We start from the raw sequence: 72,089 nt of genomic DNA on the forward strand, positions 1-72,089 counted from the left end.
CCAAAATGGCTGAATCATGTTCCTTTGTGTGTGCTTAGTTTAGGTTCTTTTGAAGTATAATCAGGGCAGGGCAGGGGTCTTCCCTAGCCGTCCTGTCAGGAAGACCAATTCCCTTTAATTTCAGACCCTTTTGTTAACTGTCTGGCCCCAAAACACATTTTCCAGTGAGAGAGCCATCACAAGACCAGGCACTTGGCCACTTACAGAAAGGATCCAGAAACTTTAGGTAGGGAAATGCCAGCTTTCTAAAAGAGTGCGGGTTGCCAATTGACTGCGATTTAAATTACCTTTCTGCCCCACCGGCACCCAGCACCCAAAGAACTTCGTTGAAAACGAATAAATGAAAGGGACTATTTAGAACGACGCTTTAAGGAAGTCAATTCAAACCTATGATACATTTGCATTAGCGGACAACATAAGAAATTCTTGTTTCATCATATTTAAATACATGTAAATAGGACTTGCACATATTTGTCAAAACATGTATTGGTTTGTTTTTTAATGTTTTATATCACTCAGTTGCGTTTAGGATATTTCTTCTATTTCCATACTTGCATTGAACGGAAGAACACGTGGTTTAAATGGGTGTGGTGTTCACCGTATTAAACACTGCTGACGATACTGGTTGTTTAAATAAGGAGAGTTTATTAAGCAACTGCTCTATACGATCAGTTAAAGAGTCGAAGGTGGTCAACACTGTAAGTAGCATTTTTTAGGTTTTTTTGAATTGTTTTTGAGACTTTATCTGAGTCACGGTTTGAATTCACTGCTATTGCTATTGGTTATTTATTAATGTATTGTATTTACTTTCATCACGGAGGGGACATTACTAATTTATTAACAGATGTGATTGGTTCTCACTCGAGTTCTGGTATGACATTATAATGACTGTGTTTTCTGTGATTAAATATCTTGCGTTGCCATAGGTTCAGAAGCTATCCAAACACGTATTGTACCTGTTTTTTCATTCTTCACAGTTACCCCTGAAGAAGGGCGACAAGCCCGAAATGCATTGGGTCGAAGAAACTTTATGATTGTTTGTCGTATTGGCATTTTCGACATGCTGGAATTAAGGCCTGTGAGCATAATACATGCATTTGAATATTGAAATTACCAGTTCGACACATTGAAATGAAAAACGTGGATTAAGTTTAATAAAAAGAACGTTTAAAATCAACAAATTATGGTTAAAGGATGGTTTTTTCATCTAATATGACGGTGTCGCATCCTGGGACTGGTACAAAGCTATGCACCAGCATCATGTATATTCTTTGGTGCTACGGGACAGAGCACATACCAGGATTGCACCCTATAAAAGACTAATTAATGGATGAACTTTGAGCACATGGAAGTGCGGGTTGCCAATTGACTGCGATTTAAACTTTCTAAAAGTGGCATTTCTAAAATATTAATTTAAAATCCTACCTTACCATTAGAGAGGTTTTTAAATTGAGTGGAAGAATTATATCTCTAGTGGCTATCAATCCAAATTTACCATTTGATAATTGTAACAATGTAGCCCAATGATTCTCTATGGCAGCAGCCAACTTTGCTACAGTGAAAAATATTTTTGGGGATATTTCACTGTAAGGACAAACTCAACATTAATTGCTACAGGTTTTATTTTTAAATATCTGCACCCTGTCCTTATGGGTAATAGAGCCTATGTATGTGTGACTTATTAATATTTAAAAGGAAAGTTTAGGCCTGTCAAAGGGAGTTACTTTGACAGGTCACCTTTGCAGTTTAAAAACTTCTACACACACGTTGCCTGCGTGCAGCTACCACTCTGTGCACAAGTATAGTCTCTCATGGGCAACCCGCACACCTGCACACAAGTGTGTGCACGTCTTGATGTATAACCAGCTCAGTGCTCGCTACCCTAGCTGGATTGCAGTGGTCTTATCCTAAAAGGTGGACACTGGTATTAAACATGCACAGTGCAATTACCACGCAATAACCCGTAAGTGAGACTCAGGTAGTAAGACGCACCAACAGGAAAGGTACGAAAAAGGTCCAAAAAACAGGTGAGCAGAATCCATTTGCAATGATGTGGTTCAATTTACTTAACTAAAACGTGTTGTTGTTTTTTGAGTGACTTGGTATTAAGCTCTATATGACTGATTTGTATGTCCTAATATCAACAGCTTAGTTATGAGACTTAACAAGTTGTGACTAAAAGTGTGCAGCTTGACTTGAAAATTAGTTTGGATATTCAAAAATACATGGGCTAATTTGGTTATGTCATTGTATGCCTCATAAAACCATTACCTTTACACTTTTTGATTTTCTTGAGGGATGAAAACCAAGAATGGGTTTTAATCTAGAGAGGGCTATGGAACCATTGCAGTGATTTTGCTCCGGAATATGTGCAAGTAAGCAAAATTCAATCTATACAGTAAACAGAAAAAAGGCAGAAATATCAGCATGAAGATTCATGCTTCTGTTTTTTCTTGATATACATCAATTTTTAGTTGGTAAAAAACAAACTCTGTGAAGGAAGGGAAATCTAAGGGCCAAATGTACAAAGCATTTTTTGGTTGCAGTTGGCATGATTCACAGAATCTTCCTTTTTGGGATCACAATAAAGCATGTTCTTATGTACAAACCACAAATTGAGATTCAGCAACAAGTTAATGAATCTCAATTGGGGTTACAGAATCACAATTTGGATTTGAGAGCCAGTACTGATTTGATATTTGAAAGGGGCATCTTTATGGCATCCCCATTTAGATAACAAATTTGATTGATAGGTATTAATGTTTTTGGGGACTGAATTGCAGTCACAAAACATCAGTCTTTTACCCTCTCCTTATAGAAGTGGTAAGCCATTAACAAATGGGAAGGGGTCCCAAATGGACCTCTTCCCCTATGTGAATGTTGATAAAAACATTGTCCAAGAGGGGGGAGTTAACTACTGCTGACTCCATAAAAATGAAACTTACACTTTTTATTTTTTTCCAAAATCTGTCCTTTAAGTAAAACGGGCTGCATATCAAAAAATTGCTTTATGTTAAAAGCAGTAATAAACATGGTGGTCAGCTGACTTAAGCAGGGCAGGCACCATCCCTGTGATGGCTGAGATTCCTAGTGGTTCACAATTTGTGACCATCCCCATTAATTTTAATGAGGTAGATAGGATTGCAAATCAGTAGAAATTGGTAATTAGTGAACCAACCTATTAGTATATAGGTTGTTTTTCAAATTACCACTCTGGTCGCAAAAACACTGATTGCAAATTGCAACCAGTATTTTGTGACCAGTTCTTAATATACCTGGTCCTAAGTTTCCAAAGGTTTTTTATGTGTTTCTCATGGGAAAACAAATTGTTAAACAATGGGATATGGTGGAATTTGTATAGGATTGTCAAGTACAAGGCAGTTTCTCAAGGAAAACACTCCAAATTGTAGTTCTTCCCTTGTGTCTGATTCCTATGGCGTTTTATCTGCTTCTACTTTATAAAAAAATGTGATCTGATTGTGGTGATGTGCCTAATGTAAACTCTTCGGATACTTTGCACAAAATATAGAGCCCAACTCCATTGGATCAATTTAAGAAGTCTCTTGTTGATCTAAGGAGAAAATAATTATTTTGTTTTAAATAATTCTCACCCACCTGGGTTTGGGGTACTCCTTGGTGGCATGCTTCATCTTAGAGTTCCTTTCTGTTCCGTTGTGGAATGGGGCGGACTACAACCTATGAGAGGCACTGTTAGAAATGGGGGTCTCTAGTTGGAAGTGGCTTGCATCCTGTCCAAGTAGGGACCCTTATTCTATTCAGGATAAGGGAGTTACACATCCAAGATAACCCCTGCTCAACCACTTGGTAGCTTGGCACAAGCAGTCAGGCTTATCTCAGAGGCAATGTTTAAAGCGTTTGTACATAAACACACAGTAACACAGTGAAAACACTACAAAATGACACCACACCAGTTCAAAAAAATAACAAATATGTATCTGAATAAACCAAGACAAACATGACAAAAATCCAACATACACAAGCAAAGTTGTCACTTTTAAAAGGCTCAAAAAAGTTCAGTCCATAGGAAACTATGGATGAGTCACTTTTACCGCAAAGTACTTGAAATGCATGAAAATCAAAGATAAAAACAGGCACACAGGAGATAAGGTGTCACAAAACAAAGTGATGCGTTGATACCTTACTCACAGTGAAGGTGATGCGTCGATTTCTTACTGCCAGAAAAGGTGATTCTCCCTTTCCCGGCCAATGTAATCGAGAAGGCCATCAAACCCCAACTTCAATCAAAGCACACCACAGCCGGCTTTCAAAGCAACCACAGCACCAAGATCACCCTACTATGTGCCACAGACAACATCCACACCCACCTTGACAGAGGCAAACGTTCAGCCTTCATCCTCCTGGACCTCTCGGCTGCCTTCGATACCATCTCTCACTACACCTTATGCACAAGACTCCATGACGCCAGAATCTGTGTCAAAGCCCTGGAATCGGTCAGCTCCTTCCTTACCGGCCAAACACACAGAGTCAAACTACCACCGTTCCACTCTGGACCCACAGAGATCAGCTGCGGAGTGCCTCAGGGCTCCTTCTTGATCCCCACTCTCTGCAACATCTACATGGCCCTGCTTGCAGACATCATCAGGAACCACGGACTCAACATCATTTCCTGCACAGACGACACCCAACTGATTCTCTCCTTCACCAACGAACCCACAGTCAACAAGAACAACTTCCACAACAGGATAAAGGCTGTCGCCACCTGGAAAAAGAGGAGCTTCCTCAAGCTCATCTCAGAGAAGACCAAAGTCCTCATCATGGGCTCAACCCCCTCCATCCTGGATGACCCCTGGAACCCCCCCACACCCACAGATCACACACAAAACATCTGCATCATCCTGGGCTCCTCACTCACTATGAGCCGCCAAATCAATGCCATCTCATCATCCTGTTTCTGTACGCTATGCCTGCTCCAAATGATCTGGAAGTGGATCCCCACAAGTCCAGAAAGATGGTCACCCACACTTTTATCAGCAGAAAAATCAACAATGGCAACACGCTCTACGTCCGCATCACCCAGAAACTCCTCAAGAAACCACAGAACATTCAGAATGCCTCCGCCAGACTTATCCTAACTGCCCCCCACCTCAGCTACATCCCCAGCTACCTGAGAGACCTCCACTAGCTCCCAGTTAATAAAATAATCACCTTCAAGCTCCTTCACACATGCCTACAAAGCCCTACATGGCATGGGAGCTGTGTACCTAAACCACTGCCTTGCATTCCATGTACCCACCAGAGACCTTCGCTATGCTCAACTGGCCCTGGTTACCGTCCCACATTTCCGCAAGACCACGGCCTTCTCCTAACTCTCAGTAAAGACCTGGAAGACCTGGAACACCCTCCCTCTTCACCTTAATCAACCAACGTCACTGCCTCAATTCAGGAACGACCTCAAGACCTGGCTCTTTGACTGAACCAAAATGCCTTTGATGTACCAGCTGTTCCCCCCACCCCCAGTGCCTTGAGACCCTTACAGGTGAGTAGTCACGCTTTACAAGCCACCTGATTGATTGACAGATTGATTGATTGATGCATTGATTCCTTGCTGCAATCCAGAGGAGGTAATGCGTCGATTCCTTACTGCCAGGGGACTAGATGCGTTGATTCCTTCCTATGAGGGGAGGTGATGCGTCATTTTCTGGACACACGGCCTCGGTTCATTACTGCTGGGCTATGTCGATGAATAACTTAATGCACAGGTGCAATGCGTTGAAAATCCAGATGTGCTGGGTCGATGCAGTGGTAGCAAAATAGGCGCTGCATTGATTTTCCAGCTGCGAAGCAGGTGATGTGTCGATTTCTTTAGCCGCACAGCAAGGCCTGCATCGGAGTTGGAGCAGGTGCCTCAGACAATGGAGACACGGTGCTCGGGCTGCGGTGATCTTTCAGCTGCACGGCAGACACTGCGTTGATTATTTGGCCACACTGCAGCAATGCAATTGGTTTTTCAACTGAACTGCATTGCTGCAGCAGAAAAAACAGGTGCTGAAGGTTATTGTTTGGATTTTCTTGAGTCCTTTGCAGAAAAAAACACCTCAAACGGGCCTAGAACTGGCATTGGCACCACTTGGCAGGTCAGAACTCTCAGCAGAGGAGTTCAGGGGCTGCAGGTGCAGTCTTTGATGGCCCTGAGACTTCTTAACAGGAGGCAAGCACACACAGGCCCTTGGATAACCTTGAAAAGCAGGATGAAGAAAGCAAAGTCCAGTCCTTTCACTGCCCACAGAAGCAGCAAGCAGCAGGAAAGCCCAACACAGCAGCAAGGAGAGTGTCAGTTCTCCTCCAACAGCTTCTCCAGCTCTTATTCTTGGCAGAATCTCCTTTTAGTCCAGAGACGTGTTCTGAAGTCATGGTGTCACAGCTTCAGTACTTATAGCAGTTTCTGCATTTGAAGTAGGCACATTTCAATGGAAAGTCTTTGTAGTGCACATGACCCTGCTTTTCCCTGGCTCCAGACACACTGCAGGACGGGGTGAAGACAGCTTTATGTGAATACAGGCACAGTCCTATTCAGGTGTCAGAGACAACTCCTCCCACCACTCTAACTGAGTATTAATCAATCAATCAATCAAATAATTTGTAAAGCGCACTACATACCCGCAAGGGTTTCAAGGCGCTGAGGGTGGGGAGAGGGAGGGGGTGCTGTTGCTACTGGTCGTACAGCCAGGTCTTGAGTTGTCTCCTGAAGGTTAGAAGGTCTTCGGTTTGTCGTAGGATGAGGGTTAGGGTGTTCCAGGTCTTGGCAGCGCGGTGGGAGAAGGATCTGCCTCCCGCTGTGGTTCTACGGATGCGTGGGACGGTAGCCAGGGAGAAGTCTGCGGAGCGGAGTTTCCTGTTGGGTACATAGAAGGAGAGTCGACTGTTGAGATAGGCTGGGCCGGTCTTGTGGAGTGCCTTGTGTGCGTGGTTCAGGAGCTTGAAGGAGATTCTTTTGTCGACAGGGAGCCAGTGCAGGTTCCTCAGGTGGGGGGTGATGTGGTCGCGGCGCGGGACGTCGAGGATCAGGCGTGCAGAGGCATTCTGGATTCTTTGCAATCTGTTGATGAGCTTGGTCGGGGCTCCGGCGTAGAGGGCGTTTCCGTAGTCGAGTCTGCTGCTGACTAGGGCCTGGTTGACTGTTTTCCTTGTGTCTGTCGGGATCCATCTGTAGATCTTGCGGAGCATACGGAGGGTGTTGAAGCAGGTGGAGGAGACAGCATTGACTTGTTTGGTCATGGTGAGTTTCGAGTCGAGGATGACTCCCAGGTTGCGTGCGTGGTTGGTGGGTGCGGAGCGTGTCCCCAGCGACACGGGCCACCAGGAGTCGTCCCATGCTGAGGGGTTGGGCCCGAGGATGAGGATCTCCGTCTAAAAAAAACAACTTCACTAAAAGATGTATTTTTAAATTGTAAGTTGAGTGACCACAAACTCCAAATTTCCATCTCTTCCCAATTGGAAGTTACACTTGTAACAGGTTACAAGGCTGCTCCAATGATAACCTACGGGAGAGATAGTCCTTGCAATAGAGAAAACGAAATTGGCAGTATTTCACCATCAGGACATGTAAATCACACCAGTATGTGTCCTAACTTTCACATGCATGCACCCTGCCCATGGGGCTACCTTGGGGGTTCTGTACATGTAGTATAATACACTGTGCTCTTTACTAGGGTCTAACCAGTAAATCAAATATGCCAATCTTGGATAATTAATCACAGTTTATACATGGAGAACTTGCCCTTTAGCCCTTATCAGCAGTGGTAAAAATGCCCAGAGTTATAAAACCAGCAAAAACGAAATGCAGCGCACAGTCAAAAACATCAATGCTCTAAAGTTTGTGTAAATTTCTGCATCAGAGGAGGGTTAGCCCATACCCTACAGCACCTCTTCACTTCCTGGGTGACCAGGGTGCTAAATCTTCTGAATCGGATATCTCATCAAATGGGAGTTCTATGAGGAAGACAAGAATGCCAAATAAATGTGATGATTTTGTCATAGAAAATGTTTTAATCTGTACTTAAGCCTCTCCTTCTTATTTCAATTCTCTTTGTAATTCTCTTGTTTTATATTTATTTGTGGTTTTGTGATTTGGTTTATTCTTTTTTGTTATGAGAATTGTTGTATCCGCTAACCTGTTCTTCGCTGCCTGTAACTTTAATACTTATCATGTCAGAATTCTCACTTCATTCCATTCCATTTCCATTGTACATTTCCTGCATTTTACATGCTTGTTTAAATTGTTTAATTGCTGGTTTTGCATTCCCAGACTGTTAGTTCATGGCTTCTGTAAATAAAGTTGATTTCTGTTCACATTTTTACATGCATCTTGGTTACTTCGCACCGACTGTGGCTGTCTTGCAATTAACAGACACCACTCTCATTGTGCCTGTCGCACAGACCTTAAAATGTGGCTTTGAATTGCAGAACCACTTGTGCCCCGCCCCATGTGGACTCACAACTGTGATAGCTGACCAATATCCTGTTGTCCACCTTTGTCATACAGCTGTTTGATCAGTTATCCAACCTGACAATATTAAGTGAGCTTAGTGTTCTCCCATTATTTTGACCAGAACTTGACCTGGCATGTTGTAAACTGCCCCTGAATGCAGCAGGCACGCTGTAGCCTTGTCCACGAACTGCACAACACAGATCCACGGTGGAAAGTATACACCGAGTGGAAGATGCGTCATGAAATGCAATCTTCACTGGTACTCTTTTGTACAACCACCTTCTAACCTGGTCAGCTATCCCAAGAATTGTCCACAGGTCAATCATTTGTGGCACTGTGGAATCTCAGATGACAGTTTCTAAAGTTTCAACTGCCTAGTTTTTAAGTGGTTTCCTCTTGGAGTGTTCTTGGAGCCACGGAGCTTCTTAAACATCTCCCTGAGGTCTCTCTGGATTATGTGGACAACAGATCTACGAATCTTGGTGATAGGTTATATTGGAAGCTACTAATATTGCTCATTGGGTTAATGCGCGTGTGTAGGAAGGTGGATATCTGACTATGGTTACCCCCAAATTTTTGCCTAGTGTCTAGCTGGTTTTTCGACTTAGTTGGCCTGAGATCCTGCCATTCAGGACCTCAGCCCATCTGCTCTCTCTTTAAAATGGACTCCATGTACCCTAGGTACATACCCAATTGGTTGGATCACCCTGTCAGCCCCTGTACCAGTGTACACTAGGTACCCAGGGCATTGGTGTACCCAAGGCCTGCCAGGGGCTGCAGCATGTATTATGCCACCCCAGGCTTGGCCTAACAATCTGACACAACTGGCTGATCACTCAGCTGGGGTAAGTTGGTGTAATCACCTCTTACTTAGGTGTAGTATACCTATACCTAACCTTAAATGGGACACCTGGTAACCTATAAGTCACTCCTATGGCAGGCCTTAACAATCCTGAAGGCAGAGTGCTTGGTTCCATGTGAGATGGTGCTCTGGCATGAGCTGAGCCTGTCTGCAGTGGTCGGAACAACTTCCTTCTACTGTTTCCAGATATCGTCATACCATATACTCTTAAGTGCATTATGAACCTCGCGGTTAAATGCTATCTTTGGTTTGGCTTTATCAAAACATGTCGAGTAAGGTGTCATACGAATTGGAATACTAACCCCTCGCCAATTCTGGCGACGGGGTTAGCATTCCACCCTTCTAGAGGGACACGACATGTACAGTACCTGAAACCCGGGTAAAATCAGACATAGCCTCAGCTCCACAAAATGGATGCTGCCACCACAGACACAAGTCTGCCCTCCTGCTGCTGGGAGTCCTTCCAGCTTGGGAGGTGTGGACAAAGGGTTTCCTGCCAGGGGAGGTGCATGCACCACCCCAGACAGGATTTTGTGTATTGGTCAGGTAGGGCTTGAAAGAAAACAGACATGCCTGTGGCTCACAAGGAGCCTCGGTGCATATGCCAGTTCAAACCGGTCCTGGGGCACACCAGTCCCGGGCCTGGGGCGAGCTGGACAAAGGATTGGGGGTGTAACCACCCCCCTTCCTGGTCCCACCCATAGGGAGGGACCTAGCAGGTAGTCCGGCCCCTAGAATCCGAATAAAGGTAGGAGCTGTGTCCTAAGACTTCAGACATCCTGGAATCAACTTGAAACTAAGAAGAAGACGGGAACTTCGACATTCTGCTGCACAGAAGACTGAAGAAAATCTCCCCTGTGGTCAGGGAGTGACCACCTTGCTAACGCAAGCACCATCCAGCGAATCACCGTCTGCTTTGCCGCCGCCTCCCGCCGGAGCCCGAGCCCAGAGACTGACAAGACCTGGACCTCCAGACCTCTCACCGCCCGATCCACAGTCCCTGCAAAGAGGAGACCCGTGGAGGCACCGAGACACGTGGAGCCAGCCATCTTGGAACGACTACGACAAGCTGACCAGTGCAACAACCGAGGCTCCCTCCAAGTTGTGCTTTGGGTCCTGAGAAGCCCAACCCTCGAGCAGCATCTGCACCAAAGGTGAGCCCTCCAGCATCTCCACGATCTGCGTGGGGCCCTTCTGCATTTTGCCACTCGACGCGCCTAACCGGTTGCTGGCCCGCTGGCTAGTGGCCATCTTGGCGACGAAATCTACGACAAACACCGCTGGTCTGGTTGCTCCAGACTGGCCCTTGCTCCCCTCCAAAGGAGCAATCCCTCTGACCTTGCTGGTCAGAACCAACAGCTGATTTCCGATTCCTCCTACAATTGCTTTTGCCAAGGCTTGTTTGCTTCGATCAAGTCGCCGACACCGCCGACAGCGAGAGCCTGCGTGGGACAGCTCGTGAGCCGACTCCTGGACGTCGTCGACCTTCAGGGACTACGTGGCTGCGGAGACAAGCTACCCCTCATCACCTGTTTGCACCCGACATCGCCTGGTACCCACCTGGTGCCACGCTGGTCACTGGCTAGTGACTGTGAACACTGTCCCCTCTGCTTACAGGTCTTCAACATCTCCGATCCACTCTTGGATCCACTGCATCTCTTCCCGACCGACCGCCTGCAGCATCTTTGTCCCAGGCTCAACGGAACAGATAGAAGAAACCCGACGCACTTTGAGGCCTATGCACCCGCTTCCTGTGGGTGAGGTAAAGCTGGTACTCCGGTGCCCATGTGTAGTAATACATCTCTAGTGCCTGTGTTCCAAATCTTAAGTTCCTAGGTCATCCGGAAGATTCCTTTTGCAGTAACTTTGTACTTTTTACGCACCCATTGAAACCTATGGGAGCACGCGTGTGACTATTTGCTCTGCACACGCCACCCGTGGACCTCCTGGTCACTAACTGACGTTAGCTCCTTGTAGGCCCAGCGATTCTAGAGGCCCTAGGCCTTTTCCCTTTTCTGTTCGTGGTACTTATACCACTATTTTAGTATATGGTTTGAGTGGCCACCAGGGCCTATCCATATAAAGTGCAACTTCTGTGTATTCTACTGTAATCTTGTTTGACGATTTGTGCTCCTGTGCTCATAAAGAGACTAGGGGTTACTTTGAGAAATAAATACATATATATTTTGAATATATATCTGTGTGGTGTCCTTTCATTGGTATAAAGGGGGGTTACTATTGGTAAAACAGCTTGCTTAACACGCATCACGAGTTTAGCCTCAAAGACTGCTTAGCCTACGCTACCACTAGGGCAGCTAGTCCAAAAAGGTTGACTTACAACCACACCATAAGGGTTGCTTGGCATGGTACAAGGTGGTCACTAGAACTAGTGAACAGCATATACCAGGCCAACTTCTCACATTGGTGAGCAGCGGTTGGATTTGAGCTTGCTGTGTTTTACCATTGTAATCTCTTGGTTACCAATTGAAAGATCACATAGGTACCTGTAGGTACATATAAAACAAGACTAGATATACTTAAGTTCTACTGAACTTAGTTGTTGTAGAGCAAAGGGAGTAGCACACCCTGACTACAACTACTAGATAGGTTTAGTAGGTAAACCCAAGTGTAGGTAGATTGCAACACATCCACCCACACTTAAGAGCAATGGCCGGGGCAGAGGGGTCCACTGTACCCATCTCTGTTGAGAGTGACCCCCAGAGGGCACCATCCAGCTTTGCTACCCTTAATCAGAATGAGCTCAGGCATTTGGCAACTCTTAGGGGCCTTAAACAGCCCAAGAACCCAAACTCTGCTGAGCTCAGAGAGCTCTTACAGAATGATGAGAATCAGAGAGCACTCAAGAAAGCTTCCCAGTTAGCCCCCTTAGGGACAGGAACAGGAGGCCCCCCTTCTAAAGATGCCACTGAAGTACCCCTTCCCAATAGTCACCCCTTAGATGGGATGCCTACCACAGAGGATGAGAGTGAAAAGGATACTGACAGTAGTGAGGATGAAGGGAGAACTAGCCCAGTGCCAAGTATTATACTTGGCCCAGCTAAACCAAGGCTATTGGGGACTGACAGTGGGTTCAACCCACTGGATCTCCCCAGTGGACTTAACACAGGGCTTGGAAGGCAAAGGAATCGCTCAGGTGACTCCAATGCTTCCCATGGCTCTAGAGGCTCTCAAGGTCACTCCAGAAGGAGACTGACCACCCCTCAGAGGAGGGAACATGAGGCCAGAATGCAGGAAGCCCAGCTGAGGATCAGGAAGCAGGAGCTAGAAGTAGCCCTGATGGAAGAAAAACTGAACAAGGCTAGGCAGCCTAGAGAGAGTGGGTCTATACCCACTGGTGGCAGCAATGTCCCTAGGGACAAAGATAGGGTCTTTGACAATAGGAACCTGTCCAAGATTGTGCCCCCCTACAAAAGTGGGGATGACATCCACAAATGGATGACTGCTCTTGAGAGAGCCTGCAAAGTGCAGCAGGTTCCTGAAGACCAGTGGGCAGCAATCTTATGGCTCTCCTTTGAGGGGAGAGGCAGAGATAGACTCCTCACTGTTAGAGAAGAGGATGTCAGAAATTACAGAGTCCTGAAGAGTGTCCTAGTTGATGGGTTAGGCTTAACCACTGAACAGTACAGGTTAATGTTCAGAGACACCCAGAAGACACAGACTCAGGACTGGTCTGAATATGTGGAATGTGCCACTAAGGCTTTGGAGGGTTGGTTGCTGGGAAGTAAGGTGTCTGATTATACAGGATTGTACAATTTGATGATGAGAGAGCAGATTTTAAGTAATTGTCAAAACCAGCTTCTCCATCAACACCTGGTAGACTCAGATTTGACCTCTCCCCAAGAATTGGGAAAGAGGGCAGATAAATGGGTCAGGACCAGGATCAGGCCTAAAAACCAGGGTGGTGACCAAAAGAAAGATACCACCAAGCCTCAAGAGAAGGGTGGGGATAAAGAAAAAGAGAAACCTTCCTCAGGGCCCCAAAACTCCACACAGGGTGGTGGGTCCCAAGCTCCCTCCTCTACCACAGCTAAAAAGCCCTACTGCCATGAGTGTAAAACTCCTGGGCATTGGAAAACTGACAGCGGTTGCCCAAGGGCTAAAAACAAAACTGTTCCTCCAATTACTCCTGTCACACCACCTATTACTGTCAGCAGTAATCCCCCAGGTGGTGGGAGTGCCCCCAGAAATCTGGGTGGGTTTACTTGGGGAACACAGGGGGACCCTGGCTTAGCCAATCCCCCTACAGCAACCACTCTTGTCTGTGATGGTGGCATGGGGTTTGCCAACTTCACTGCCTGTCCCAACACTTTGGGTAGGTACAGACAGGAGCCCTACATCAATGGTACAAAAGCTGAGGCCTACAGAGACACTGGGGCTAGCATCACAATGGTGGCCCATTGGCTAGTTCCCTCTGAGCAGCTTTTGCCCGGTTTCTCCTACCAGGTGACTAACATTGATGGCAAACAGAACAGTCATCCCATGGCAGAGGTATGTCTCAGCTGGGGAGGGGTCACTGGCCCTAAAAGGGTAGCAGTGTCCCCAACCTTGCCTGTAGACTGCTTACTGGGGAATGACTTAGAACTCTCAGCTTGGGCTGGAGTTGAACAAGACACCCATTCTAAAATGGTAGGCCTTTCACAAAAGGGTAGGGGGGTTGTGCCATTCACAACCCCTGTCCAAATAGATTTCCTCCCTGAAAAGGTTGGAAGGGCAGTGGTAGCCACAGCCCAGGCACAGACAGACTTCCCTGTAGGGACTGGCAGAGCTGTGACAGTCACAGCTCAAACACAAACTGAGTGCCCCCCTGAAAAGGTTGGCAAGGCTGTAATGGTCTCAGCCTATACTCAGACTGACATAGGTGTAGTGAAGCCTGAAACAATGGATCACTCCACACAAACTGAGAGTAGTGGGGAGGAAGAAAAGTCTCCCTCTCCCCAGACATTAGGAAAAGGTCAGCCTCCTCAGGGATCTGACCTCACCCCTTGTGAAGGAACTGCCCCAGAGGTAGCCAGGCCTGGCCTGGCAGAGCCTCTGATGTCAGTGGCCCCTTCCAAGGTGGGATCCAGTCTGGTGCAGGTAGCCTGCCTCTCTCTACCCTGCCTCAGTCAGCCCAGGGCTGCAGAGGTCAGGGAGGCCAGTGGACCCCCAGAGGGCCCCTGTCCACAAGAACCCCCCCATCAAAAGAATGAGGATTGCCTGGCTAGTAGCCCTAGTCAGGTGATGGGTAAAAACATTCCTGAGGGATCTCCTTTACAGGTAGTTAGGGACCTCCCCCAGGGGGATTCTGTTGGGCACAGGCAAACATGGGACCTTAGGGCCCCAAACCTGACCTGTCCCTCCAGTAAGCCCACAAAAGGGACCCAGCCTCCAGCTTTAGGTAGCCAGAGGCTGACCCTGAGAGCACAGTGCAACTCAGTTAAAGAAAGAAAGGCATCCATGGTGGAGGATGATTGGAGGAAGCTGAGGCCTCACTTTGAGGACACTCACTTCAGTACTCCATCTCAACACCAGCCTTTTACTTTGCCAAGACACACCACAGGTAGAGATTCCCTATGGTGGAGACCCTCTGATACCCTTAGGGTGAGGGATTGCTTAGTGGACCATGAGACAGGGGGTAACCATGCCAGTGCTGGTTCCTCCTTATATGGCCACTTGGGCAATATAGGCTTACCTGGTCAAGGTCAGCCTTATCTCCCTTCGTTTGGGGGGGGGTTGTGTAGGAAGGTGGATATCTGACTATGGTTACCCCCAAATTTTTGCCTAGTGTCTAGCTGGTTTTTCGACTTAGTTGGCCTGAGATCCTGCCATTCAGGACCTCAGCCCATCTGCTCTCTCTTTAAAATGGACTCCATGTACCCTAGGTACATACCCAATTGGTTGGATCACCCTGTCAGCCCCTGTACCAGTGTACACTAGGTACCCAGGGCATTGGTGTACCCAAGGCCTGCCAGGGGCTGCAGCATGTATTATGCCACCCCAGGCTTGGCCTAACAATCTGACACAACTGGCTGATCACTCAGCTGGGGTAAGTTGGTGTAATCACCTCTTACTTAGGTGTAGTATACCTATACCTAACCTTAAATGGGACACCTGGTAACCTATAAGTCACTCCTATGGCAGGCCTTAACAATCCTGAAGGCAGAGTGCTTGGTTCCATGTGAGATGGTGCTCTGGCATGAGCTGAGCCTGTCTGCAGTGGTCGGAACAACTTCCTTCTACTGTTTCCAGATATCGTCATACCATATACTCTTAAGTGCATTATGAACCTCGCGGTTAAATGCTATCTTTGGTTTGGCTTTATCAAAACATGTCGAGTAAGGTGTCATACGAATTGGAATACTAACCCCTCGCCAATTCTGGCGACGGGGTTAGCATTCCACCCTTCTAGAGGGACACGACATGTACAGTACCTGAAACCCGGGTAAAATCAGACATAGCCTCAGCTCCACAAAATGGATGCTGCCACCACAGACACAAGTCTGCCCTCCTGCTGCTGGGAGTCCTTCCAGCTTGGGAGGTGTGGACAAAGGGTTTCCTGCCAGGGGAGGTGCATGCACCACCCCAGACAGGATTTTGTGTATTGGTCAGGTAGGGCTTGAAAGAAAACAGACATGCCTGTGGCTCACAAGGAGCCTCGGTGCATATGCCAGTTCAAACCGGTCCTGGGGCACACCAGTCCCGGGCCTGGGGCGAGCTGGACAAAGGATTGGGGGTGTAACCACCCCCCTTCCTGGTCCCACCCATAGGGAGGGACCTAGCAGGTAGTCCGGCCCCTAGAATCCGAATAAAGGTAGGAGCTGTGTCCTAAGACTTCAGACATCCTGGAATCAACTTGAAACTAAGAAGAAGACGGGAACTTCGACATTCTGCTGCACAGAAGACTGAAGAAAATCTCCCCTGTGGTCAGGGAGTGACCACCTTGCTAACGCAAGCACCATCCAGCGAATCACCGTCTGCTTTGCCGCCGCCTCCCGCCGGAGCCCGAGCCCAGAGACTGACAAGACCTGGACCTCCAGACCTCTCACCGCCCGATCCACAGTCCCTGCAAAGAGGAGACCCGTGGAGGCACCGAGACACGTGGAGCCAGCCATCTTGGAACGACTACGACAAGCTGACCAGTGCAACAACCGAGGCTCCCTCCAAGTTGTGCTTTGGGTCCTGAGAAGCCCAACCCTCGAGCAGCATCTGCACCAAAGGTGAGCCCTCCAGCATCTCCACGATCTGCGTGGGGCCCTTCTGCATTTTGCCACTCGACGCGCCTAACCGGTTGCTGGCCCGCTGGCTAGTGGCCATCTTGGCGACGAAATCTACGACAAACACCGCTGGTCTGGTTGCTCCAGACTGGCCCTTGCTCCCCTCCAAAGGAGCAATCCCTCTGACCTTGCTGGTCAGAACCAACAGCTGATTTCCGATTCCTCCTACAATTGCTTTTGCCAAGGCTTGTTTGCTTCGATCAAGTCGCCGACACCGCCGACAGCGAGAGCCTGCGTGGGACAGCTCGTGAGCCGACTCCTGGACGTCGTCGACCTTCAGGGACTACGTGGCTGCGGAGACAAGCTACCCCTCATCACCTGTTTGCACCCGACATCGCCTGGTACCCACCTGGTGCCACGCTGGTCACTGGCTAGTGACTGTGAACACTGTCCCCTCTGCTTACAGGTCTTCAACATCTCCGATCCACTCTTGGATCCACTGCATCTCTTCCCGACCGACCGCCTGCAGCATCTTTGTCCCAGGCTCAACGGAACAGATAGAAGAAACCCGACGCACTTTGAGGCCTATGCACCCGCTTCCTGTGGGTGAGGTAAAGCTGGTACTCCGGTGCCCATGTGTAGTAATACATCTCTAGTGCCTGTGTTCCAAATCTTAAGTTCCTAGGTCATCCGGAAGATTCCTTTTGCAGTAACTTTGTACTTTTTACGCACCCATTGAAACCTATGGGAGCACGCGTGTGACTATTTGCTCTGCACACGCCACCCGTGGACCTCCTGGTCACTAACTGACGTTAGCTCCTTGTAGGCCCAGCGATTCTAGAGGCCCTAGGCCTTTTCCCTTTTCTGTTCGTGGTACTTATACCACTATTTTAGTATATGGTTTGAGTGGCCACCAGGGCCTATCCATATAAAGTGCAACTTCTGTGTATTCTACTGTAATCTTGTTTGACGATTTGTGCTCCTGTGCTCATAAAGAGACTAGGGGTTACTTTGAGAAATAAATACATATATATTTTGAATATATATCTGTGTGGTGTCCTTTCATTGGTATAAAGGGGGGTTACTATTGGTAAAACAGCTTGCTTAACACGCATCACGAGTTTAGCCTCAAAGACTGCTTAGCCTACGCTACCACTAGGGCAGCTAGTCCAAAAAGGTTGACTTACAACCACACCATAAGGGTTGCTTGGCATGGTACAAGGTGGTCACTAGAACTAGTGAACAGCATATACCAGGCCAACTTCTCACAGCGTGTCACGGAATAATATGTAAAATAGGCAATTTATGGTTTACTTTTTGGCTGTGTGGTCCTCAGGGCCGTCTTAACAGCATATAGGCCCCCAGACAAATCAGTGCACTTGGCCATGCCTAGACAACCATTCACAGGAATAAAAATGTTTAACAGAAAATGAGTGTTAATTTCTGGTCTGCATAGGGCCCCTGTGCTCGTTGGGTCCCCAGGCAGTGGCCAGCATGCCCATGCATTAAGGTGACACTAGTGGACCTTGCTATCAGTCATTTCAAGTGCTACATAATAAGAATTTTTGAGGTGGTTGCTGGGAATGGCTGTTATTACCATTGCTAATTGGTTATACTACTACTAAACAAAAAATACTTCTCTAGAACAAAAGGGGCAACCCAGTGACCCGGGCTAGACAGTAATTATGAAAAAGGTGGTCCCTTCAGGGGAAGTGTAGCCCTTGACTTCCACGGCAATAGAGTCAGAACCAAGATACAAAAACCCCCTCAAAGGAGGAGGTTCAAAATTCTGCGTTTAGTGCATTTATTTCCATATATCCTTGGTCATGAATATATACATTTATTCTTAGCAATTATTATGCATTACATATATCTTGAAAGAGGTATGGTGCTCCTTAACAGTGACGGCACAGTGAAAGTGATTAATAGTTAAAAAAGGGCATACATGCTATGTACAGAAATATACATGCGGCTGATTGGGAGAATTGAATATGTCAAGTCAATACTCAGCAAGAGAGTATTGATATCCACCATAAATTTTTAAAAAACACAGTCCATATATGTTGTTTCATCGACGGTTCGACCACGGGGCATACGTTTTTTAGAGCAGGGTCATCATCAGGATGTAAAATGCACAGGAAGCACCAAAAAACATGGCAGGAGCGGAGTCGTTGCTGCTCGAGGTAACAATGGATGCTGCCCATGAGAGCGTGATATAATTAGGAAAGAGCTTTTGGATGTTTCAGTCATCCTACATTGCACTTGTTTCGCATTTGGTGGTAGCTGTTTATCCAAGCGGGTTCCACTGATTATATAAAAGAAGGAGTTAATGTCTGGTTTTAGGCATCCAGCACTGCACCCGTTTTTGAAAATGTCTTTTTTTTTTTAAATAAAAACCCATCTTGAAGTTGTTTCACCAACCAGAATATGGATTTCCATTTATTTGTGCTATCCCCTGTCATGTTTTTGGGTGCTTCCTGTACATTTTACATCCTGATGATGACCCTGCTCTAAATTACTTATGCCCAGGGGTCGAAACATCAACAAAACAACATATGTGGACTGTGTTTTTATTTTTTATTTGATGGTGGATATCAATAGTCTCTTGCTGAGTACTGACTTCACATATTCTATTATCCTTATCAGCCACACGTACATATTTCTGTACAAACACGTATGCACTTTTTTCACTATTATTCACTTTTAATGTGCCGCAACTGTTCAGGAGAACCTTATCTCTTTCAAGATATATGTAATGCATAATAATTGCTAAGAATATATGTATATATTCATGACCGAGGATAAATGGAATTAAATGCATTAAGCGCATAACTATGAACCTACTCCTTTGAGGGTTTGTTTTATCTCAGTTCTGACTCTAATGCCGTGGAAGTCAAGGGCTACACTTCCCCATAGGGACCTCCTTTTACATAACTACTAAACCAAAGGTAGCATAAACATGCATTATCATAGTTATTAGTTTTTTCTTTGCTGTAAAGCAAATCACTGTAGATCACTGTCTTTCAATGCTTAATCAGTGCTTAATTTGAGCAGGTAGTTGCAGGTGGCGGACACCTGCAGTTATTTTCTGGGAGGGCTTTTATTTTCTGCATCAGACATTTCCCTAGAGTAAGAGGAAAAATCAAACAAAACGGAAAGATGGAGGAAGAAATAGACAGTTTAAGCTACATGCCTTAGTATTAGGTGTACCAACGTTTAACTGCACTGGTTGTGGGCTGCTGAGTAGAGCTTCAGGCATGGTACCCTTTTTTTCACAAATTAAGGCCTGGTTAATTTATGCTGGTGGTTGCGGGTGAAAAGCAATAGCATTCATTTTTCGACACCAGGAGTTATTTTTCATCATCAGATTGTGTGCCAAAGAAATAGACTGGAAGGCAGAAAAAAGGAAAAAAGATGGGGACAACAATGAAAAAAGGAAAAAGTCAGGCATAAAAAAGAAACTACAGGGGCCGTATTACAGATGACTGCGCCAGCGCTAATTGTCGCTGTGCGCCCGAGTATGCACCCAACGGCATTACAGAGGATCGGTCTGTAATGCCGTTGTAATGTTGGCGCAGACTTTGAACTCTGTGGAGGAGATTTACGAAAAAGTTGCGCAAGGCAGCGCAGCCCCCTGTAAGGCTGCGCAGCGTTGCGTGACCAGAAGGGAGCAGGAGAGCGCCATAACTTCAAAAATATGGCTTTCTCCTCAACTTTCCCTTGTGCCAGCGCTGATTACAGCTGCCGTGTGCCATGCACACACCTTAGCGCCGCAGCACTAGGGTGTGTGCACGAGTCCAGGATAGGTTTTGTACAGGAAGGCTACCCTTCCTGTACAATACTATGCTCGACACAAGGGAAAGCTTTTCCCACTTTGTATGCGTGCTGCACAGTGCAGCACGCATGTAAAGTTGGAAAAGGAAGGACAAATGTAAGTATTTCTGCTTTCTTGCGCCTAGTTGAAAAGGGCGCAGTTTTCTCACGCTAAACCCAATCTACTTTTTTTTTGTAAATTGGGTTTAGTGTGAGAAACCTTGGGTGGTTGCATGGCAACGCCCATGAACCACCCTTGGTACGTCCCCATGGCGCAAAATAACGCGAAGCAGCGCAATGCGCAGCTTCGTATTACTTTTACGTTATTCCAAGCATTTAGCACTGGAAAGTAAATTTCAAAAAATGATTTTGCGGCACTTTGTGACGCAAACACGGCACAAAAGCTTAGTAAATCTCCCCGTGTTTATGTGCATTTGCGTCTATGTGCATATTGTATTATCGCACAGACACAAACGCACATTAACACAGACATACTCGGGCGCACAGCGACAATTAGCGCAGTCATCTGTAATACGGCCCCAAGAGTGACATGACGATGCAAGAGTGAAGGTTGATGGAAGAAAGAGACAGGCGGTATAGAGTGGAAGCCAAGTAGCTTTGGTATTTGGCGATCCTGGCATTAGGCAGCACCGGGCTCCTGCACTTAGTTGTATACAAATTAAGCGATGCTTCTTGCTTAATATTTGCAGGCCATATGGCTTGCAGAAACAGAATGAAAATGCCTGCTAAGGCCTGTAATCGATGCAGCCTGTCATTCCTTACCTAGCTCACTCACAAGAGTGATGGTTCCTGTCCCGCCTTACCTGTGGATCACCCGTCCACACAACTCAACCATTCAACCTTCCCGGGACCGTGTCCTTGAGAACCCCCCACTTCCCTCGCTCTTCCTTGGTGTACATGGCCACCGACAGCGCCAGCGCCACCCCTTCAGACAGGGGTGCTGCATCATAACAGCCCTCACCCCCAACACTTATTACTGCGCAGAAGATTCCGCCAAGCCAATCAATAACGCGCGCATCCGGGTAATTGCTTTAGCATGTTATGGCGATGTTGTTTTGACCAGTTCGTGTTATTTGGATCACCTCCCATATCCCGATAATAGCTTTTCGCCCCCTTTCCGCCCCCCCTTGCTTCGCCTCGTATTAAGTCCAAAATAATTGAACTGCTGCAAAAAGAAAACAGTTGTTTGCTCGTCAGAGCGGAAAAAATCAGCTGTAGGAAAAGTGGAAATGTAGCAAATGATATCACAGAGAGCGCGCGCGTTTAGCCAAGCGTCCCTGCTGTTGTTTTCTGTCGGTGAAAGGCAACACGGTTGGTCGAAAAAGCAGGGCCGCGAGCTGCCCGGGGAAAGTATGCCATTAAAGAAAAGAAAACAAGTTCAGATATATGTACCCTTTCACCTTGCTGTCATAGCAACACTACAGAAGACATTGATTCAAGCTGTAAATCGCCCGGTCATTTCCAAGGCAATTTTTGCATTGGTCTAACCCTTGGTCGCCTCCGCACTATCACCAAAAAAGAACACTGTTTTGAGAGACCGCAATAAAGACTGGTCAGTTGTGATTTGAGTTCCCCTAGCTAGGCCCAATTGAGTGTGAGGCAATGGAAGGCCAAATTATGAGCTTGGCTTGACTAAATGTAGCGTCAAGAGAGGGCAAATTATGCGGCATAATGCTGCGGATTCTGTGGCACTACTTCACTATTTTGCCATTTTAACGCACATCAATAGTGTTTAAACAAAAGTTTCATCTCATTAGTACCGGACTAATATACAAATACAAAAACAACAATTGATGGACAGAATGCAGAACAATGTCATACATTCACCCCAGTACAGAGATCTGGGCCTAAATCCATCGTTTTTTTGCTCACCATGCCATTCCAGTTTGAACCCAGCCATATGCAAATCAGTCTTGACCCTGTGCCCCATGGGAACAGTCCAGCCCGAACTGCCAAGCCAGGTCCTCCCTGGACTGGAATCAAGCATCCTAGGACCGGTTTCGGGCTTTCAGCCCTCGTCAGCCAGGATAGCTTGATTCCAGTGGCATGGAGAGCAAGGGACTCACGTCTGAGCATACCCTTTCCACTCGGGGTGACAAATGCAAAAACAACAATTGATGGACAGAATGCAGAACAATGTCATACATTCACCCCAGTACAGAGATCTGGGCCTAAATCCATCGTTTTTTTGCTCACCATGCCATTCCAGTTTGAACCCAGCCATATGCAAATCAGTCTTGACCCTGTGCCCCATGGGAACAGTCCAGCCCGAACTGCCAAGCCAGGTCCTCCCTGGACTGGAATCAAGCATCCTAGGACCGGTTTCGGGCTTTCAGCCCTCGTCAGCCAGGATAGCTTGATTCCAGTGGCATGGAGAGCAAGGGACTCACGTCTGAGCATACCCTTTCCACTCGGGGTGACAAATGCAAAAACAACAATTGATGGACAGAATGCAGAACAATGTCATACATTCACCCCAGTACAGAGATCTGGGCCTAAATCCATCGTTTTTTTGCTCACCATGCCATTCCAGTTTGAACCCAGCCATATGCAAATCAGTCTTGACCCTGTGCCCCATGGGAACAGTCCAGCCCGAACTGCCAAGCCAGGTCCTCCCTGGACTGGAATCAAGCATCCTAGGACCGGTTTCGGGCTTTCAGCCCTCGTCAGCCAGGATAGCTTGATTCCAGTGGCATGGAGAGCAAGGGACTCACGTCTGAGCATACCCTTTCCACTCGGGGTGACAAATGCAAAAACAACAATTGATGGACAGAATGCAGAACAATGTCATACATTCACCCCAGTACAGAGATCTGGGCCTAAATCCATCGTTTTTTTGCTCACCATGCCATTCCAGTTTGAACCCAGCCATATGCAAATCAGTCTTGACCCTGTGCCCCATGGGAACAGTCCAGCCCGAACTGCCAAGCCAGGTCCTCCCTGGACTGGAATCAAGCATCCTAGGACCGGTTTCGGGCTTTCAGCCCTCGTCAGCCAGGATAGCTTGATTCCAGTGGCATGGAGAGCAAGGGACTCACGTCTGAGCATACCCTTTCCACTCGGGGGGACAAATGCAAAAACAACAATTGATGGACAGAATGCAGAACAATGTCATACATTCACCCCAGTACAGAGATCTGGGCCTAAATCCATCGTTTTTTTGCTCACCATGCCATTCCAGTTTGAACCCAGCCATATGCAAATCAGTCTTGACCCTGTGCCCCATGGGAACAGTCCAGCCCGAACTGCCAAGCCAGGTCCTCCCTGGACTGGAATCAAGCATCCTAGGACCGGTTTCGGGCTTTCAGCCCTCGTCAGCCAGGATAGCTTGATTCCAGTGGCATGGAGAGCAAGGGACTCACGTCTGAGCATACCCTTTCCACTCGGGGTGACAAATGCAAAAACAACAATTGATGGACAGAATGCAGAACAATGTCATACATTCACCCCAGTACAGAGATCTGGGCCTAAATCCATCGTTTTTTTGCTCACCATGCCATTCCAGTTTGAACCCAGCCATATGCAAATCAGTCTTGACCCTGTGCCCCATGGGAACAGTCCAGCCCGAACTGCCAAGCCAGGTCCTCCCTGGACTGGAATCAAGCATCCTAGGACCGGTTTCGGGCTTTCAGCCCTCGTCAGCCAGGATAGCTTGATTCCAGTGGCATGGAGAGCAAGGGACTCACGTCTGAGCATACCCTTTCCACTCGGGGTGACAAATGCAAAAACAACAATTGATGGACAGAATGCAGAACAATGTCATACATTCACCCCAGTACAGAGATCTGGGCCTAAATCCATCGTTTTTTTGCTCACCATGCCATTCCAGTTTGAACCCAGCCATATGCAAATCAGTCTTGACCCTGTGCCCCATGGGAACAGTCCAGCCCGAACTGCCAAGCCAGGTCCTCCCTGGACTGGAATCAAGCATCCTAGGACCGGTTTCGGGCTTTCAGCCCTCGTCAGCCAGGATAGCTTGATTCCAGTGGCATGGAGAGCAAGGGACTCACGTCTGAGCATACCCTTTCCACTCGGGGTGACAAATGCAAAAACAACAATTGATGGACAGAATGCAGAACAATGTCATACATTCACCCCAGTACAGAGATCTGGGCCTAAATCCATCGTTTTTTTGCTCACCATGCCATTCCAGTTTGAACCCAGCCATATGCAAATCAGTCTTGACCCTGTGCCCCATGGGAACAGTCCAGCCCGAACTGCCAAGCCAGGTCCTCCCTGGACTGGAATCAAGCATCCTAGGACCGGTTTCGGGCTTTCAGCCCTCGTCAGCCAGGATAGCTTGATTCCAGTGGCATGGAGAGCAAGGGACTCACGTCTGAGTGGGATGGGTATTCCCAGACGTGGGACCCGTGCTCACTACGCCACTGGAGTCAAGCTATCCTGGCTGATGACGGCTGATAGCCAGAAACCGGTCCTAGAATGCTTGATTCCGGTCCAGGGAAGACATGGCTTGGCAGTTCGGGCTGGACTGTTCCCATGAGGCACAGGGTCAAGACTGATTTGCATATGGCCATGTCTAAACTGGGGTGGTGTAGTGGGCAAAAGAACGATGGATTTAACCCAGATCTCTTGACTGGGGGAGAATGTCTGCATTGTCAGCATTCCGTCCATCATTTGTTTGTTGTAACGCTTTTCGCCCTAAGTGGGATGGGTATTCCCAGACGTGGGACCCGTGCTCACTACGCCACTGGAGTCAAGCTATCCTGGCTGATGACGGCTGATAGCCAGAAACCGGTCCTAGAATGCTTGATTCCGGTCCAGGGAAGACATGGCTTGGCAGTTCGGGCTGGACTGTTCCCATGAGGCACAGGGTCAAGACTGATTTGCATATGGCCATGTCTAAACTGGGGTGGTGTAGTGGGCAAAAGAACGATGGATTTAACCCAGATCTCTTGACTGGGGGAGAATGTCTGCATTGTCAGCATTCCGTCCATCATTTGTTTGTTGTAACGCTTTTCGCCCTAAGTGGGATGGGTATTCCCAGACGTGGGACCCGTGCTCACTACGCCACTGGAGTCAAGCTATCCTGGCTGATGACGGCTGATAGCCAGAAACCGGTCCTAGAATGCTTGATTCCGGTCCAGGGAAGACATGGCTTGGCAGTTCGGGCTGGACTGTTCCCATGAGGCACAGGGTCAAGACTGATTTGCATATGGCCATGTCTAAACTGGGGTGGTGTAGTGGGCAAAAGAACGATGGATTTAACCCAGATCTCTTGACTGGGGGAGAATGTCTGCATTGTCAGCATTCCGTCCATCATTTGTTTGTTGTAACGCTTTTCGCCCTAAGTGGGATGGGTATTCCCAGACGTGGGACCCGTGCTCACTACGCCACTGGAGTCAAGCTATCCTGGCTGATGACGGCTGATAGCCAGAAACCGGTCCTAGAATGCTTGATTCCGGTCCAGGGAAGACATGGCTTGGCAGTTCGGGCTGGACTGTTCCCATGAGGCACAGGGTCAAGACTGATTTGCATATGGCCATGTCTAAACTGGGGTGGTGTAGTGGGCAAAAGAACGATGGATTTAACCCAGATCTCTTGACTGGGGGAGAATGTCTGCATTGTCAGCATTCCGTCCATCATTTGTTTGTTGTAACGCTTTTCGCCCTAAGTGGGATGGGTATTCCCAGACGTGGGACCCGTGCTCACTACGCCACTGGAGTCAAGCTATCCTGGCTGATGACGGCTGATAGCCAGAAACCGGTCCTAGAATGCTTGATTCCGGTCCAGGGAAGACATGGCTTGGCAGTTCGGGCTGGACTGTTCCCATGAGGCACAGGGTCAAGACTGATTTGCATATGGCCATGTCTAAACTGGGGTGGTGTAGTGGGCAAAAGAACGATGGATTTAACCCAGATCTCTTGACTGGGGGAGAATGTCTGCATTGTCAGCATTCCGTCCATCATTTGTTTGTTGTAACGCTTTTCGCCCTAAGTGGGATGGGTATTCCCAGACGTGGGACCCGTGCTCACTACGCCACTGGAGTCAAGCTATCCTGGCTGATGACGGCTGATAGCCAGAAACCGGTCCTAGAATGCTTGATTCCGGTCCAGGGAAGACATGGCTTGGCAGTTCGGGCTGGACTGTTCCCATGAGGCACAGGGTCAAGACTGATTTGCATATGGCCATGTCTAAACTGGGGTGGTGTAGTGGGCAAAAGAACGATGGATTTAACCCAGATCTCTTGACTGGGGGAGAATGTCTGCATTGTCAGCATTCCGTCCATCATTTGTTTGTTGTAATATACAAATACGGCAATAGCAAAGTAAATGTGGCCAGTTAACTTTTGTAAAATGTCTGTCTGTGCAGCTCCGTGCTTATTACGATAACTTTTGATCCATTTGATCTAGAAACAATTGTTGTGCAATTCTTCAAATTATATAGCTCGTGCTGGCTTATATGGCAAATTTAGTAAATTCATAGGGATGTGGAAACGTTTTCTGCCACTTAATTTTAGAATCCCAGTGGTTATGAGTAAAGCTAGGCAGCAACCTCAGGAGTCTAAAGCAGGGTTAAGCTACTTTACAAATAGTGCAAGAGGTGAGAAACCTTTTTAAGCAGTGCAGGGGCCAACAGACTTGGAAGATGTTGCAAATTGGGGTTCAGTTTCCTTGCATAGCTTGGCCCACTTTGAAACTCCATGAAAAACACAGTTAACTTGAACTGGGCTTGCCTGTTGCTGGATTAGTGAAATCCTATCAGGTTTAAAGAATGTCTACAATAAGTATGTATAAGTAAAATATATAATTAATTTCAGTTTAATTTTTTTGGGCATATTTCTTGGCCATCTTCCAAACTGGATTGAACTGCGTTATTCATTGGGCCGACAAGGTGACCCTTTGACTGCATACTGGTTTTTGGGGAGTACTTTGGACAGTTTACTTTCGTCCGCTATGGTTTCTTATGTTTTACTCAGTCAATAATTTTGCCACAATGTTCTAGATGATAAGGATTATCTCCGAGTATTTATATTTTCAAATTCAGGTGCAAGCCCACAGTAAGTACATCTGCAAGCTTCCCATTTAAAGAGTCAAAAAACTATTTATACAAAGAAATACTTGATTAATTAACTGAAAAAAATAATTTGTGCTAACTTACTAGTGCCCAACTAACGTGCCCATTTTCTCAAAAATAGGAATACTTTAGTTCTTGGGTTGCTTCTGTATTTTCTTGCCATGGGACCTTTAACTATACATCATCTCAAGAACATGTCACTGCAAGTAAAGACTGACTTGTGGATATTCTCTTCATATTATGCAAGCAGCATCGACAATAGGGACCGGATTGTTATGCAGTAGTCCCTTGAAAGTGCAGGGCTTGGGTGCAAGTAAACAAAAGGTACAACGCATTTTGAAATATGTAAAATAGTCCTCCAAACTCGTTTATGTACACTCACATGCCCTTTGGAACTGCTTTCAAACATCTAAAGTAGGACTAACATTGGAGTACTCAGGGAACCTTCATATAGATTTAGTAAAACTAGAAAGGAGTGTGCCCTTCTTGCACTATACGAATAGGGAGCTAAACTTTTCCGTCTGGATCACAAAGGCATTTAAGAGTTTGGAAAATAGTTCTCTTGTAGTTCTACTTCCCGTTCCCTTAAAAGTCTTTGGAATCTGATAAGTAAGCTTTTGTCTCTATCATACCAAAGGAAACTGCAGTAGACTTCAACAAAAGAATCAGAGACGCTATGGCAGATGCAGTGAAATTGTCTCCCACTCATATCTCTATCATACTAAAGGAAACTGAAGTAGATTTCAACAAAAAAATCAGAGAAGCTACGGCAGATGCAGTGAAATTGTCTCCTACTCATGTTTGTATCATACCAAAGGAAATTTAAGTAGACTTCTACTAAAGAATCAGAGAAGCTACGGCAGATGCAGTGAAATTGTCTCCTACTCATGTCTCCATCCTACCAAGGGAAACTGAAGTAGACGTCAACAAAAGAATCCGAGAAGCTACAGCAGATGCAGTGAAATTGTCTCCCACTCATTTCTCTATCATACCAAAGGAGACTAAAGTAGACTTCAACAAAAGAATTAGAGAAACCACGGCAGAGGCAGTGAAATTGTCTCCCACTCATGTCTCCATCATACCAAAGGAAACTAAAGTAGACTTCAACAAAAAAATCAGAGAAGCTACGGCAGATGCAGTAAAATTGTGTCCTACCCTCGTCTCTATCATACCAAAGAAATATGAAGTAGACTTCAACAAAAGAATCAGAGAAGCCACAGCAGATGCAGTGAAATTGTCTCTTACGCATGTCTCTATTATACCAAAGGAAACTGAAGTAGACTTCAACAAAAGATTCAGAGAAGATTTGGCAGATACAGTGAAATTGTCTCCTACTCATGTTTCTATCACACTGTTAGACCTGGCATCCTGGGCGCGGTTTTCCCTGACTTTTTGCCTCTAACTCCTATGTTTTTGATGCTGTGCTGGATTTTGTTTTAGCTAGCTTAGATGCTTTGGGCACTTTGCCACTGCTGACCAGTGTCAAAGGGCAAGTGCTCCCTGTGTAAATTGATATTGTGATTGGTTCCCCTGATTGGTATTTTTGTTTTACCTGTAGGTCTCTAGTAAAGTGCACTGAGTGTGCCAGGGCAGTACATCAAATGCTACTAGTGGGCTTGCAATGCTGATTGTGCTACCCAAATGAGTAGCCCGGACAATATGTCTCAGGCCTGCCACCGCAGTGCCTGCGCGTAGTTTGTTAATTGCCATGTTGACTTGGCAAGTGCACCCACTTGCCCGGCCTTACCCTTCCCTTCCTTTTCCTTGCACATAGGACACCCCTATGGTAGGCCCAAGGTACCGCCCTGCGTAGGGTGCAGTGTATGTGAAAGGTAGGCCATGTATTGTTGTGTGAAACATGTCCTGATAGTGTAATACTGCCAATTTTGTTTTTCACTATTGAAAGGCTATCTTGCCCATAGGACAGAATGGGGAATGCTTTGTAACATTTTACAAACATATCTTCCCGTAGGGATAAGATAGAAAATTGGAGTCTGGTATCCCTGAACTCAGAATTTAATAACACATCTTTTAGTAGGGATGGTTTTAAAATTATGTGTTTGAAAATAGCACTTTTAGAGAGTGGCTATTTTATTCTTTAACCTTTCTGTGTGCCTCTGCCTGTTTGGGAAATTGACTGTCTGGTTTCAATGTGACAGAGACAGAGGATGTGCACTCCCTGTAGAAAGCCTCTGGGAGGGTTGAGGTGTACCTGGCCCTTCCTGGATGACTCAGCCCTGAGCTGAATAGGCCTGATCTGCATTTGGAGTGATGGGAGGAGTAGCATCTGTACCCAAACAGGGCTGTGCCTGCCCTTCACAATGCTGGCTCCGCCCCCCTATGGTGTATCTGGAGCCAAGGCTCACACTGACCAAGGATGTTGTTGTGAAGTTGCAGAGTGCCCCCAGAACTGGTTTGGACTGGGCTCAGAGCCCCTTGCACAAAGGGATCAAAGACATTTTGGGGTATAAGTATAAGACATAAAACCCCTGAACTTTACACTACTTCTGCAATCAAGAGGAACCTTTGCTGAGGAGAAGATCTGAAGAAACTGAGGAGAAGTACTGCCCTTGCTGTGAGTCTGGGGTTGGCCTGCAGTTGCTGTTTCTGCCAAAGAGAGGAGAAGGACTTTGCTGTGTGCTGTGTCCCCTGCTTGAGGAAAGTCTCCAAGGGCTTGAAGAAGAGCTTGCCTCCTGTTTTGAAGTCTCAGGGACAAAAAGACTTCACCTCAGCTCCCCTAAACTTCCTTGCTGGGAGTTCTGACCTGCCAGGAGGTGCCTGTAACTGTGTTGGGTCTCTGGAGGTTGTTTCTGCTGTTGGGAGCTGGAAGAAACCCTGTATCCGACGCGGTCTACGCCGCCGCGTTGACGCCACAACCTGCACCGGGGCCTGGGGAACCGCTCGTGAAGTGAACGACGCATCGCCCGGCCTGCTCAGCAGCTCTGGTGCCCTATGGCACCCGCAGACACCGGCCGTGAACGGCCGTGTCTGACGCCAGCGCTCGCAATGACTCCGTCCTCACCAGTGCTTGCACCTTGTTATCGCGGTGCCGATAACTGCCGAGGGTGACTCGAGAAACTTGCTGACGTCGCATCATCACCGGAGCCGACATCGGCCATCTTCGACGCCATGCATTGTCACCGACATCGTTTTCAAGGTACTGTTTGTTTGGGGGTCTGTGTGACTCCGCGCCCGAAGCTGCGATCCTCGCGGGCGACGCCGTACTATGGATTTTGTGATGTCCTGACGTCGCAATAGCCCCAGTTGGTGCTATTTGATTTCTACAAGTATATTTTTGCAGAATCTGTTTTAAAGACATTTTCCTGAGTATCTGTATGTTGGAGTTTTGTTGTTTTAGTCTTGTTTAGTTGAGATAAAGATACTTTATTTTTCTAAACTGGTGTGGTGTCTTTTTGTGGTGTTTTCACTGTGTTACTGTGAGTGTTGGTACAAATACTTTACACATTGCCTTTGGGATAAGCCTGTCTGCTCAAGCCAAGCTACCAAGGGGGTGAGCAGGGGTTATCTAAAGTGTGTATCCCCCTTATCCTGACTAGAAGCAAGGGTCCCTATTTGGACAAAGGTACCTACGTCTGCCAACTAGAGACCCCCATTTCTAACACATACCAAAGGAAACTGAATTAGACTTCAAAAAAATAATCAGAGAAGCTACGGCAGATGCAGGGAAATTGTCTCCTACTCATGTCTCTATCATACCAAAGGAAACTGAATTAGACTTCAACAAAAGAATCAGAGAAGCTACGGCAGATGCAGTGACATTGTCTCCCACTCATGTCTCTGTCATACCATAGGAACCTGAAGTAGACTTCAACAAAAGAATCAGAGAAGCTATGGCAGATGCAATGAAATTGTCTCCTACTCATTAAAAAGTTACAACGCATAAGCAGCCTTGCTTGCGTCCCTCAAACACAGAACAGGCAGAGCACTTGAATTTCTCAGACATAAAGTAGACAAAGCACAGTCAACAGACAAGCATGATCCCCTCAAACAAACACTAGCTCCTGCATCCAAGACAGAAGAGCAATCTTGCTTCAGCAGTCGATCTTGCTTACTAGGCACAAGGAAAAACAACAAGCACTGGCAAGCCAATAGGTCTCGGCTATGCCCAAGCTATTGGCCTCGTGAATGTGTTTTAGCCATGTAGTCTAGCACCACATTTGCTATTGAGCATAGCTGAAAGTCACTGAAAGGCCACAATCACAGGATGTTGAGCCGACGCCGAGTCTTTTCGCCCCCCCCCCCCATGTTGAATTTATTGTACTGCTTCTCCTAACACAAAAAGTGCTATGATATGGCCTGTGCTGGCAGCATCATGACATCTTTTTCCGTGACATTCAGCCATGCTGAACAGCAACTGTACTGGTAGACCACATACCTAAAAGACATTCCCATTTTAAATGTAGAACTTCAGGTATAAGAATATAAAGTGATAACCAAATCTGAATTAATATCTCTTACTTTTCTGTAGCTTGAGACCTTTGGAAATGGTGCAGGCTGAGCAGTAGCAGACAGAATCTCAACACCCAAAACCAACAGAGCTGACAGCAGCAGAGAAAAGTTTGCTCACACAGATAAAACATGTGCTAACAGTACAACCTTCCATCATGCAGAGACAAAGAACAGCATATTGCAGCAGCTGAGCAAGTTTGACTCACACTGAAACCAAAGCAAATGCATAAAGAGTGCATTGCACATACACAGATATATATGGCCCATGCTCACAGCAGCAGTGTATGCCTCTTGAACACACAATCACACGCAAACCCATCAAAATTCCATAATTTCCATTTCTCTTTGTAATTCTCTCAGCCAAACACATCTTATTCTCAGAAAAACTGAAATGTTTTACCCTCCGTTTCATATGTATCATTTTTGCCCTTTCTAATTTCTTTCAATCATCTCAATTGTTTTTCTCTACATCTGCTCACAATCTTGGATCTATGCTTAATTCTTCACCCACCTTTCATCAATAAATGTAATACATTTCTAATGATTTTTTTTTCCACTTTTTTCTGTAAAAACTGATCATCTCTTCCTTTCACTTCTTTGAAGTTTCTTCTTTGTCTCAGCTACTGCTTTTCTCTCTACATCAGTGTTCCCCATACGGATTCCTATCCCCTACAAATTATCCAAAACGTTTGTGTTCTTTTTTTCTCATATTTCTCCTTATCTTACTCAACTTCACTGGCTTTGTGTTTCTCCACTTTATCGCTCTTGTGTTCAAATGTCTTCACTTACTTTTTTCATCTGATTTATGTTCATTGCATTGGTTATGTAACACCCTTACACCTCAATTGCTGCTCCATTTCTCGGATTTGTTAGAAGACCTCTTCTCATCCAAAATGCTTTGCATGGTTCACTGATTTTCACTTCTCACCACACCATCACTTGGAGCACTTTTTGTTAGTAAATATTATGATGATCAGTCTTTACCAAGAATGATGCAAAATGCAGAATTGAAACATCTGCATTGTTGTTGGACACAATTCTGTTGAGATTATTGATTTGATTCATTCTTTGATGCACTGCAAAATCCATGACTGTACAAGAAGGATTTCTTTGAATTTGAAATCTTGGTGAACATTTGTTTTATATGACTTCATTACCCTTGTTCTAGGGATTACCGGGTGCCCCCTTTTCACCAGTCACACTAAGTTGGGCAACACAGTCTTCTTTCCCTAGGACCTTCAACGTTGACACTTTTTTTCTTATTTTTAACCTTATCCTCGTGCTTGCTTATTACTTCTATTTTCACCTTATCCTTACAACTTTTCTTCCATCCTTCCGAAGAGAGGCCAAGTGTTTGACCCGGCGGCCAAAGATTAACAGGTAACTCATTTCAGTTTGAATCAAATCTATATTTTTGTCCACAATATGACAGAAGCAAATTTCAAGGACCCACCCAGTCCTGCATTTTTTGTGCTTGAAAAAATTTAACATTTCTGGATTTCATGATTCAAGTCCCACGATGTTTTGAGCAACGCGCGTCTCTACATAACATAACAGATTTATAAACAGATAATTATATGAAAGAATAAATAAATACACATTAAACTCAACATAGCACAGCTTATCGTGGAATTACTGAAACACATTGGGCTACGATTTCCTTTATATTGTGTTTTTACCACAATTTGTAGTGAGGGTTCGAAGATGTGGGGGCGTGCACACTTGTCTATTAATAATAGTAGGCATCTTTTCCTTTCTTTTGATCATTTCTTTTTTTCTTATTAGACAGCCCTACCTCAGTACTTGAATATTTATAGTATCTGAAGCTGGGACGAGAATCAAGAGAAGGAAACGGACATGCAACGGCGGAGAGGTGGGGATGAAAGCATGACCGGTGTGAGCTCACGCGGGGCACTGTTTACAACCCAAGCGTGTTTGATGTTATCATAACGGAGGATAACATCTCTCCTCTTCCCGCGGTACTTTGACACACACTGATTTTGTGAAATGAATTCCACTGGTGGGGGATCACCTTTGACTGCTGCACGTGAAGCAGGGCATCATTTATTCATCTAAACAACATGAAAGATGCCCAGTCCACCCGACAACTGCCCATCACCACTCTGCTGAGGAGCAACGCTTTATCAGAGCGAGGCTGTGATGGAGGATGCAGCCAAAAGACACTACAGATGTAGCTGAAATACACTCTACAGCCTAAACAAGGTATCAGATTCTCTCCTTATTATTAGCATTTCCTAATTCATTTTCTTGGGAGTGACTTCCTACGTGTCAACTTGATCTTTGTAATTTAATGCAAAAGCCGTTGCTGTAGATAATAGGCACCATGGTAACTCTTCTATGGAACTCTGTCCTTTTCCGGGTTTGTGCTTCAAAATATAATAATAGCTCTTTCTGGATTGGCTGCCAATAGAAAGTCACCATAGCAGTCTTAAAAGCTTCTTATTCTTGATCTTTATCAGGGCCGGACTGGCCATAGCGGGCACCGGGAAATACCCCGGTGCGCCGCACGGGTGGGGGCCGGTTTTGGGCCCCTGGCAGCCGTTTTTGTTACAGGGCTGTTTTTGCAGCATATCTGAATGGGGCGGCTGAGCACTTTGCCAGGGCCGGTTTTGTTTCCCAGTCCGGTCCTGATCTTTATTACTGGCATCTGTTGTGTTTACTGCTCATAACAGATGCAAGTACAAATAGCAGTCACGGCCGCCAAAGGTAAGAGTGGTGGGGCAGGGTGGGGGGTCAGGGAAGTCAACATACGACGGGATAATTTAAATGACATTAAAAAAAAAAAAAAAACACTTACATTGCTCTTGCCGCATCGCTGACTCAGCGATACAGCAAGTGCAATGTAAGTGTTTTAAAAAAATTAAACTTATCCCGTCGTATGTCGACTTCCCCAATCCCCAACCTGTCCCGTCTCCACACTCTTACCTGTGCCAGCCGCCACTGACAAATAGCGTAGCAAGGATGCCATGGGCCCTGGTGCAAGCAAGGAAATGACCGCTTTGACTGCTGTTGTGGTAGTGAAATACAACAATTATTAGGGTTCAATGGACCCCTTACGGCTTTGGGCCCCAGTGCCACTGGAACTGCTGCACCAATGGCAGCTACGTGCCTGGCTAGTATGACGCAGGTGAGGTGTAAAGAGCAAGTGTCCAGCGTCAAGCCTACTGCACCCTGAAACAGGTTCCTCCTTCGAACCTGATGATTCATTTTTCTCCAACTTCTTCCGTGTGCCTTCAGGTGAATTGTTTTGGAATAGGCCGCATGAGAGGTCAGACTGTAGACATTTTTTATAGGTGGGCAGGAGGCAGTCTCCAGTCTCCCACAGACTCTTTCTCCCATAATGTTGTATATCATGAACAGTATTTACCTCCCTGACAGCCTTTGACAGTCCTCACACTCCAACATACTTCCCTCTCTTGTTCCCTCCTGCCTACTCTTTCTCTCTCCTTACGTCTCCCACTACATGCCTCAATCCATCCCTACTTGCTGACCACATGCCAAAAATTAAGCCACCCACAAAACATTGTTGTGATCTTTTTATATTCTACATCCACTGGGTCCTTACTCACTTACTCTATTTCATCACTTTCTTCCTCTCTCTTGGAACTTGTTTTCCATGACTCCTTTTCCCATCCACACACTGAAGTAATTTGGAAGTGTCAGGAATCACCATACAAACAATCAACACAAAATAATGACATGTTGTAAATATACATTCACCCACAGCACTAGTTGGTGCTAGGAAGCTCAGTGGAAGGAGCTTCCATGAAATGTATGGACATCATAAGACTGGAAGAGTTTAAATCAGTTAACAGAATGGAAAACGAAGCTCAGGTGGAAGAGAGTTCAACATGACGGGGGCCTTGACTTATATGGCGGGGACCTTGACTTAAAAGTCATGGCTTCCTGTTTTGGAATTTTGATACAGAGGCCAAGTTAATTAATACAGCGAGTCAGTCCGGCAGTAATGTAGGGTGCAGCACACTGCTAAGCACTATGCTTATAATGGGGAATTTGGCACCACAGAAATAAAGACACGCACCCTTAGTATGTAGTGTGGGCCGGAAGTCCCGTGCGACCTCCGCCCGTTTATTTATGCTCTCTGGCAATGCCTGGCCAGAGAGTGCTATAATGTGTGGGTGCCCTTCCAGGCTATGGAGGCAGTCTCTAGGGAAACAACTAGACCACTACATCCCATCCCAAATTAGTGTTCAACGGGGATTGTCAATGACAAATCAACATAAAAATCTGCCAGTCTCTGGCTCTGCCTAGGATTTGGCCTTAGGCTGTACCGGCATTGCGCATCTTGTTGACTTCTTATCGTGCTGACGGCTGGCGGTGTTTCCATGACAATGGGTTGCCCACCATCCGTGGCTGGAGTGACTATTTCGGGAACGGAGCCCTGAGTGCTGTCAGATCATGGTGACAGACTGCTGTTTGGAGGGTCCCCTTCTTCTAGTCTGCCGGGTTGGAAGAGGTCGGCATCGTCCGGTTGTACTTGTTTAAACCAGGAGATGTTCCGGGTGATGATCTCTCCTCCTTTCTTAGCGGTGAGGGCCGTTCCATTGATGTTTAGCACTGTCCATAGTCCAGGCTCATATGCTGTGCGGAATTTCCCTCCGCTGCGACGGTGGCGCACTAGGACGGTGCATCCAGGTGCTATGACTGTCGACCGTGCTCTTCTGCGGCTGCTTGCTTTGTTGTTAGTGGCTCTTCGTCGAATTTGCACATCGACAAGATTGTATGGTTCAGGCATCCAGTTATCGGCCACTGGAATGGTATCTCGCCGGGGACCGGCTAGCATTAGTGCCCACGGCGACCATTGTGTAGTGTAGTGTGGGGTACTGGGATACTCTCTCAAGAATCGGTGAAGTGCCATTTCAGGGTCAGATTGTTCGGCTACCGATATTCGAAGGATCTTATTTAGTGTTTGCATGAACCGTTCTGCTTCACCATTGGCTTGAGGCCATTGAGGAGTGATACAGTGGTGTTTGATTCCTAGTTGCGTTAACAGCTCCTTAAATTCTCCTCCTTGAAATGGAGGTCAATTGTCGGTTTTTACGACTTGAGGCAGTTCGAAGAGCGCAAACGCTTTCTCGAGCACTGGCTACAAATGGTTGAATGATGTGGACGGTATGACCTCTACAATAGGATACTTCGTGTAACTGTCGACTAGGACAGCGGTGACACTTCCATCTGGGAAACTCCTAAAATCTAGGCTCACCCACGACCACGGGGAGTGTGCTGGACCTTCTATTATCACCGGTGCTGGTACTTCTGGGTTGCTGTTGAGCTGGCAGGCCCGGCAGTTCCTCACAACGGTGTCCACAGCGGCCTCTACGTCAGGGAACCACACCTTTTCTCGCATTCGTGACTTCATTCTCACTGTACCTTGATGGCCTTTGTGCCCTAGAACTGTTTTTCGTTCCTAGAGGCCTATCGGGATAATGATTCGTGACCCTCATAGTATAACGCAACTATCAGACGTGCTTAGTTCGTCGTGCTCTCTCCACATTTTCCCCAGCCGGATTCGGTCTGGTTCGTTCCATCCTGTGATGCCTTGGAGGAAACCTTCCCAGCCGCGGCCCGTGGAGGGAGTTCCGTGGGGCGGTAAGGCGGGGCGGGGGAGGGGCAGGGTGGGGGGTACTAAAAACCGGTATATGGATAATTGGAGGTAAGTAAACAATTAAATAAATAAAACGAATTTCGTTGCGCGCTCTGCATCGCAAAAAAATGCGATGCAGCGCGCGCTACGAAATTTGTTTTATTTATTTAGTTGTTTACTTACCTCCAATTATACATATTGCAGTTTTTAGTACCCCCCACCCTGCCCCTCCCCCGCCCCGCCTTTCCTCCCCACGGAAGTCCCTCCATGGGCCATGTCTGAACCTTCCCATGACTCACTGCGTAGGGCCTCTAGTACTTTTTGAAGTACTGCGTCATTGTCCGTTTCCGCTTTTATCTCCTCTATCTTAAGGGCTTGTGGACAGGCCCATTGAGACAACATGCATACGTATTCTTCGGTACGTTACTCTTGTCTGGTACTTCCTGGGAGTATGTCCAACGGGTGGCCTTAACAGGAAGTTAGCAGGGTTCTTGGCTCTCGGTCTGTACTCCATGTCCATTTGATAATGCTGTAGCTGCATGGCCCACCTTTCGATCCTGGGAGTTGGATGCGGAGCGGTGCCTCTGAACAGCGGAAGTAGTGGCTGGTGGTCAGTTACGATTTTGAAAGGATATCCGCTGATGTTGAGATGAAAGTGGTTACAAGCCCACTTGATGGCTAACGCCTCTCGTTCAATTTGGGAGTAACGAGCCTCGGTTGGTGTGAGCGCTTTGCTCGCGAATGCTAGGGGAACCCACTTTCCTGGCTCTACTTCTTGGGCGAGGAGTGCTCCTAATCCTACGGGTCTGGCATCCACTACTACTTCCGTACGTTGTGAAGTGTCAAAATAGGCCATGTTGGTTTTGTTCAACAGTGTCGACTTGACCTTTTGGAATGCTTCTTCTTCTTCTTTTCCCCATCGCCACGCTGCATCCTTCTTCGTGAGAGCTCTTAAAGGTTCAGCCGTAGCCAGATTCGGTATGAACCGTCCGCAGTATATGGCCATGCCCAAAAAGCTCCGAACTTCTGATGCAGTGCTGGGTGCTGGTGCTTGCTGAATGGCTTGCGACTTCCTGGGGTCCACCTGCACTCCGTCTTGGCTGAATACTTATCCAAAGAACTCAATGGACTTTTGGAAGAATTGGCATTTGTCCCAGTGAAGTGTCACACCATGGTCAACTAAGCTTTGCAAAGTGGCTCTGAGATGGCGATGGTGTTCTTCGAGTGTTGCTGAGTGAATGAGTATATCGTCACTGACGTTGAGGACTCCCTGCAGCCCTGACAGCATTTCCTGGACTGCATTTTGAAAGATTTCTGCTGCCGAAGATATGCCAAAATTGAGTCTTTTGTAGCGGCGTAGCCCCAGGTGAGTTGAGAAGGTCGTGATATACCTGCTTTCCTCCGCCAGCTTCAGCTGGTGGTACCCCGCATTGAGGTCGAGTTTGGAAAACCATCGGGATCCGTTTAGATCAGCTAATATGTTGTCGACTGTTGGGGTAAGGTGTCTCTCCCGCTTTATTGCTTGATTCGGCATGCGCATGTCGATGCAGTGGCGTATCTTCCCTGGCTGTTTCAGTTTCTCCGTGATGACCATGGGTGATACCCATGGCGTCGGTCCCGTGACCTTTCCGATCACTCGCTGCTAGGTTCCGCAGCTCTTTTTCGACGAGTGGCCTGAGATGAAAAGGTATGCGACGGTGTCGTAGGGCAACTGGTTTCACTGCCTTGTCGATGTGCAACTTCACGGGATTTCTCCTCATGCATCCACGGCCTTTGAAGAGTTGTGGGAACAGCTCGAGTATAGCGTTGGCGAATGTCACCAGCCCCAGATCTTCCACTGTATGGCTGCTCACTAAGATGTCTGCTTCTCGGTCTATGACGTGGAACGTCGTGGTGACCTCGTGAGTGTCCGACTTGACTTGCACCATCATCTTCCCTTTGAGAGGTAGTGGCTTCTGGTTTCCATACGTCAGGATTTTCACGTTCGAAGGGGTTAACACAGGCTTCGGCTTCAGTTGTTTGTACTGCTGGCAGCCCATTACATTTACGGACGCTGCTGTGTCAATTAGAGCTGTCACTGGTGTTCCTGCAATTTCGATGGCGCACGTCGGTTGGGGTCTCCGTCTTCTTTTTAGATCACTCGCTAAGGATATCATATAGGCCTCAGCCTCGTCATCTGTGGATGAATCTTCTAGGTACTGCCTCCGGTTGGCTGGAGTTTTCGCCATTTTGGAGTTGTCCGCTTCATCGAGCAATAACTGCCGTACTTCCCTGTACGGCGGACGTCTTCCACAAGCTCCTCTGCTTCGGGCCCCTCCTCTGCAGATGCATGCATAGTGATTGGGGATGCCGCATTTAGAGTACGTCCGACCTTGTGCAGGGCATTCCTCGGGTGGATGTTCTTCATTACTGCAGTAGCCACAGCGTGACCCTCGCGGGTTTCTGGTCAGCCATCGTCCTCAGGCGCCTCTGGATGGAGTTCGTATTGCATCCGCTCGTTCAGTCTTTATTGTTACTGGCTTTTCTGCTTGCTGGGTAAGTGCGGCGTCCATGACCGTGGCTCTGGCATCAGAAAGTTTGTGCGACCTTGATAAGAATGTCTTCCAGGGTGATTCCTGGTTGTCGCAGTATGAGGGTCCAAAGATGTTTGTTGCAGCATCCTTGGATTGCTTGGGCTCTTACTTCCCTGTTCTAGTCGTCGTCCGTGCAGGTACTGGCCAGTTCTCGCAGCTGAGCATGGAAAGCATCCATGGTCTCGCCCTCTCTCTGACGCGCTTGCCGGAGCTTGAAACACTCGTAATCTGGGTTAAGTTGTGGGTCAAAATGGGCATTTAATGCCCTGACTGCTGCGTCGTAATCGGTAGGAGCACCGGTGTCTGGGAGGTGTGCAAATAGTTTGTATATTTCTTCCCCTCCAAAATGGAGTAACAGCGACCTTTTCACTGCGCCGTCCATCTCACGAGTGGCGGTAAAATTGTTGTTGAGCCTGCCAATCCAGACCGTCCATCTCGGTGAAGCTGTCGCAGGATCAATGAGCTTGCTGAACGGGGGCAGCGCTGGGATCTGTGCGTGTTGCGATGTGGGCTGTGCCACTAGCTGTGCTGGAGGCGCGTTCTGTTGGGCCGCAGGCACGGCTACCGCAGGGGGGAGCGACATGGAGGTGCTTCTGCTGTGTCAGCACCGCGATGGACTTCTGCTGGGACCGATGAATCACCCTCCAGCTAAGAGGTGTTGCACGCTGGGTCTGTTATGCTACTTTAGAGGTTCCCACTTCCGGCAGTCCTGGACCAAGCTGTTTGGCGATGGGCTGCACCTGCAGCAGGCCAGCTCTCTCGCTCTCCCTCACCGATGACAATGGAGGGTTGTGCAAGGCTGCACAGTCTGCAGGCAGCAGGGCCAGTGGAGGGCTGTGCAAGGCTGTACAATCTGCAGGCAGCAGGGCCAGTGGAGAGTGTGCAAAGCTGCACAGTCTGCAGGTAGCAGGGCACACGCAGAGGACTTTCAGCACGAAGCCTCAGCCCAGACACATAGCGTGACTGCAGCATGCAGGTACTTCTGAAGCCAGCAGGTGGCGCTGCCTATCGCCGCAAGGCAGAGCGGGACGGCCAGAAAGTTGTGGGAGGGTGATGCATGCAAGAGCGTGATGCACATGCAGCAAGGAGCGTAGGCCCGCTCAGCAGCACCAGCGGGCGAGGCTCGGAGAACAGCTGGGGTACCTCACTTGAAGGAGATGGCTGCAAACTTTCACTGCCCACGTGCGGTCTTCGGCATAATGCGGGAGTGCGGCGATCTCCGATGCAGGGAACAGGCACCTGGATAGCAGCGACGAACGGCTGCACAGGTAGGATGACAGCATGCGAGGGCAGAAGCACCCACCCTCGTCGCCAGTGTAGCGCGCTGCTAAGCGCTATGCTTATAATGGGGAATTTGGCACCACAGAAATAAAGACACGCACCCTTAGTATGTAGTGTGGGCTGGAAGTCCCGTGCGACCTCTGCCCGTTTATTTATGCTCTCTGGCCATGCCTGGTCAGAGAGTGCTACAATGTGTGGGTGCCCTTCCGGGCTATGGAGGCAGTGTCTAGGGGAACAACTAGACTGCTACATCGGGCAGTAAGGCACAATTCTGTCCATGAGGAAGTCAAGACGGGCCCAAAGTCTGGTTTATGCACAATGTTTTTTTAATAGAATTTACTTGATCATTGCAACCATGAAGTCTCTATAATAGAGGTGTAGCACGAATAAACCTTCAAGCTCCAAATATATATATTGAGCTGAAGTGTAGTGTGCTGCGTAGATGTCAGTCCCAAGTATAGCAGTTTGTCATAATTAAACATTGACCGTGTCACGGCCACAATTATAACATACACTTAAATTATGAGGTATGCAGGTTTCCATTTCACAGGGACGCAGATGAATTTAAAATCATGCTTTCACAGAAGAATTTACAATTATGGCAGAAGATCTCCATCAAGTGCTGAAGTGCTTAATATTTTCTTCTGTTCATTCAATTCATGTGCGGCCCAAGAGAATGTTCTGTCCCCAGAATGCAGTGGCCAATGAGCGGTGGAATGGTACGAAGTTTCATCAGTTCTTATTAGCTACTGTATTTACACGTTCTAGCCAATCATTTTGATCGATACATACTAATAAGTTACAGCCATTGTGATTGGTTACTATACAGCCAGATAAACTGACAAATGCACTGACCTTTCAGGTATGGAAAGGAACAGAAAAATGGTGAATAACTTTCCCTTTCATGGGTGGTGCGTTAATTCCAGCAAAGCTTAAAAGGTACAAATCTGTGGGACAAGTAGCTTTTAATGGGAGAGCTTCAGATGTAAGCCACCTAAGAGTGCTGTTAAATATTAAGTTCTCACTCAAGCAGTTGGAAAGGTATGATATACATAACTGGTAAATATATATTTTAGCGATGTATACAACAAATGACTTTGACCCTGATGACAAGTGGGTTTATAAAATTCCAATCCCTATGCAAATAAGGATTTGTGTATTGATTGGAACCCCATCTCATGTTGAGTTTACCTCACCTGGTACTCAGGGCTGCAATTGAGCCAAATGAGCCCTGGCAAACATTGTTCAGGCTAGCTCTCTACCCAGAGCTGGCCTTTGCTCAGAGAGAGTCCTAGGCAAAACCATTTTTCGCATCCACATAACTTGTCCTCTTTAATTGTCTAAGTATTGAAAGTTTGGGAGGAGTAGGTGGAAGGTGAAGAGGTTAAGAAATAGTGTCATTACCCCCAGGTCCCTCCTGTCCTCGTCCCATTCATTTACAAAGTGTATCTCACTGACAGACAAAAAAGAACAAAGGAATGCCAGCCCTACCCCACCCCCTCCCTCTGGGAGTACATGAGCTTACCTATCCCAGCATTCCTCCTGTTCTTTTTTTCTGTCTACTGACAGAAAGGTATGATGCAGGTGCTGGGATGCTCCTGGGTTTTTTACTTACGTTTTTGCTGCCGGGCAGTGAATCGTGCTGGTGCTGCTTCGACTCCCTCTCTGTAGGGCTTGGGGGGAGTTGAAGGTGTTCCTCCGGCGTTATCACAGCGGGTGTCCTGTTCTGTGCCTCCCGGGTTGCCAGGCTTGTCGGGAGGCATGGCGTTTCTCTCCGGAAAGGGTGGCTAGTTCCGGAACCTCTTCCAGGTTGCAAGACCTGACTTTCAGGTGGCAGGCGGGACCGGAAGTCAGGCGTTGCTGTGCCGGTCTCCTACACGGAGTGCATTTAGAAGCCGGCTTTGGTGAGTTCCGCATAGCGGTCTATTTGGTTCCTTTTGTGGTGTTTATTGTGGATCGATTGCCTTCAGTTTGCAGTGGCAGACGGGCAGTGCTGCTTTGAAGCCTCCGTATCTTGTCAAGGGGCACCCTCTTTGGTCTGGGGACCCTGGACATTTGGGCTGCTGCAGAGTTTCGATGGAGTCTTTACCCTCCTGGTGGTGGTTCTCTGGGACTTTCCACCTGCGGTTCCTGGTCCTGGCTCTGAGGGCTGGCATATAAGTGTCTTAATCTCTGATTTCCAACATCAAAGCTCTGTATCAGTCGATGGATGATGCTTCTGACTGTTCTGGACTTTTATAGCATATCGAAATACAGGTGGAGTTCCTCTCTGATGTCTCCTTCGATGTGGTGAGAGCCTTTGCTCTTTCCAGTGGTGCGGGTGTGGCTGCCTGCCACAATCAGCCGCCTGAAAGGCTTGCACCTTATGCCTGCCTTTTCATGGGACTATGATGTTTCGGGAGGAGTTGGAAGGAAAATTGCATTAATATTTAAGGAGAAAAAGCACTCTTCTTCTTTTAAGCAGTCCTCTGCTGCGACCGTTTCCTCTAAACCTAAATCTTTTTTCCATCCTCCCTCTCATAGGCAGTTTTCCAGTGGCCTCGGGAAGTTCTCTTCTGGTCAGTGTCGGGACAGGAAGGCTAAGTCCCCCCCTCCCAAGCCTCGTTCCTGACTATATGGCTGCAGATCCTAGATTATTGGTCGAAGGTTGGCTGCGGCTCTTCCTGCCAGCTTGGGTGCAATCCTGTTCAGACGTGTGAGTGCTGGACATTATTTGTCAGGGTTACGTTATCTAATTCTCAGAGCCTCCTCCGGACTCAGGGATTTGCCTGATTCCTTGTCTGTCATGCCTGGCCAAGTGGTCCGATCTGTCTCTAGGGGTCGAGCCTCTCTTGCAAAAGGGGCAATCCAGGAAGTTCCTCCTCCAGAGGTGGGGAGGGTTTTTTTCTCTCTGATTATCCTGGTTCCCGAAGTGACGGGGGTTCAGGCTGGTCCTGGATTTGAAGCCTATGAACAAATGGGTGGTTCATCTGTCTTTTTGGTAGGAGACTCTTCAGCGGGTGATTCCGTTGGTTCTTCCAGACCATTTCCTGTGCACCTTCTATCTCGAGGATGCTTACTATCACATCCCCATTCTCCCCAGCTCTCAGTACCTGAGGTTTTACATTCAGAGCCATCATTTTCAGTTTCAGGTCTTGCCTTTCGGCCTGCAACGCGTGTGTTCACCAAGGTGTTGGCTCCGTTGGTGGCTTACTTGCATCTTCAGGGTATCCTGGTTTACCCTTACCTGGACGATTGGTTGATTCATGCTCCCACTCGGGACTAGTTTTTGGTGGATCGGGAAGTGGTGTGCTCTACATTGTGGGCTCATGGGTTTCTTCTGAATCTTCCCGAGTGTCAGCTGGAACCCCCTCAGGACTTGACTTTCATTGGAGCTCACTATCGCACCTATCTCAACAGGGTACTCCTGCCGGTTCCTTGGGTGGTGATCTTGGGGTCTCTTGCTTGGAGGTTCTGGGAGGGGGGGGATCCTTTCCGGTCGGCCTCTGGTTGTGGCTTCTGGGTCTCATGACAGTGATGGTGTTTATGGTGGCTTGGGCTAGTTTTCACCTCTGTCCTCTTGAGGAACTTCGATTTTCGATCACGATCGAATCGACCCGCCATTTTGTGGCCCGCCGCCATTTTGTGTTGCCATCACTCAGGCAGCACGGCGAACAAAGTCTATTCTGCTTTTTCTGTAGCCTGGTGTCGAAATACGCCCTCGGCCTCTATTTGTAAAGCTGGTGTTAGAACTAGCCGAGTACACTAATCCCTGTCTGGCTTTTCTAATCCGCGTCTCAACTATCTGTTGGCTCACACTATTCTTTCCTGACCTTATCTTATCGACTGGCCTTCACTGTCTCCTGCTAGTATTCTCTCGTTTCACGACTGTCCTCCAATACACACAAACGTATCTCGCCACCTGCAAGTTAGTTATGAATCTGTAATGTATTAGCCTGAGGGTGGGGTGACAAACACAGTTGGAGGAGAGGTCTCTTCGAGTCATCTGATATTTCTGTTTTCAAACCTTTCCTATTGGTTCTGCCTTGTTTTCCAACTTTCCTTATTGGCTCCTTCTTATATGCTCTGGGAGTGTATTTCGTTAATAATTGTATAATTGTATAGTATTTAACCTGGTGCGCCACAGAGTGAAGTGGCAGTCTCCTGAGAACCTACTTTGTGTACTTCTAGGATAACTGTACTAGCTGCAGCTAAATAAATCCAATCTTCTAATGCCGACAGAGTGTCCCGTGTCTCTGTGTAGCGAAGCAGGTGAACTCTGGAGACCTTGGGTATACCCTGCGCCGCCATGCCCAAAAGGTTCTGGTTCTTCAACTGGCGCCCAACGTGGGGCGGCTTCAGTGGTACCGGTCCTGCTCGAAGGTCGTGAGGAACCCCGCAAGAAAATTCCGGAGGGTTCGCGAGCCACACTAAGCGACCCCTGTATGTCGAAAGTGGTCCGAAGGTCTTTTGCAGCACGGTTCCTCCTTCCTGACGGCTACTGATGACCGCTGCCCTGACTGCCGCCCTGCTTTGGCTCATTCCTTTGATGATGTATGGTAAGGCGAGACGATAGACGGGCCTCTGTTGGTGGAAGAAGACGTCCTTAGTTAAGTATTTTCGTGGGTCACGCCCACAATTTTGTTCTTTGTTTGATTTCCTTAGGTTTCTTAGATTTATCTTTTGCAAAAGATAAAGCCGAGGGTAAGTGCATTTGTGCTGCGTAAACTGAGTTTTACTCCCTTGAAGTTTGTGAACAGTCCGGAGACATTTCGAGATGCCTGGTCTGACTAAGTTTGGAAGAATTTGTTGTCTTGGTTGTAATAGGGACTCCCGACTTGAGGACTCTTGTCCGAATCCTTCGGTTGGAACTCCCACATACGAGCTCTATTCAAAACATGGTATCGGCCCCATTGCCTTTAACGAGACATGGACTGGATACACGAAGAAAGATGGTGTTCTCAAATGGCCAGAAAACGATAGCTTCGATCCTGATGTGCTAGATAATTTAGAAGCAGTTTTGTTCAAAAGAAAAGTCCGGCCGGCAATGTTTGACTCTTTCCGCCTTTGGCGTAAGGAAGCCAAACAGAAAGAAATTAAACAAGCAAAACGAGATAGGAAAGCACAGGGTATGACAATTATACAGGCTGCCCAACAGTTCAAAATTGATAATGCGACTGAAAATTTCAGAAAGACAACATCGTATGGCGATAGATAAATGATATCCGGTGTTGCCTGTTTCTCCTTCTGATAATAAGAAAGATATAGAAGAAGATCCCCTAATGTCCCATTTATTAAGGTTGCCTCCGCCCTATGCGCAAAATGCCAATGTACCTCAGCTGTTACAGCCTGCTCAGCTGCCAGTGGTACCTCCGCCGGTTCCGGCTCTTCAGCATTTGCCTCCTCCAGTATTACGGCCCTTGCCGGTTTTACCATTAGTCTCAACTTCTTTGAATTCATCTCCCGATCTCAGATCTCCTTTGCCTTCTGCTCCTCTTGCAAATACCAGTTCTTCTCCTGTCAGTTCCCCTAATACTCTATCTCCAGTTCTAATGTCTAATTCACCGTCTGTGCGTAAGCGTCTCACAGACTCTGTCACTAGTATTCTATCTCCTTTCTTTGGAGCTTTTAATGTGTCTCCGGCTTTTACTCGAAGACAATCTCGTAGTCAGTTCCCAGATTTTGAGGAACGAGAGAAGCTAGACTCTCTTGCACGAAGATGGATCAAGAAGGGTCCACAATATAGTGTGCTTGATATTATGCCTACCTTTTTGCAATGGAATGCGCCTACGCAAAGATATGTTTTCAATGTTCAGGCTGATTTTGAAAAAGGACTTATTGTAGTTTCTAAAGTTGAGGAAGCTGTAAGGACACTTATCTCTTATAGATCCTTATTGTTTTCTCAGATTTTTCTTGATTCCGATCCGTCGGTTAAACTGACGTCGAAAAATTACCCTATGAGAGAGGTTCCTCCAGTTTGGAAGGAGGCAGTTGCGGCTGTAGGCGCTAATGCACCTATTCCTGCTCATTTCCAACGTATTTGGGTACATGTCCCTTGGAAGAGATCTGAAGTTTTGGCTCTTAAGCAGACTCTACCAGATCCTCGTAAGAACCCTGCAGGTTATTATAAAGAATTATCGCAGACAATTGATGCTTGCATTATGAACCTAGCAGACATCGATATGTTGATGGGAAATGTAGTCCCACGAACAATATGGGCTAAGATTCGTAGAGAGGATCACGCACAGGAACTAGGTACTACTTGGGATGTTATAACTAATACAGATAGAGACCAAGTGGGTGGCGCAAAGCCTGACGCTCTGATCTCGGAACTTCCTGGTAGAATTATTACGTTAATGAAAACTATGATGCCTGCACTGAGAGTTAATTGGGATAAACTAGCAGCATGCAAACAAAAGAAAGATGAAAGTGTCTCTGACTTCTTTACTCGTTTCGAGGAGACATTTATCGACCACAGTGGTCAAGACATGGCTACCTTGGGTGGACAGCGAAACAAATTTGTATTCAATTTGCTTCCCGAGCTGTCACACAAATTAAAAGATTCAGAAAGTTCATGGGCTGTTTCTTCTTCAGCCCAGATATTGGCTACTGCACACTATTATGAGAATAGGGACAAGGAAGAAAAAGAAAAGCAAGAGAAAAAGACGAAAGAATTAAAAACGAAGGTTCTCTTGCAACAAGCCTATCCGCCACGTTATGTTCAGCCTCAAATTCAGCAGCCTCCGCAGTTTCAGAGGTTGTATCAAAAACCTGAGCCATACAATCCGCGACCTTTGTTAGGTCCTAATCAATGTGCCTATTGTAGAGAGGAAGGTCATTTTAAGAATAGTTGTCCGGTTTTATTGCAGCGCAATGGAGCGTTATCTGTTTCACGAGGTCGTGCTGGCCTCCAGTCAGCAAACAGAGGTAGAGGTCGGGGTATGTTGACTCAAGAACAGCGTGCCCTTCTTTCTCCCAATTCCGCGAACTACTTTGATCAGCAAAATGTGAGATCTCCACAGTATTACAATGAAGACCATTATGTTGAAGGCGAGAATGAGAGTCTTCATGCTGACTAGGACAGCCATGGACAAAGTAAGGGAGTTGTGCCAATCCCAGTAGATCAAAATGGTCCGTATGTTAACGTCACTACAATGGGTGTTTCAGAGCCATTTCTTCTGGATACTGGAGCAATGAGAAGTTCTATCATTCATTCTAAACTCCCTGGGGCACCTTTGTCTGGCTTAACGAATGTTTCTGTAGGATTCTCTGGCGCCCCTGTTCGCAATCCAGTTTCTTGCCCTTTGCCTATTTCAGTTGGTCCCTATGATTTGGAAGCTCCACTTCTGTTAACGAATGGTTGCGCTGAGAATCTATTGGGTCTAGACCTATTGAAAAGAATGCATGCTACCATATATTGTTCTCCTTCTGGCGTACATCTTACTCTAGGACAGAAATTGATCTCCCCCCTATGTATTTGTCCAAAGATCAGTTTCCTCCTGAATTACTTTCTCTTCCAGCAGCACTTTGGGCCACGGGTCCGAACGATGTGGGTTGTCTTGAGATTCCGCCTTATGTTGTCACTCTCAAGCCCAATGTTGAATTACCATGCATCCCACAGTATAGAATTTCTGCTGAAGGTGAGAAAGCGCTTTTGGAAATCATTCATGATTTGATTCAGAAGGGTGTGGTTGAAGAAACAAGAGGTAACACATGCAATAGTCCTATTCTTCCTGTTCTTAAACGCACTGATCCTTCTCAGCCTCCTGAGTACCGTTTTGTAATTGATTTGCGAGAAGTAAACAAAATTGTGATTCCACAATTTCCTGTTGTTCCAGATATCACTGCTTTGTTGACAATGATACCTTCCACAGCGACTTGGTTTTCTGTTATCAATCTAAAGAATGCCTTCTTTAGTATTCCCATTGTAGAAGAGAGTAGGGACATTTTTGGTTTCTCTCTTGGAGGCCGAAGCTTCCGGTTTAAGCGCGCACCCCAAGGCTATTGTGAAAGTCCCTCCATTTACAGCCAAGCTTAAAAATGTCATCTTGATACTTTTCACTTACCGTCTGGTGCTGCTCTTATTCAATATATGGACGACTTGTCTGATTCAGAAGATATCTGCAAAGATGTCACTGTTGCTTTGTTACGCCACTTGTTTAAACTGAATCACAAGGTTTCACCTTCCAAACTACAATATGTTTGTCCAGAGGTTACCTACTTGGGTCATCTCCTCTCAAAGGAGGGACGACGTTTGACAGTAGAACGAATACAGGCGATTGCACGAATGTCTGTACCATCCACACAAAGGGAAGTACGTGCCTTTCTGGGTATCACTTCTTATTGTAGACAGTGGATCCCTAACTTCTCTCTAATTGCTAAACCTTTGTTGGCACTCACTTTAAAAGATACGCCTCAGCCCCTTCCATGGACTGATGAGTGCCAAAAGAGTTTCACTGACTTACGTACCGCTCTGTGTTCTGCTCCTGTACTAGGCACTCCAGATTACACTAAGCCTTTTACGCTCTATGTGCATGAGAGAGAAGGTTGTGCATTGTCAGTTTTAGCACAGCAATTTGGAGACAAACAGCGGCCATGTGCCTATTTTTCGGCTACGTTAGATCCCGTAGCTAAAGCATTGCCCAGTTGTCTCAAAGCGACAGCAGCAGCAGCAATTTCTATCGGACAGTCTGCTGGAATGGTGTTGGATAACACTCTAATTGTCATGGTGCCACATGCAGTGGATACTTTGCTAAACAGAACAAAAACACAGCATCTTACGAGTGCACGTTTAACTGGTTACGAGCTGACGCTTTTGGCTAGTCACATACACATCAAACGATGTAATACACTGAATCCAGCTACTTTGTTGCCCCTTCCAAATGAGGAGAGTGTTGAGGATCAACATGATTGTTTCTTCCGTACTGAGGAAGAGACAAAAGGAAGAATTGACCTAAGAGACACACCGCTAGAGAGTCCGGATGGGACTCTATGGGTAGATTGTTCTTGTTTTAAGATGCCTAATGGAGATACGGTTTCAGCCTATGCTGTAACTACCTTACACACGATTGTGGAAACTGCACGTATTAGACACAATTCAGCGCAAGCAGCAGAATTGATAGCACTAACGAGAGCTTGTGTATTATCAAAAGGGAAGAGAGTGAACGTGTACACTGACAGCCAATACGCTTTTGGTGTAGCGTTCAATTTTGGGCGTCTCTGGAAGGAGAGGGGTTTCCTCACTTCAAAATACAGCATGGTCAGTTAGTGACTGATCTCCTCGAGTCACTTGCTTTACCCACCCAAATACCGATAGTGAAGTGTAGTGCACACAAGAAGATTACGGATGATGTTGGTCGAGGAAATGCGTTTGCAGACGAAATAGCGAAGAAAACAGCGAGAGATTCAAAGAGTCGAATGTTTGTGGCAGGTCCTGCGAATTGGGTCAGAGAGAGAGGAATGTATGAGAATACAGTGGAAAGCGTGAAAGCGATTCAGAAAGAGGCTTCAGAAGGGAGTTGAGCAAGTGGAAAGAAAGTACGGGAATGTTAGATGAGATGGGTTGTTGGGTGGAATTATCTGAACATCAGCGTGGGCTGTTACCAGATGCCTATGTTCTCCCAGTGGTTACTATGGCTCATGGTCCAGCCCACTTAAGTGCGAAAGGCATTTGCAAACTTCTGGCTCCATTGTGGCAGAATGAGAATATCCCAAAATGTGCAGACAGTGTAGTAAAGCACTGTATTGTTTGTTTAATGTACAACCCAGGAAAGGGAACCCCAACTCCAGCAGGTCACTTTGCTCCTCCGACATATCCATTTGAGGTGTTGCAAATCGATTACATTCATATGGAGCGATGCAACAACCTCAAATAATTTTCTGGTGGTAGTATGCGCCTTTTCAAGATGGATAGAAGCATACCCTCTAAAGGATAACACAGCCCTATCCACAGCTGAAATCCTTCTAAAAGAGTTCAATTCAAATTCAAATGATCTTTATTCGGATATATTAAAAAACATCCATAAAAGTACATATAAATCACAACGTTCATCCCTATAAACAATAGGAACTACGTCAAATAGCTATAATATGTGCAAAAGGGCCAATATTGGTGCAAATATGCAATGTGCAAATAATACAAAGATAATTCAGGCTTAGCAAACCATGTTCATTTCGCTCCACATCAGACAGCAGGAGATTAAAGACAAATAGCTCTAAAAATTACATCCATTAAAATATGTATAAAACATGGTAATCATCCAAATGAACGATAAAAACAAACATTATTAAATAACATGTGTAGAGGAACACCCATTGTGCAAAGATGCAATGTGCAAATAATGCAACCTATCAGGCCATGTTCATTAAAGTGTGCAAACACCCATTGTGCAAAAATGCAATGTGCAAATAATGCAAAATAATAATGCAACTTGTCAGGCCATGTTCATTGAAGCGCGGGAACGGACAGCAGTTTGGAGAAAACGACTAACTCTAAAGATTACATCGTCTGAGCTTAGCATCAGTAAATCTCTAAAAGCTGCGTTAAAATCCATCAAAGCACTGGCTCTAAAATAGGGAATGAGGAAGTGTTTGGTATATTTTACATAAAAACCACAAAACAATGTAAAATGTAGCAGACTTTGTTTTCCACCTTGGTTACAGGGGCAGCTTAAATTTGCCAAGTTATGGATATAACCTAAGGGGAAACAGAGTAAATTTACCACACTTCCATCCCTGAACCGAAACAGCAAGCTCCTATTCCATCTACCCAGTTTCTTACGCAAGTAACCGTGGGGCATATTATGAGGCCTACCACATGGTTCTTGAATGGGGATGTACCTGAGGATAGCTGGCTTTACAAATTCAATGTTTTCTCTATTTGCTCGGTGCAGGTCGTATAAAGCCCTTTTTACTATATTCTTATGCGAGCAGTCTATTGTTTGGGGTGCTGAGAAAAGGTGCCCCATTTCCACGCTTACTAAACTCTTCTGTACCGCCTTAAGCCAAGGAATATAATTGGCCCGCTCACTTTTTAGGCAGTCTGAAATAATATCACGAGTCAAGGAGGCAGCAGGGTTTCGCCAAATTTTTAACTAAAATAGAGCTGGTCTTGATTTTATAAAACCCTCTATATAGGGGAGATTCAATTCTCTATGGCACACATAGGAGGGGGCCGAAATGACCCCACCCAGAGCCTTCCTGCAGAATTTATTCTCTTCCGTCTGGATATTAGTGCAATTCGAATATCCCCACACCTCAGCACCATAAGTTCCTGTAGGTAGGCACTGGGTCTTATAAATTTGTAAGAGTGGTAGAATGACCTCAGCATGCTTTGGTTGGCGGAGGGTAATTATAGAGTTGATAGCTTTACCCAGTTTGTTCCTCCCTCTGGCAACATGAGGTTGCCAGGATCCAAAGTCAGAAAACAGCAGGCCTAAATAAGGAAAAGTGCAAGTGCTATTTAAAACATTATTCCCTGACATGATATGGCGAATTTTGTGTTTCCTTGGGCCGCAGGACATTATGTAAGATTTTTTAAAATTTGTGCATAAGTCGAGATCGGCCATATAAGAAACGAAGCCTGAGATTAAAGTGCGCAGTGCATTGGGTGTTCGGCCCATAAGAACCGCGTCGTCCGCATAGAGAAGTGCAGGAAGAGGATTACCATTGACGAGCGGGACGTCGGTAGTTAGTTTGCCCAAAGATGTGCTTAGTTCATTTATGTATAAAATAAAAAGCAGGGGGACCAGGACACAACCTTGTCTTACCCCCCTGCCAATTAAAATCTCGCCCGAAACCTCACCATCATTGTTTATTCGAACACGAGCTTTTAAATCGCTATGTAAGTGGGCCAAAAAATGGACCAAAGGTTCATCTAAGCCGTATCTCAGCAGAACTGTCCATAAACGGGAACGGTTAACAAAATCAAAAGCAGAACTTAAATCCATAAAATCTAGATAGAGTGGAGATTTTTTAGCTACGGTGTATTTAGCTAATACTAAATTTAGGTTTAAGCATTGCTCCACCGTCCCAACGTTACTTCTAAAGCCTAACTGGCATGGATGTAAAATCGTGTTTTCTTCAGCCCAATTACTGATCTTATTAAAAATGACCCTGCCCAAAATCTTCAGTGTGTTATCGATTAATGATATTGGGCGATAGCTACCAGGGTCAAGTCTACTACCTTTTTTAAAAATTGGTACAATAGTGCTGTTGGACCAGGAATCAGGCAGTGAGGTATTTGATAGATTATTAAAACATTGCACAATAGGGGTGACCAGAAGTCAGGCTCTGATTTAATTAGGTCAATAGATAATCCATCTGGGCCCAGGGCTTTGTTTCCTGCGCTTTGAAAAATTGCATCCTCCACCTCCGTTATAGAAATATTCGGTAACTTAAGGGGCTGAGGATTTGCCATAAATGGGGTCGGTGCCATATAGATATTTGAGAAGTGCTCCACCCACACATCCCCTAATATGCTACAATTTATGGGGGTGATGTTAGAACCGATCGATCTCAAGTTCTTAACCTCGCTCCAAAACCCAGCAACATCCTTCGTTGCTGCTGTGCATACAAGGGATTCCCAATGGGTTTTTAGAAGCTCTTCAGATCGTGATTTTAAGGTACGCTTGTATCTAGACCTCAGGGTCCTCACCAGTAACTGATCTGGTGGATCAGCTTTAAGGGCAGCTCTTAATTCCCTATTTGCTTTGGAGCATAAGTTATCAAACCATCTTGGGTTTTTATTGATGTTGGTTGAAGCTGGCTTAGATATCTCCTTTTTTATGGTCTTACACAGCCCCGTGAATGCTTCCACAATAGCATGTCCAGGGCTATCGGAGGATAGACAGGTAGATACTAATAAAGGATGAGATTTTATGATACGAGCTAACACCCCCTTATTATCAATCCCCTTCCAGACCACCCTAAGTTTGTCTGTCGACACAGCTAAATTTTTTGCCCCTATTTCTCTCCGTTTCGTCATTTTATTAATAAATTTAAAACAGGATAAGATCGGATAGTGGTCACTATATACAGTCCTAACAACTGTGGCCTCTAATAAAAGATCAACGAGCGGGGAGGTTATAAATACGTAATCAATTGTAGACGCACTCCCACGCCCGACATAGGTAGCCACGGGACATTTATTTGCGGCAGTGTTTACCTTTTCCATAACATTAGCTAGGTCCCGTGTGGCCAGGTGGTTAGAGAGTTCTTCACCTCTTTTACAGGGAGGGGTTTGACGGTGAATGTGTGCATTAAAGTCTCCTCCTAAACATATCCCGTCAAATTTACCATACTTTTGACCATCCATAATATCATCAATAAAATCAAACAACTTTATAAAATTCATATTAGGATGTGTTTTAAAATCATTGTTATAAAAATTAATTAAACATAATCTTATTATGCTGATGTAAAGCAATGCCTGAAAACTCATATCATTTGTTTCCAACGGTTCAATTTTAACATCTGCCCTAATTTTAGCCCAGATGGATAGTCCCCCACTGGGTCTACCCATAGCCGGGGTTGGTACAATTTGATTAAGACAGCTGTATCCGTCAAAAAGTAGAGGGCTAGTGCACCAAGTTTCTTGAAACATCAAGATGTCAAAATTAGAGACCCAGTCCGCCCAGTCCCTAATTGTTACTTTCGCATTGAGGCCTGCAATATTCCAACTCAAGATTGTCAAATTGTGGTTAGATGTTGACGAAGTAGTGACATGACTGTTGACTTTGGGGTGGGATAACAGTGTGGGCACCTTGGTGTCATTAGAGGTCTCTATGGTGGGGTGGATAGTTAATTCCCCCGCTAGGCCAGGTGTATTAAAATGATTCCTGGTTACTGGATCTGAGAGAATAGGTGATGGTCAGTCCAAGGTGCCCAAATCGGACAATGCACTAAACCTATTATACAGAGGAAAAGGTGGTAAGGCAGGGCTGGGTGGTCTGTAATGGGGTCTATAAAAGTAGCCCAATGGCAAAGAGGTTATGACAGTAGGAGGGGAAAAGTGTGTGTTAATACTGCCAAGAATAAATTTAACTGTGGAGGGATTTCTAAAGTTAATGACAATGCAATCTCCTTCTATGTTCTTAGATAATGGCCCAACCCAGCTCACCCGTCGAACGGACAAGATTTCTCTCGAAATGTTCGGGCCTACCCCTTTATGTTTAGATAGCCAATCTATACACTTATTGTTTAACTGAATCCATGACTCGCTCTGTCCATCCCTTAGCTGAGGTAGGCCTGCCAGGATTATAACATAAGGGCAGGCGTCGGGGGGCAGATGTAGGGCAGGCCCCGGGTGTATAGTTGGCCTAGTAACGATAGTTTGGCCCTTGTCCAATCCAATATTAATAGGTGCCTCCATCCTTGTAGAGGGAAAAGTAGGAGCATCCTTTAGCGTATTGGTGGCCATACTGGTGGGGCAAACTAGTTCCGTTGCTCCAGCCGGAGTGTGCTGGGGGGTCTTTACAATGTGGTTACTCCCTCCATTAACACCTTTAGATACAGTGTTGGATGTGGTTGCACTGTTTTTATTATTGGATCCTCCACCCAGAATGCCCTTATTAACGGCTTCCAACTCTTTCAGAAGGCGATCTCCCCTCATTGAATCAAGGCTAAATGCCCCTTTCCTTTTAGCATCTTCATTTTTTATCAAAGTTTCTATTCGATCTAATCTTTTAAAAATAATATTAAACTGTTTGATCATTTGACATTCTAACTGTTTAAAAATAGTGTCCACAATAGTTTCCATAGAGTTCTCATTTGGCTTTTTTAATGTGGTGCTTTCAATAGCAGGATCAGTCTGTGTGCATGTGCAGTTATGACCATTTCTTGAGGGAACAGTGTCCGAGGGTCCTTCGACAGATTGCACTTGTTCAGTCATAACACTACTGCCCCCTGATATTTTTTGCTTCCCTCTGGTCCACATACTCTGCGGTGTTGGTTGGTTGGCTCTTATTACGTGTGGGTTGTTTTCTTTTGTTGGCTGATGGTTTCGAAGAGCCTCTTTTTCTTTTTTCCCCTGCGATTTTGGTATTCGGGGACAGAAGAGGGATGGGGGCATGCGCAGTAAGATCGGACTGTGAGTCGATAATAATTGTGCCACAGTTTCCCCCAGGAGAGATAGGAAGTAAATTAGACAAATTAGGTTTGGCAACTGTGACCACGGGGGATAAAGGTAAAGTGTACTCTATGCTCAAATCCCGGGGCTCTGGATGTACGCGTAAATGCTCCAAAGACATCCGTCTCTCGGTACTCGCTATTTCATTCGCGACCATATTAAAAGCGTTATCCAGCATACTTTCTAGGGATAACGGAATTGCAGAGTGGACCATAGAAGGTTTACTGGTTGAGTTTGCAGTGCGTTTCCCCCTAATAGACATGTCGCTTCTCTCACCTTACTTGACTGCTTAGTGGGATGGCCCGCCCGACCACTGATGACCTCTGATGACCTCTGAGGGCCACAGAGGGCCCGCCCTTTGCCCGGGCTTAGCCCGGCGCGTCCCGCAAAGCGGGCCTCAAGGCTTCTTGAGTGCGCCTCCGGGCGCTGGCGTGACGTGATCTGTGCGCGCCGCCGCAGAGGACCTCGGATATGTAGTCCCGTGGCGGTGGTGCGTTCGGTAAAGGCAGGGGCTCCTGGAGCTGTGCGGAGGGCAAAGAGACTCCTGGCAGTGTCGGCGGTGAGCAGCAAGTGATTGTTTCCCCCCGCTGCGCCGGCCTCAGGGCTTCTTGAGTGCACCTCCGGGCGCTGGCGTGACGTGATCTGTGCGCGCCGCCGCAGAGGACCTCGGATATGTAGTCCCGTGGCGGTGGCGCGTTCGGCGAAGGCAGGGGCTCCTGGAGCTGTGCGGAGGGCAAAGAGACTCCTGGCAGTGTCGGCGGTGAGCAGCAAGTGATTGTTTCCCCCTTTGCCGTGCGACGATGTTCTCTGGACGATGTGTACCGGACACTGACGTCTGCTTCCCCAGGTTTGGTTTGCCACACATTGTCTGGAGTGACAATGGGAGCGAATTTGTTGGCCAAGTCATGCAGAAAGTTTGTGCAGGTCTTGGTATTAAGCAAAAGTTCCATGCGGCAAATCATCCACAATCAGCGGGTTTAGTAGAGTGTTACAATGGAACCTTGAAGATGAAGTTAGCAAAGGTTCAAGCAAGTACAGGACTCAATTGGCCTGATGCTTTGCCGTTAGCTCTGCTATCCACCAGAACTGCAGTACACTCTCGTTTGGGACTTAGCCCTTACGAAGTGGTATTTGGCCGTCCGGCCAACGTATGGGGAATACCTCGCCCTAAGAAATTCTCAGACTTGCCATATCCAATGTTGATTGATTATCTGCATGACCTTACGACTAAATTGCGTGTTCTTCATCAACAGGTTCAGAGTGCTCTGCCGGAGGCCTCCACAGACCCAGGTCACTCCATCCGACCAGGTGACTGGGTGTGTGTGAAGAATTTTCAGAGGACCAGCAATTTGCAACCCTGGTGGCGGGTGCCTCGAATGGTCTTGTTGACTACAAGGACAGCAGTTAAAGCCGAAGGAAAGAAAAATTGGATTCACGGTGTGCCTTGCAAGAAAGTGCCTTTGCCTTTGCCTTTTGATCAGTGGGTTCGTAGAGGGGTTGGTGACTGTGAAAGCGAAAAGACTCCACGATTCGTGCCTTTTAGTGATGCATACCTGAATGGGACACTGTCTGAGAAAGAGGACGACGACATTTTACAGGAAGCAATTCCATCGCATCGTCGCTTGGATACGACTGAACCACGAACATTGTTCCAAAATCAGAATGTTCCAGGGAAAGAACACTACAACTTGAGGCCCAGGCCAAAGAACATTTAAGACCTTTTTTTTCTCCCTAGTGTAGTATTCTGTCCCGGTTGCAGGGTCACGGTAGGAGTCTAGGTCACGACCTGAGTAGTGACAATAGGTCTGCAGGATCTTCAGTGTCATAGAACGGTAGAGCATCGTTGCTTCAGGGATTGAGGAAGATTGCCGTGAGCATCCATTAGTAAGATGGAAACTACACTAAGTAATAAAGAAAGAAGAGATGAAATGAAGAAAACATCCTGTAAAATAATGTACAGTCGTTTTAGTATAACTTTATGTGTTTTTATATCATTATGTAGTGTTTTGGTGATTATTGGTTGGGTAATTTATGCTTTGCAGCCAAGAAATACCTCCCCTTCTTCCTCTTTGCCTTCCTCTACTATCTCTCCACACCTCTTTTATACTCTCCCTTCACATGAACTCGTCAGAAGAACTGAGTATTGTAACAATTCCTTTATCCAGCTATTACATCAGCACCAATTAGTGGTTAATACAACTGATTGTTGGGTGTGTGGTCTTATGCCACATACCACAGAGAAAGGAATGCCATATCTAGTCCTTCCTTTTTCTTATGAAGGTTCTGCTTGGGCTTACTTCGTCATCTTCTCTAATGCTTATCAGAGCAAATTCAGATGACCTATTAATTCACATATTAATTATCCGGATTTTAGTCACAGTTCTTTGATTAAGGGTATGGTAGTTATGGCTAAAATCATGGAAAACAGCAAAATCTCCGTTGACGAAAGAAGAGCATACACTAATTGGAACGTCACCCAATATATGTCGAGTCTCAGTAGTAAGGTTGGAAAAGGAAAGTCCTCGCCAATCTGGACTATGCCACATCAGGGTAACTTCTGCTTACAGATCAATGATCGCCCTTCTGACACTACCCAAAGGAATAACTGCTCCTACACGTACGTTTATTCCTCTCAGAACTCGCCTCCTCTAGTGCCTTCTCAAGGCACCTATTTCATCTGCTATGATAGAGCTTATACTTGGTTACCAACGGGTTTCTCTGGTACTTGTTATATAGCTTTTCTTCTTCCCCCTACTTACACTGCTTCTGCAAATCATTACCGAACCCGATATGGCAGAGGGATTATTGATTCAAAGGACACAGCAGGACAAGAAGGAGGAGATTTCCTTAAAGGTTTTCTTCCCTTCTGGGGTCCAATGGCTAACAGCAGAAATATAAGGCAATTGGTCAGTGTCGTAGAGACTACAATAGACATCACTGTAGGAGCCTTAAGTAATATCACGGCAGAACTACAGCCGGATCGTCTTATGACCTTGCAAAATCCAGTTGCCTTAGACTTTGTTCTTGCCGATCGTGGTGGAGTGTGCAAATTGATCGGGTCAAGTTGCTGTATTTTCATTCCTAATGACGCTCCAACAGTATACCAAGCTATCTCCATGTTGCACATAATCTCTGAGACTATTCATCAGGACGAAGGAGATTGGTCTTTAACGGAATGGTTTTGGGGACTACTGTCCAAATGGGGTTGGAAAGTATTGACGTTCCTTGGTATAATCCTGACCATTATATTTTCCTGTTGCCTTTGTATGCACTGTGGTCCCGCTATCTGTGATCTTTGTGCTACTATGTGCATCCCGAAACCCAAGCCACAAGTAACAGAAAACATAAGAATGATGTTACAGCAACAGCTCGATGACCTCATGGCTATTGACGTGGACTCAGATTAACATGAGTCTATCTTGCCTGAGTTCTGGCAAAAGGAGGGTCTGAGGAACTTCGATTTTTGATCACGATCGAATCGACCCGCCATTTTGTGGCCCGCCGCCATTTTGTGTTGCCATCACTCAGGCAGCACGGCGAACAAAGTCTATTCTGCTTTTTCTGTAGCCTGGTGTCGAAATACGCCCTCGGCCTCTATTTGCAAAGCTGGTGTTAGAACTAGCCGAGTACACTAATCCCTGTCTGGCTTTTCTAATCCGCGTCTCAACTATCTGTTGGCTCACACTATTCTTTCCTGACCTTATCTTATCGACTGGCCTTCACTGTCTCCTGCTAGTATTCTCTCGTTTCACGACTGTCCTCCAATACACACAAACGTATCTCGCCTCCTGCAAGTTAGTTATGAATCTGTAATGTATTAGCCTGAGGGTGGGGTGACAAACACAGTTGGAGAAGAGGTCTCTTCGAGTCATCTGATATTTCTGTTTTCAAACCTTTCCTATTGGTTCCGCCTTGTTTTCCAACTTTCCTTATTGGCTCCTTCTTATATGCTCTGGGAGTGTATTTCGTTTATAATTGTATAGTATTTAACCTGATGCGCCACAGAGTGAAGTGGCAGTCTCCTGAGAACCTGCTTTGTGTACTTCTAGGATAACTGTACTAGCTGCAGCTAAATAAATCCAATCTTCTAACGCCGACAGAGTGTCCCGTGTCTCTGTGTAGCGAAGCAGGTGAACTCCGGAGACCTAGGGCGTACCCTGCGCCGCCAGGCCCAAAAGGTTCTGGTTCTTCACTCTGTGGTTGTATCTGTTGGCTCGTTGGAATCCGTTGTCTCTCAATCTGGCCCTTTGGATTCCGGTTTCTCCTTCCATCCTCCCTGCTCTGGTGAACGGTGTCGGACCATGTTTCTTGGGGTCTGCCACTTCAACCTTCTCCTCCAGCGGTCCTGACTACGGATGCCAGTTTGTTTGGGTAGGGGGGGCAACCTTGGATTCTCTGTCTCTTCAGCACGTTAGTCTCGTCTGGAGGGGCATTGTTCTTCTAATTGGCAGGAGTTGATGGCTGTGTCCCGGGCTGTGATGGAGTTTCGCAACCGGTTGTCGGGCGCAATATGGTGGTAGTTCCGATAACATGGGGTCGGGTACCTAAATCATCAGGGGGTTCCAGGTCCATGTCTCTGAATGCTGTGGTGGTTACCTTGTTTTGTTGGGTGGAGGGGCAGCTGTTCATATTCGGAGAGTGGACAACAGGGTGGCGGATGCTCTCAGCCATTAATTCCCCGCCTCTCAGGAGTTGTCTCTGACTCCAGTGGCGTTTTAGCTTGTGTGCAGGAGGTTTGGTCTTCCCTGTCTCGACCTCTTTGCTTCCTGGCACAATGCCCAGCTACCCAGGTTCTGCTACCGGGTTCATTAGGTGGGTGGATGCTCTGACAATTCCTTGGTCATTTTGCCTCCTCTATACATTCTCTCCGTTGGCTCTGATTCCCCGGTTTTTGGCTCGCTTGAGCCAGGAATCTCAGGTGGTGATTGTGGAGGTTCCAGTTTGGCCTCCTCTGTCATGGCTCCCCACTCTGAGACTGTTGGCTGTGCAGGGTCCCTGGTTTCTCCCATGCTCTCCGTCTAACCCTTTGGGCTGCTGCGATGTCTCTCCAGCGGCTACACTTGTCAGTATGGAAGTTGAGAGGCTGGAGTGGCGACGTTGGGACTTTCCAGAACATTTAGCGGTGGCTCTTCATTAGTCCAGTCCAGTCATAACCACTTTAATCGATTAATTAAAATCATAAAAGTACATCACAATAATTCGTACACATAAAAACTTTACAAAATACAGTTTAAAAAATAGTTCACATCGTGGTCGACCAAGCCATTAAATATGCCCCTAACAACAATATACAAACTGAGCATCAAGTTTTTTCCTTTTCCTTACCGCAGTTACTAAAAAATTAGCAATATTAAAAATTATCCATGGGGAGTCAAGTAATTGAAGTCTTGTCGGCCTTCTACCTTGAAGTCCTATGGGCGTCATTGGGGTAATTTTTAGCATTGTGTCTGGCTCTGGGCCGGTCCCCTTTGGCTTGTTTTTTGCAGAAGGTGCTGCAGTACCTTTGGGAGGGCTTTGAGAAAGGTTTGGCTGTTTCCACTTTGAGAGCTCAGTGGGCCGCTGTTCGGGCCATCCGTTCCCCTTGGGGAATTTGTTGGATGTGGAGAATTTGGTTTATTGTCTGTTGCGGAGTTGTTTCTTGTCTTGTACTGTGGTGTGGCCTGCCTTTCCTTTGTGGGATCTGCCTTTGGTTCTGAGAGCTTTGGTGGCTCCTCCGTTTGACCCTTTACCTGAGCTGGACATCAAGTTTGTTACTTTTAAGGTGGTCTTTCTTGTTACCTCGCCTCGCCGCCTGGGGGATTTGGGGGCTCTGATTGCACGGGAACTGTTTTTCTTCTTTTTGGATGATGGTGTGGCCCTTCGGCTGGATTGGGCTTTTGTCCCCATAGTTTCTTCTCAGATCCATTGCTTCATGGAGTTGGTGTTGCCTGCTTTAGGTTCTGATCTTGACTCTCCTGATGACCTTCCTTGGTCTTTGCTGGATGTATGCAGGGCTTTGTGTGTCTATCTGGATCGCACAAGTCCCTTTCAGAAATCTGATTCCCTTTTGGTTTCCTTTGGGCTTGCCTCTCGTGGTGGAAAGGCTTCTTCTGCTTCTATTGGTCGTTGGCTTAAACAGGTCATTGGGTTGGCTTACTCTCTTTCGGGTTCTCCTCCTCCAGTGGGGGTGCAGGGGTGGTTGAACTGAGGGGTGGTGGCTTCCTGGGCTGAGGTTCGGGGAGTTCCCCTTTCCGAGATCTGTAGGGTGGCCACTTGGGTGTCCTCTAATACCTTTGTGAGGCATTATCGGCTCCAGAGTTTGCTAGGGGATGATGCTAATTTTGGTTTGGGGGTACTCCATGCTGTGTGCTTCTGACTTTCTTGTTCTGCTATTCAATAAATCACTGGGATTTGCTGTATTTTGTGTCCTGGTGGTTTGTTGTGGAGGAATGCCAGTGGTTGCTTGGGTATTCTCACTTTGTAAATGAATGGGATGAGGACAGGAGGGACCTGGGGGTAATGCCCTATTACTTACCAGTAATCTTCATTACTCCTGCTCTCGTTGTCCTCGTACCATTCATTACTTCCCTCCCAGTCTTGCCGACCTTCATCTTGGCTTGGTATTTTCAGGAGGAATGCTGGGATAGGTACGCCTATGTACCCCTAGAGGAGGGGGTGGCGTAGGGCCAGCATTCCTTCATTCTTTGTCTGTGAGATAGGTTGTCTCTCTTTGTAAATGAATGGGACCAGGACAACGGGACCAGGAGTAATGAAGATTACAAGTACGTAATGGGGCATTTAAAGAAATACAAATAGAAAGCAGTCAGGGGCTCCAATAGCCTTCAGAAAAAGTGTTAAAACACATTTATCTTTGGGCCTAAGCCACAGGGAGACTCCGGCAGAGAGGCCCATTGCCCCTTTGCAGAGTTATTGGGCCTGTCTTGCACATGCTAAAGGCCGACCCTGCCTACAACACAGGAGGTTGCAACTACACTTTGAGCATGCTTGGCTGATGAAAGCCCACCCTACTCTTAAACCAGTCGTCAACCCTGCTGTCCCCTTGGAAAATCCCAGAATGGCCAGTCTGGCTCATTCTGTACTTCTCGGGTGTTATTAACTCTGCACTCTTGAAATTTTCACCAGGTCATTTTCAGCAGGTCAAGCCTTTCGAAACCTACAAGGGGAAAAAGTGCTCAGCAATAACAGAAGTATAAGATATATCTGGTGCGTCAGGCCCTGAATTCTACATTTTATATTGCATTTTTGAGTTTAAACACAGGCTAGGAGGTATTTTCTTGGATAGGTAAACACCTCGCCTGCAGTGTTCGTATTTACCAGTCTAGTAAATACCTAATGCCATCCACCCCAGGCATGATCAGGGCCGTGCTTGAAGACTGGGAGGTCATTATTGGTCTGTGTTTCTGAAATCGGTTTTCTCAAAGAATCAGCCGCAATTCCATGTCAAATGAACTAGTCCATATATGTAAATGTTGCTCTGATGAACACCTAAATCCCATAAAATCAATCAAATTCCCATAATGAACAGCTTGTGCTTCGATTTCACTTCCTATCTTCCCCTTTCAAGTAGACATGAAATGCCAACATTTCAATAGCGGCAGGTTTCACCTCATTTCTCCTCCCCTCCGACAGCGCTCATTGGTTACACCTGAAGTCTGATGTGGATTTAAATTGGATTATTTTCGGAAATTGTTTCGTGATCACCTGTCCGATTTGAAATCCTTGCTGACATGTTGAGAAGACCAGCTTAGCAGTTGAACTGTCAGATTTCCTGACAGACAGCGTATAAAAATGTAATCCCCTGAGAAGGGATTACAGAGTACTCATTAATAAAATAAACACCCCAACCGAAGAGCAATTTAAACACCTGAGCAGTTAGAGAAGGGCTGGGAATGTGCAGCAGGAGGATTTTAAAATAAATTCCTGTTTGCAACTAATACAAAATAAACTTTAATCTGATTTTTTAAACAAATTAAGGCTAGAGGGGTGCCTGATGGAGGCCTGTGCCCCAGCTGCATTTGTCCCTCCCTCACTTGTGCCCCACCACTACAGCTGTTGAATGTGTCCAGAGGCTCCACACAAAAATTAATGGACACTGCTCCTTGCCAGGACCATTAACATTTTCAACTACATTTCATTCCAAAGCATTGTTCTTTGCTTAAAAAGTTTAAATCTGACTTTGTATGAATATATCTATATATTCATATTTACACATGCACACAAAGTCAGATTTAAGCATTTCAAACAAACCTAAGCAAACATTTACTTACATGCATATATACATCTAGAATATATATATATATATTTATATGTATATATACAGATATATATGTTCTTTTGCTGAAAAAAACAAAGGAACTTGCTTAAGTAACTTTAACTTGCTCCTTTGCCATGCACTGCATGTGACCTCACATATTACATCACTCATGACACGGTCTATGGCATCATTGCTATGATCACTGTAACATTTGAAATGACATTGTTAATGGAAAGATTGTGCAGTTACTTTAGGACACAAGTTATCAGGGACATCGATTCAGTGGGGTGTTTGGGGGTGGATCACCACCCTGATAATTTCATAGTTAGTCGTTCCTGGCAGTGCCATTTGAACGGCCGTATGGAGCAACAGTGACATTAAGCCACTTTTGCTACAGTTTGGGGAGCCAACATATTGACAGAGAGAGTCAGGCCAAAACCGATTTTAGGGGCTGATTACAATGGCGTTGAACCCGCCATCGACAGGCTGTCGGTGGTGGGTTCACCGCCATCGTGGGGCCATTTCCCGCCAGCCAGGTGAAAAGCCTGACCGCCATGGGTCCGACAGTAACAATCATTTCAATTGCCTGTCGGACCACTCTGCATCCCTAAAATGGTGGTGGTGCTTATCAGGCACTGCCTGAGGGATTAAGATGGTCCATCTCTGCCAGCCTTTCTATAGTGGTTCACCTGCCATGGAGAGGCTGTCAGGGATGGACTTTGGGGGCCTGTAGCGGGCCCCCCTTAAGCAGGGGCACTCCAGTTTTGCATTTGGGGTCACCTATGGTGCCCCCCTACATTTCCCTGCACCATGTGGCAGGCACTGCATGGTGCCTGTCGCGTAGTGCAGGCAAATGCAAAAAGTTTTTTTTTTACATTGTGGTGGGTGCTGCAATCAGCAGCACCCACCTCAATGGAAAAAATGGCACTTGCGGCTGCTGTGGTGGTGGCTGCATTGTAATCCCACCTGTGGGACCGCCTTGTAGGCGGGTGGTCCACATCCCCGGGATGATGGCGGACAGACAGAAGTCTGTCTGTTATCATAATCAGCCTCTAAAGTTCAAGCTTGGCTATAAATGCCCATGCACAAGCAGAGACAATAATATATTTGAAATGTAAGTCAAGCAAAAAACATTCTGTAAAAATACGATAAATTTACTTTTAGAAAGTGTCTTTTTGTAATATGCGGATGCGTTTCATCTTGGTACTTCAGAGAATACCACTGCATTGACAGGCATTAATTAAAAGTTATAGTTTGAAAATATACATAAAAAAATATTGATGGCTCGCCTTGCCCTGAGGACCATGTCACTACTGAAATCAGAGGCAAGTATTTTAGCATGTGTTCCCCATATAAGTAGAGAAGTTCCTGAACGTGCAATTTTGAAGGTACTCTCGTTTGTGCACCATGTTATACTAGAGCATACCACCAAAAATTTATTTTATAGAAATAGCCAAAAGTTTAATAACTTTGGGAAATATAAAAATGTATTCCATTTGTTTAGTGCATAGAAAGGGTTATCCTTATTAAACAGTTAAAAAAAACATTTATCACATTCAGTACCAAAGAGCAGAACAAAGGAATACTACGAAAAGGTAATAATACATGCCTATAATCGTGGCAGTGGAATGCCGAAATACAAAGTCCAGCGCACTTTCAAGGATGGTTCAAATAAGAAAATACAGAATAGGAAAAACTCATTATTTCTGTTTGACATTCGATGGATAATGCAGCCATGCAGCCAACATGTGTTTCAACAATGGGGTGACCAAAAAGTGTTTTTGAAGGAAAGAAGATTTTTTTTTAAGTATAAAGCAAAAAGTGCGCAAAATCAATACTATCAAAAAGGAAAAACGTATCCAAAAAAGAAAGAAAAACCATATTAAAGGGCAAAGAAAAGCAAATAGTTCAAAGTGTTCAAGTGTAAGAAACCACATACCAAAAGGAAAAAAGAAAAGTGTGTCAAGTAGGCCAAGTACACCCAATGAAATAGTACCATAAGTGACATCTATGTGATACCTAACCATTTTATATAAAGTGCTGTGAAACAGTAAGTCAAGCAAACCCAATTATCTGCAGATCACCTTCTGTTCATAGTAACATACACTTGAAAGAGCTGGCCGATTAAAAAACCAAGTTGCAATAGAATTGCATACATCTGAAAGTAAAATTGAAAAGGAATCCATTACAGCACGTAAAAGTATATCACCCATACAGTGTAACCAAAATTAAAGGATATTACCAAAACAACTTACTGATGTAAGTGCAAATGTGTCTTCTTGATATTCAGACAGTATCGCCCATAAAAATAGTGAGTCCTTTATATCTAAGGGCTACTGCACCCTCCTCCATGGGTGCAGTACATAGACGTCTATGCGGAAATTTGACAAAGAGAAATAGCACATCAGATAAAGCTCATATTCATGACATGCAGAGCTTAGATCCTGTGACTATACAGAATAACCCAATATGAATTGGCTATAGTGTATAATGCCATAGAAGTCATAGTCATACTGGTTAAGAGATACCAAAAATGAGAACAATAGGAAAAAGCCATTATTAGCATAAAGATATGAAAATTGGTCAAAGCCTATTTAGTCCCCATTGATTGTTAAAGGTGAACTCAAATATCATTAACAGATGCTCTGATAAACCATGATGTGGTCACATTACATCCAAAACATCCAAACCAAAGTATTGCCACTTGAAGAGCTTTAAGTGTGCTGGGTCCTGCAAGGTCTCAGATGCTGCAGTAATTAAAAACGATGAAATCTGTCCCTATCGGGTCCTACAGTCAAGCCCTTTAAAGACAAAAACAATGCTCATATTCCCAAAACGAGTCAGGTTCACAGGAGCTTCGCGTTGGCAGTCATTATGGTCAGAGTCTCTGTGCAAACGGGCCTGTTGGCAAACACAAAGGGCCCAAAACTTCGGGATTTCACCTTTTGTCTCAGGAGAAGTTCATAAGATACCTACCAAGAAACCAGGACCTGGAGATGCACCTCTTGGGGATCAGAAACTCTCCCCAGCAGAGGCCAGCAGGGCTCATGCAGGTTCAGCTGCAGGTTCAGGCAAGTCCAGTGAAGCAGGTCATCTGGGCAGTTGCAGGGAGGCCGCTGGAACTTGTTGTGTCCCTGTAGATCAAACAGTAGGCCAGCCAGCCGACCCCTGAAATCACTCAGATTAGCCTAGGATGAAAGGAGCAGTCTTTCTTCTACAAGAGCAAGGCAATCCTCAAGTAGGTGGTGAGTCCGCTGGGGTAGGGGGGGGTCAAGGCAGTCCTTCTTCTGGAATGTTCACAGATCCAGGAGTGTACTGATGAGTGGCTCTGGACGCCCAATATTTATCTTCTCCTATTAAGGCTCCTAGAAGTCTGGGGTGACAACAGACAGGGCAGGCCTGGTATCAGATTCCTTTTGTGTGCAGGAGGCAAAGTCCTTTGAAATTTAAGTGGGATCGGGTGTAGTTCCTCCCAGTCATCCTGCCAGGATGGGCCCCCTTTATGTGACTGTCACTGTCTGGAAGGAATACACAAACTCCAATAGCAGAGCCATTCATGTTTTTGTTTTTTTTCCCTTTTATTTTTTTTATTTTTTCTCTTTTCTTCTTTTTTTTTTGTCCTCATCTATGTCATGACTGCAAAGACCTAGCTGAATAAACAAGGCAAAACGGGCTTGTGAGATAGGAGGCAAGCAGACTCAGTGATAAAGCTGGTAAGGGATGGCGCCTGACCAAGGAGGGCCCAACCCTTGTGCAATTGCCAAACATACATATACAGCCCGGAGCCAAGATGTTAAGCTGGCAACTGCCAATACAGCCAGAACTGACCATTTGGGCAGGTATAAGCTACGTAAAGTAGCAAAAAGTGTCATGGCAAGATAATCATCGGACTGGGGGGGGAAAAAAAAAAAAAAAAAACCCCACTACTTACACAATCCAATCTAGCAACAGCCAGAAAGCTCTTTTCCTAGGATTTCCAGACCTGGCCAAATCAAGTTTCGAGATTTGGAAAATTGATGAACACCAGTCAGATAAAGTAGGGGGATCAGCTTCTTTCCAACGCTTGCAAATTTCCCTACGTGCTGCCAACATACAGTAAAAGATAAGATTATTGACTGGAGTCTGAACCGAGTCCAGAATACCAAAGACTACTAGCTTGAGATCTATAATAACTGAAAAACCCAGAGAAGATGTAAGATTCTTGCCAATAGCGTCCCAATAGGATGACAATTGGGGGCATTCAAAAAACATGTGGGGGTCAGAAGCGGATATAAGACCACATCGGGGACAAGACACCTGAGCGGCTCCAGAAAACTTAGACAGCCTCTGTGGGGAGTAGTATGCCCTATGTATAGTAAATAAGTGATTTCTGCGAAGCCAAGCTGGCTTAACTACGTCCCACATAACTGTGCAGGATTTTATCCAAAGATCATGCAGATTGCAGCTAGATATCACAGAGCCCCAGAGTTGTTCAGGTAGATTAAATTCCCCGTCAAGTTCCTCAAGTATTGAGTTATACCACAGGGAGATCTCCTTTAAGACAGGTGGTTTGTCCATTAGAAGAGATACCAGTTGACTACTGCCCCCAACAGGCAAATTCTTACAGCGAGGATTTTGACTATGAAGAGCCTGTGCCCAGCTTGATATTTGAAGAAATTTAAATCTAGAAAAATTGTGACCTATTTTATTGCTCAAGAATTCCCAAGGAAGCAACACCCCATCAGTAAACAGGTGCCCCCAAACTGATATGCCTGCCTCTTTCAAAGGGGCTGATAGTACATCCTTCGACCAGGCCGGGGGCACCGGTAAATCCCAAATGGGTGCTCTGTCTGAATAGTATCCCAAATTAATCGATGATCTGATGTTAAACCAAGTTTTGGCAAAACTCTGTAACACCTTGAGTTTAACCTTCTTAAAGTACTTGGGATCACCAAACTTAAATAAAAAAACGGACTGCCCAATTCCTTCCACCTCCAACATAGTGGAAAACATTGTCCCTATCCCCTGATCAGATGGCATTTTTAAAAGCATACGGGCATGGGATAACTGGAAAGCCCATGCGTAAATCTGTAGATCAGGTCCTGCTAGTCCCCCCTTCTCACGACGCCGCCTGATTTTTTTCCATGCAATCCTAACATTCTTTTTTTTCCAAATGAAAGAACTAATGTTGGCCTGTAACTTGGACAAAGAAAGTTTATCGAAATATAGTGGAATAGTATTAAATAAAAACGTGAATTTTGGCAATATGGACATTTTGACCAGATTTGCACGTCCCAGAACTGACAGGGAGAGGTGTCCCCAAGCATCCATTAGTTTCCGACATTCTTTAGCAACCACAGATAGATTAGTAGACGCAATTAAATTGATGTCTTTAACGATTCTTAGCCCCAAATATCTCAAGCTTGTGCTAAATGGTACGGTGACTCCAGTCATATCAGTATTCCAAGCCATAATTTCGGTTTTTGAGGCATTCACCTCGTACCCCGAAACATTCCCAAATTCAAGGGCTAGCTTAATGGCAGTGGGAAAGGCAGTATTGATATCTGATGTTAAGATCATAACGTCGTACGCATACAGGGCCACCTTCTTCTCCCATGTTTTGAACTTAAAGGGCTTGATGGTATCATTATCCCGTAATAACTGAGCGAAGGGCTCAATATACAGATCGAAAAGCAAGGGAGAAAGAGGGCAGCCCTGCCGCGTTCCTCTTGTGATGTTAAAGGACTCGGATAGGCCCCCATTAACCAAAACAGATGCCGATGGACACTGATATAAGAGTCGTATGGCTCTGCAAAAACCTTCACCCACGTTGAACTTGGCCAAGGCACCCGACAGGTACATCCAGTTGACTCTGTCGAATGCCTTGGTAGCGTCCAACGTGAGGATAGCAAATGGTAAAGAGTTAGCAGTAGCCATATCAATAGCTCCCACCAGATCATAGGTTAATTCAAAGAGCTGGCAACCCTTTACAAAACCCTTCTGGTTAGGATGAAGAATGTCAGGGGCAACCTTACCCAGTCTCATAGCCAAGAGAGCGGCAAAGATTTTATAATCGGCATTGAGAATGGAAATTGGACGATATGATCCGCACTCTGAGGGGGGCTTGCCAGGCTTAAGTATTAAAGTGATAGAGGCGTTATTCCAGGAGCTGGGAGGAAGTGCCCCTTCCTGTAGTATTTGGTTGAACAGCAAAACCAGAAAAGGAGAAATCTCTTCCACCAGCTGCTTATATATTTCTACTGGTAGGCCATCTGGCCCTGCCGCCTTGCCACTCTTACTTCCGCAGATTACGGCTACCACCTCTTCCTTCGTAACTGGCATATCTAAAAAAGCTCTTTGATCTGACGAGAGCGAGGGCAAGGATATATTATTTAGCCACTCTCTAATATACTCTGGGGAGATAACCTTATCCTCTTGATAGATCTCCTGAAAGAAATCTTTAAATGCCGTTCTAATTTCTGGATCCGACGTTAAGGACCCAGAACCAGAGTTGATCGAATAAATTGTATTGCGAACCTGGTCAGTTCTGGACTTCCAAGCGAGCAATTTGCCAGCCCCTTCACCAAATTCAAATTGGGCCAGTTTACTAACTTCCCATCTGCGAAGCAGGCGTTGCCTTTAAACCGAAGCCAATTGTGTTTTAAGCACCAGCAATTTCTCTTTACTGGCCGAGATAAGGCTAGAATTGTTATTACTACTACTGAGATCGAATTCTGCCTGCGCTAATAAAAGATTGGCTTCGATAGAAGCTACTTCCTGGGTATACTACTTTCTACGAAATATGACCTTGTTTTTAATCGAACCACGCAGGAAGCATTTGAACGCATCCCATACAGTGTCCGTGGATGCAGTAGCGATGTTAAGTTGCATAAATTCACGTGTCTCCAATTTTAGATAAGCAACATCATCCAATGATGAAAGAAAAATGCGATCGAAAGACCATGATCTGTTAGGGAGCTGCACAATGCCTGCAAGATCTAACTTTACTGCAGAATGGTCCGACAAATGGGAAGGGAGATAACTAACATTCTTTATGGAGCCTTGCAAGTTGCGGCTCGTCAAAAAGAAATCGATCCTAGACTGGTGGTGATACTTAAGGTTCCGAAAAGAAAAACCAGTTTGCTGACCTGCCCTTACCCGCCAAATATCAATGTACCCATATTGCTGCATAAGATTAAGTAGTAGCGCTCTAGATTTAGAGAGGACTTGCTGTCGACTCGATGGCGTTTTATCCAGAGCGTAATCAAGCACGATGTTAAAATCCCCTGCGATGATAATAGGTTCAGGGAAGTGCAAAAGCTGTGAAAATAGAGATTCCAATACTGAAGGATCATCTCTATTGGGCCCATAATATCCTACCAGTG

The sequence above is a fragment of the Triturus cristatus genome, chromosome 11 (genome assembly GCF_964204655.1).
Source record: "Triturus cristatus chromosome 11, aTriCri1.1, whole genome shotgun sequence".
Lineage (NCBI taxonomy): Eukaryota > Metazoa > Chordata > Amphibia > Caudata > Salamandridae > Triturus > Triturus cristatus.